This window comes from Miscanthus floridulus, chromosome 18 (genome assembly GCF_019320115.1).
Source record: "Miscanthus floridulus cultivar M001 chromosome 18, ASM1932011v1, whole genome shotgun sequence".
Lineage (NCBI taxonomy): Eukaryota > Viridiplantae > Streptophyta > Magnoliopsida > Poales > Poaceae > Miscanthus > Miscanthus floridulus.
The window spans coordinates 19083706-19154506 of record NC_089597.1 but is presented as its reverse complement, the minus strand read 5'-3'; the positions used below and the strand labels follow the sequence as shown (position 1 = coordinate 19154506).

The 70801-nt window shown below is 48.3% G+C and overlaps 5 protein-coding genes, 2 long non-coding RNA genes and 2 pseudogenes across 9 annotated transcripts; 4 read left to right on the top strand and 5 right to left on the bottom strand.

The window, feature by feature from the left end:
* Nucleotides 1-2553: 2553 nt before the first annotated feature.
* On the bottom strand, nt 2554-3220 carry LOC136519876 (uncharacterized). The gene has a single exon (XM_066513266.1). It carries the CDS (start codon nt 3167-3169, stop codon nt 2708-2710), a length of 462 nt encoding a protein of 153 aa, XP_066369363.1. The 5' UTR covers nt 3170-3220; the 3' UTR covers nt 2554-2707.
* A 2757-nt stretch (nt 3221-5977) lies between these two features.
* Nucleotides 5978-6367, top strand: LOC136523398 (uncharacterized). The gene has a single exon (XM_066517091.1). It carries the CDS (start codon nt 5978-5980, stop codon nt 6365-6367), a length of 390 nt encoding a protein of 129 aa, XP_066373188.1.
* A 4963-nt stretch (nt 6368-11330) lies between these two features.
* On the top strand, nt 11331-11882 carry LOC136523397 (uncharacterized). The gene has a single exon (XM_066517089.1). It carries the CDS (start codon nt 11331-11333, stop codon nt 11880-11882), a length of 552 nt encoding a protein of 183 aa, XP_066373186.1.
* A 2785-nt stretch (nt 11883-14667) lies between these two features.
* On the bottom strand, nt 14668-21053 carry LOC136522819 (hydroquinone glucosyltransferase-like; annotated as a pseudogene).
* Nucleotides 21054-30611: 9558 nt separating this feature from the next.
* LOC136523396 (uncharacterized) lies at nt 30612-31845 on the top strand (annotated as a pseudogene).
* A 6961-nt stretch (nt 31846-38806) lies between these two features.
* LOC136519786 (uncharacterized) lies at nt 38807-40869 on the bottom strand. Its single transcript, XR_010775048.1, has 3 exons — nt 40522-40869; nt 39185-39244; nt 38807-39094 (listed from the first exon to the last, which is right to left on the bottom strand). It is a non-coding gene; the product is annotated as an uncharacterized lncRNA (long non-coding RNA).
* Nucleotides 40870-55047: 14178 nt separating this feature from the next.
* On the top strand, nt 55048-58464 carry LOC136521572 (uncharacterized). 2 transcript variants are annotated; one of them, XR_010775578.1, is made up of 6 exons: nt 55048-55290; nt 55649-55699; nt 56158-56313; nt 57019-57142; nt 57930-57987; nt 58239-58464. It is a non-coding gene; the product is annotated as an uncharacterized lncRNA (long non-coding RNA). The 2 variants fall into 2 exon arrangements; XR_010775579.1 differs by having other exon boundaries at nt 55619-55699.
* Nucleotides 58465-58582: 118 nt separating this feature from the next.
* Nucleotides 58583-59174, bottom strand: LOC136519850 (uncharacterized). Its single transcript, XM_066513230.1, has one exon. It carries the CDS (start codon nt 59165-59167, stop codon nt 58829-58831), a length of 339 nt encoding a protein of 112 aa, XP_066369327.1. The 5' UTR covers nt 59168-59174; the 3' UTR covers nt 58583-58828.
* A 431-nt stretch (nt 59175-59605) lies between these two features.
* On the bottom strand, nt 59606-62656 carry LOC136522252 (uncharacterized). Of its 2 annotated transcripts, XR_010775825.1 has the most exons (3): nt 62462-62656; nt 59787-61134; nt 59606-59693 (listed from the first exon to the last, which is right to left on the bottom strand). XR_010775825.1 is itself a non-coding variant. In XM_066516063.1 (2 exons), exon 2 carries the CDS (start codon nt 60796-60798, stop codon nt 60448-60450), a length of 351 nt encoding a protein of 116 aa, XP_066372160.1. In that variant the 5' UTR covers nt 60799-61134; nt 62462-62656; the 3' UTR covers nt 59730-60447. The 2 variants fall into 2 exon arrangements, 1 of the variants encoding a protein (XP_066372160.1); XM_066516063.1 differs by lacking the exon at nt 59606-59693 and having other exon boundaries at nt 59730-61134.
* Nucleotides 62657-70801: the final 8145 nt, after the last annotated feature.

Genomic DNA, 70801 nt, shown 5'->3' with positions numbered 1-70801 from the left:
CGAGCGCAACAGGGCCTCGAACCCAAATGAGCTTAGCCTGACATGCAAGGACCCTTCGCAACATGGTCCATACTCAAGCTCTAGGTCTACGTGGCAGGTGTGAGAAAGAAAGAGGACGAGGGCCGTGCTCGGCCTCCCGCCATGAGTAAGAGGGCGAGGGGACGACCGGTGAATGTCGATCATGGCAAGGAAGAGGCACGCATGGGGAGAAGAAGAATGGAAAAGTAGAAGTAAGGCAGACACATGGGCCCTATTTGTTATATATGCTCATCTCACCTTCCAATGTCTTAAAAACAAACACAAAGCATAGATGATTCGCTCAGGCTAGCATTAGGATGCCCGCGCCTGCTGCACCTGCCCGCGCCCCCGCGTAGGCATGCTGATGTGCTCGCCCGCACGCCTGCTTCACGTGGGGTCCATGTCGCTCCGTGTACCGCACCCACACCCTGTCCTACGTCGCTCCGTGTCCCACGCCACACCATGGCCCATGTTGCTCCGTGTCCAACACCGCTCCGTGTTCCATGCTGCTCCGTCTCGATCTGCGCCTGCAACGTTTTCGCGCTTGCCGCTCGCACCCCCCTCCACACCCAGACTCATGCAGGCGAGTTCCAGCAGCTGCAGCAGGCGGTTGCGACAGATGGGTCCCACAATAACATGTACAACACCAGATCTACTTTTGCAATATCTAGATGAAACACATGGAACATACGTCCAAAAGAGTTGAAACACTTGCAACATACGTACACCAAGAAAACACGTGTGTAGCCTTTGCAAAAAAATATGTAACATCCGGATAAAACACTCGCAACATATGTGCGAAACATATGCAACATCCGGAGAAAACACTTTCAACATATGTGTGAAACATATGCAACACCTAGATAAACACACATGCAGCATACGTCTGAAACAAATGAAACATTTAGAACAATACACTTGTAACATATGTGTAGCCATGGCAACATATGCAATATCCACATGAAACACTTATAACATGCATATGAAACACTTGAAACATACAATTTTAGTGCAACATCGTCTTGCTGCTTGGGAGAAATGTGGCTAGTCAACGCGGAGCTCGACGCCAGCACGAAGCTGGATGCCACGGAGGTCGCCAGTGTGGAGCTCATCGGCGCGTGGACCTCGGCGGCGCAAAGGTCGCTGGCAACATGCGGCTCGTAGGCGGCAGCGCGTGCAGAGCTCAACGACGATGCATGGATGTCGGCGACGTGGAGCTCACCGGCAACACTGGGCTCTTCGGCGGCAGCGCGTGCAAAGCTCAGTGGCGGCGCGCAGAGGGCGGGTGGGGTATGGTCGTGAGACGCGTGGGGCAGGTGGCTGCGCGAGTTCGAGACGGGGAGGAGATGCACAAGCTTCATGACATCCTTCCTCCCTGTTGCTTTGAATGGAGAGACATAGGAGAGAGACAACATGGAACCAGAAAGGATAAGTCTAAGTGGCCACCTGAGTACGTGGCGGGAGTATCAGATATTTGTGTAGTGGGTATAATACGTGAATACTGTAAGGCCATGTAGCGTCCGGCGTTTGGACGCGGGACGGACGCTCGTGGTGTAGCAGTATGGTAGACGATTCCATCCTCTCCTAGTCAAACAGTAGATGGGGTGATCTTGTCCCTCAAAATTTTAATGGGATTGTCCCATCCCATATCAGTCTCCGAACCAAATAATATCTCCGTAAAACTTAAAATAGTATATAACTTTAGATACCACTAATGGTTGATTTATTTTAGGATGGACGGAGAGAGAGTACAATAATGGTTGTTGAATGCCTAAGTCCCTCAGTTAGTTGGTTTGGGCATGAAGTGCACTATATTTTCAGCTAGTTTACATTTTGTCTTTTCAGCAAACTTCATTTTAGTATACATTTAGATACTTTTTGGCCGGGCTTCAAAAGGCTTGGACTTCACCTATATTTTAGCACACACTCAAGGTACTGTCACATAGTTTTTTTTTTTAAAAAAAGGTACTGTCACATTAGCTATTTTCTCTCATCAAATGGAGTAGAATTCAGGGAATGCAGTTCTTTTTCTTCACCGGCTACGGCTTCATATATATGGTACTATAACAAAAGTATAACAATAAACTAATAAATCTGTTTAAAGCCCTTTCGAAAGAGGGCCTAACAGACTAGAAACAGTAAGTTAGTGAGTGCATACAGCGGCGGATCCAGGAAATATTTTAGGGGGACTGAACAACACTGCTGCTCGATCTTAAGTCTCAGCCCCCCCTATACTATAGAACTTTGCCTAAAAATTCATATGGGCTCTACAGTAATTTGCACTGATTCGGTTTTGGTAGGGGGGGCTTGAGCCCCCCCCCCCCCCCCCGCCCCACCGCTAGATCCGCCCCTGAGTGCACATGTATGTTTATAAATGTCTGCGTAAAAAGGGATAACTTCATTTGTATAGAAACAAGGATTTGTCTTTAAATAAGTACTCGCATATTATGTTGGAAGAAGTTATTTGTAAAAGTAGTAGGAAACAAGAATTGGATAGCAGCCGGATATTATGAAGAAGTTATTTAGCGGCGGACACATGATTCTGCTTATTATATAGGACGTGGAAATCACCTCACTGATGGAGAAACAAGAGTTGGATGGCAGCATGGCACCTGGCTGCCGCATATGCAGGAAGAAGTTATTCAGCGGCGGACACATTATTCTGCATGTATAGGACGAGGAGATCACCTCACTGATGGAGAAACAACGCCCAGAATCCAGCGCCGACGGTTCCGGCCGCCATCAGATACACCAAGAAACTGACGGCCAGCGGCATCAGCGGGGCAACCTTGCAGGCGAACATGGCCGTGAGCAGAGTCGTGAGCAGCCACACCGCCACCTTGGTCCTACCCCTGTCCCCTTCCCCGCGCTCGAATTTGCGCAGGAAGTGGAAGAGCAGCGCGGTGGAGGCGTAGGCGCCGGCCACGAACGCGGCAGAGCGCGGGTCGTCCCTTGATCTGTACGCGGCGAGCACGGAGGTGCCCGTCAGAGTGGCGAGGCCGAGCGTGGCCAGCACGCCGTGAGGGTAGAACTCCATCTGCCGCTTTCTGGCACGCGGCGTGCAACCTGGAGGCTGGAGCGACACTATTACACCCAGCGTTTCGCCGCAATGGTAGCCATGCTTTGCTGTCGACGGAGAGAACACGGTCATGTTTGTTCCTGATTTTTAAGGACACCTAGTATGCGCCGCCGCTGCGACTATGGACGAGAAGCCAATTCCTGTCTGCTGTCTCCATAGACCAGACCAGACCAGCAACAGCAAAGCCGCCGGCTGCATGCCGCTGGTGCCCACTGCGCAGCCGTCTATTGGCTACGTACTCAATTACCGGAAGGAGTGCGCTGACTGAACCCGCAGCATCACACCGAGAGCACGAGAGGAAAAACCCATCTCGCAAAGCTCCTGATGAAACAAGGAACAGAGAATGCCATTGCAGTGAACAAGTTTTCAAAGTTTCACCGCAAGTTTTCCTCCAAAACTGTGACACGCATGTTTGCCAAAAAAGTTTTTCTACAAACTTGTCCCCCAAAAGTCGGAGCACAGAAAATGACCTCATATTAGGTGAACTGAAAAGAAGAAAACGTAACAACGTCATAAACAGCTGAACAAGCATATTCCTGAGTCAGCATCCCTTGACATGGCCGTGACCTTGTTCGTCCTGGCACTGGAAGAAAGAGGGAAAACAGAAAGATGCAAACAAAAAAAGGATACATATGAATGGTCAAACAATACGCCATTGACATGCATGGCAATAACAATTGGTATGGTAGCATCCAACCAGCAGCTTCATCTCCGGAACCAGACTGTCAAGGAAACGTTACACCAGCGTCAGTGGGTCAGGGACATCTCCGGGGCAACGACGGCTCCGGTACTCATTGAGTATGTCCTGCTTTGGAAAAAGCTCGAAGGGATCCAGTTGCAGCCCCTCGCCTCAGACCGCTTCATCTGGAGGTGGACCGACAATGGAACTTATTCGGCGTCGTCGGTGTACCGTGTGTTCTTCGTCGGTATGTCGTCTCTTCTAGGGGCCAAGCACATCTGGAAGGCCGCAGTTCCACCCAAAGTGAAGTTTATCTTCTGGTTAGCTCTGCACGGTCGCCTTTGGACAGCTGATCGGCGTATGCGACACGGTTTGCAGCAGAGTGCTCTCTGCGCCCTCTGTGGTCAGGAAGCAGAGACAACGGATCATCTCTTGCTCAACTGCGTTTACAGTCGCGAGGTATGGTTCCGTCTGCTCAATTCGGTGGGGCTACAACACTGGGCACCGAATGGCGATGAAACACTGTCGGTATGGTGGCAGCAGCAAAGATCCAATGTGCCATCTGCTCTGCGCAAAAGCTTCGATTCAGCCCTTATGCTTGTCGCATGGTCTTTGTGGAAGGAACGCAATCGGCGCGTGTTCGATGGAGAACATCTACTGCCGCACAGACTGCACCAGCTCGTCATCGAGGAGGCGGATACGTGGATTGGTTCAGGTTTCTCGGCGTTGTCGGTATTCTTCGTCGCGGGGGACAGCTAGCTAGTCAGTCTGCCGACTGGTCGCAAAACATCTTCTTGTAAATCACAAGCTCGTGCGCCGTTTCTGTTTTTTGCTCTTCCTTTTATCCCGCTCCGAGTTGGCTACGGTAACTCACCGTATTCCCTTGGGGTTTTGTACTCTACACTCCTTCTTAATGAAATACGAGCAAATACGCGTTCTCGAAAAGAAGACATAGCCGTGACATTGTTCGTCCTGCCACTGGAAGAAGAGGGAAAACAGAAAGATGCAAAAAAAAAAGATACATATGAATGGTCGAATAATACGCCATTGACATGCATGGCAATAACAATTAGTATGGTAGCATCCAACCAGCAGCTCCAGCTCTGCCTGAAACACAGCATCCGGCCGGCCCACCCGCGCACTCATCACTGGCTGGCGGCTTCTCACGGGTCAGGGGGCAATAAAGAAGAGAATTCCCTGTGAGCCATTAAAAAAGATTGTAATTTTCTGTGAGTCACTAAAAAGTTTCGGCGGACTTCAGCGCTACTGCTTCTAATTTTTTTTTTCTCTCCATACCACTGTCGTCAAATTGGGCTCTAACGGTGTCAAACTGCAGGTGTGAAAAGTCAAAATTACCCTTAGGTCTAAATATGCCATTATTTTTTTTGAGTATCTTAACGACTTTAAATGGAAAAACTCAAAATTAGAAAGTTCTAGATTTCGTCGAGATCTATAATTTTCATATAAAATTATCTTCATTTAATACAGCAAAAAAATATATGATTTTCTAAGATATATTAATAATATCAAATCATATCTTTTTTTGCGGAATTAAATGAAGATAATTTTTATATGAAAATTGTAGATTTCGACGAGATCTACAACTTTCTAGTTTTGAGTTTTTTCATTTAAAGTCGTTAAGATGCTCAAAAAAATTAATGACATACTTAGACCTAAGGGTATTTTTGACTTTTCACACATGCAGTTTGACACCGTTAGAGCCCAATGTGACGGCAGTGGCATGGAGGACAAAAAAAAAATAGAGCAGTGGTGTTGAAGTCCACCGAACTTTTTCAGTAACTCACAAGAAATTACGATTTTTTTATAGTGGCTCACGAGAAATTACCTCTAGAATCGCATTCCGTTCCGCGTGGAGTATAAGGACTCGTTTGTTTCGGCTCCGGCTTCCATCGACACCGGTACTGTTTATGAAGCCGTTTTTCTCTCTCCTATACTGTAGCAGCACTGTTCATCTCCTACTTTTTCGTCTCACTGTTTCGCTGGGCACTGTTTACAAAGCCGGCGGAGCTCGTTTTTGCAGCTCCTACGGCTCCGGTTACAGTGCATGAACAGTGCCAGAGCCGGAGCACGCAAGAGCGGTGCCAAACTGGCCCTAAAGCATATATCTACTGAAAGTAGGAGCTCACGCCGGGAACTAGCTGGCTCTGTGGCTCTGCCTCAGCCACGGTGCCACGCTACGAATGGACGGCGGCGGCAATGGCCGCACCTCGCTGCTGACCATGCTAGGCCTCGGCGTCCTCGCCTGCAACTCTGCCGCGGCCGTCTACAGGTCCTGGGGCGACGACGTGGCTTCGGTGGTGTTCGTGGTCTCCGCCAACGCGGCGCTGCTGGTGCTCCTGCATTTTCTGCGCAGGTTCGAACGCGCGCGACCTGCTGGGGACGACGACAGGGGCAAAGCGAAGGCCGCTGTCTGGGCGCTCACCACGCTGCTTACGGCGATGTTCGCTTCGCGCGTGGCGCCGCTGATGCCGCCGCTCGTCGGCGTCGCCGTCTGGCTGGTGGCTGTGGCGACGGTCGGTGGTGGGTTCTGGGCCTCGTTTATCGAGGAATTTTCTCGTGAGCTATTATAAAAGATTCTAATTTCTTTTGAGTCACTGAAAAGTTTGGTGGACTTCAGCGTACATTACTCTAAATTTTTTGTTGTCCTCCATGCCACTACCGTCAGAATAGGGTTCTAACGGTGTCAAATTATAGGTGTGAAAAGTCAAAAATATCCTTAGGTCTAAATATGTCATTAATTTTTTTTTGAACATCTTAACGACTTTAAATGAAAAAACTCAAAACTAGAAAGTTGTAGATCTCGTCGAGATCTACAATTTTTATATAAAAATTATCTTCATTTAATTCCAAAAAAAAAGATATGATTTGATATGATTAATATATCTTAGAAAAATCATATCTTTTTTTGCGGTATTAAATGAAGATAATTTTTATATGAAAATTATAGATCTCGACGAGATCTACTACTTTCTAGTTTTGAGTTTTTCCATTTGAAGTCGTTAAGATACTAAAAAAATAAGGGGCTCTTGCATTTTTATCCCCTATTTTGTATCGAAATTGTGATTTTGCCCCTGTTTTTTTTTACTTTGTGAATTTATCCATGTGATTTCAAAACGAAGCATCAGTTTGCCCTCTACTCCGTTATCCTCCCCTAACGGTGTTAAATTTTGTATAAAAGGACAGAAATGCCCATGTGATTTTACCCTTATTTGTTATGCCTATTTGTGATTGTACCCTCGATTTGCAATTAGACTTTTTTATTGTATGTTGACACAAATGATTAAATTTGGCTAAATATATTTTTGGCACAACTAACAATTATTTCAACTCAGATTTAATATTGAAAAAAACATCAAAATTTGGCAGCAATGGCACCTTAGCTCCAGGGCCTCCCTCTTCACCCCTTGTGTGCGAACCCAGCAATGGCTGACCCCCACGCGATCACGTCCCTCTCAGGCATTTCCTCAAACACCCTCACCGCGAGCTTCACCTTCCCACACTTGAAGTAGACGTCCGTGAGCCCAGTCGCGTGCGTGGCAATGGCCATGGTCATCGATGGCTTGGCGCTCCGGGAGATGGACTTGAGCACGCAGCCGTACGTGTACTCATTGGCGTGGCCCCCGCGGTGCGCATCTCCCCGAACGCGTCGGCGGCGGGGCCCGTTGCCTCGCCGCGTCCCCGGCGGACGTCCCCGTGCAGGAGCGCGTTCCACAAGTAGGCAGTCACCATCGCCTAGTGCTGGTGCATCCCGTCGAGCACCCTGCGTGTGTCAGTCAGTGGCGCCAATCGTGAGGATCGACGAGCCTGGCGAGGAGGAACTCATTGGTGTCCAGCCCGTGGACGTGGAGGTGCAGTGTGGATCTGGCGCACGTGCGGGAGGGAGCGGCAAGCCGAGAGGAGTGCGGCGAAGGCGGAGACGCTGGCCAGGACGCAAGATTGCAACCACGCGGCTATCTGCGCACCTTGACGCCAATCCCATGCCTAGAAGAACAAGAGGAGGACGCCCCTGAGCCGCACTGTCGGTGTTTCGGACCACCGACGAAGTAAATTTGTATCTACGCGTCTGGCCTGGATGGTGTGCGCGAAGGACATAAGGATTTATACTGGTTCGGGTAGAATGTCCCTACGTCCAGTTTGCTGCTGGAAGGAGGTGCCGACGGTGATGACCTCGTGCGGACCCGGCATCTTCAACTTCAAGTAGGTGTAATTGGGGATAGCCATAAACTTCGCGTAGCATGGGCGTCCCAGAATGGCGTGGTAGGTCCCTTGGAACTCGAGCACCTCGAAGGTAAGGGTCTCCATCCTATAGTTGGTCGGATTCCCAAAGGTGATGGGCAAATCGATTTGCCCGAGAGGCACGACCTACTTTCTAGGCATGATGCCGTGGAAAGACGCCCCGGTCGGCCAGATACGCGACCGGTCGATGCCCATGGCGTCGAGTGTCTCGGCGTACATGATGTTGAGGTTGCTGTCTCCATCCATCAGTACCTTGCTGAGGCGCTTCGTATCGATGATCGGGTCGACCACGAGCGGGTACCTTCTCGGCTACGGGATGCTCTCCGGGTGGTCACTCCGGTCAAAGGTGATGGCGGACTCCGACCATCGGAGGAAGGAAGGTGTGGACGGCTCGCCCGCATAGACCTCGTGGCGCGCGAGCTTATGACGGCGCTTGGAGCCATAGGCTGCCGACCCCCCAAAGATCATGAGGCAGCCGTCCAGTGTCGAAAAGCCACGTCCTTCTCCTCGGCGCCATCTGTCGTCGGCTTGGATTCCTTTCGGGACTCCCGCTTGTTGGAGCCACCAGACAGGAACCTGCTGCATGAGGATGTAGTCCTTGTACAGGTGCTTGACGGGGAAGGCATGGTTAGGGCATGGCCCTTCAAGCAGCTTCTCAAAGTGGTCGGGGGGTGCCCTCGGTGGGCTTTCGACCCCCCTTGCGGTCCGCAGCGGCCACGAGTTAGCTCTCGCGCTGCTGCTTATTCTTCTTCTTGGTGGGGCAGTTGGAGGTGCCCTCGCCAGGCGTCCTCATCTCGCTTCGCCTTGCCCTTAGAGCTGATCAAAGATTGCTCCGACCGCTTCCTCGCCCGAGGCAGTGGCTGGTGGCGATGTCGAGGAGCTCCTTAGGTGGTTCATGGGCCCTTGCGTCCTAGCTTGTAACCAGGGACTCGCAGGTGGTCCCAGACAGGAAGGCTCCTATGACGTCAGCGTCAGGCGACAGTCAGGCAGTTCAGTTGCACTATCGGGAGAAGCGCCGAATGTACTCACTGAAGAGTCTCCCGGACTTCTGTCGGCAGTTTTTAAGATCCCACGGGTTCCCAGGACGCGCGTAGGTGCCCTAGAAGTTTTCCACAAAAATCTCTTTTAGGCCCGCCCAACTTTGAATCCGGTTGGGCGGAAGGTGTTCCAACCATGTTCACGCCGAATCGGCTAGGAACAATGGAAGGTTGCGGATAATGAAACTGTCACTATCCGCTCCACCGGCTTGGCAAGCAAGCCGATAATCCTCGAGCCATAGTCCGGGGTTCGTTTCCTCAAAGTATTTCGGGATGTTAGTCGGCGGTCGGTACCGCGGTGGGAAGGCGGCGTTGAGGATGTGTCGGGCAAAGGCCTGAGGCCCCAGTAGGTCGGGGCTCGGGCTACGGTCCTCGTCACTGTCATAGCGTCTGCCACGACGAGGGTGGTAGCCGCGGCCGGCTTCCTCTCTCTCGTCGCTACGGGCAGACCTACGGGCGTCCTTGGGAGCATGTAGCTGAAGGATTCTGGGGGCCGAAAAAGATTTCTCTTGATTCTGACCCTCCCTAGGATCCGAGCCATCGTCCTACGATCGCATATTCGGCCTCCTTGCGAGTCCAACTTCCCTCGAGCCCCGTGTGTTGCAGGGGTCCGATCGAGGGGTCAGCTCGTCTTTGTGATCTTCATCCCTCAAGCGTTTTTTTGATAAAGCGGAGGGGCTAAGTCGTGCCATGATTCTCCTCGATGGACGAATCATGGTGCTCGGTGAGCTGTTAATGGGCTAGTCCGAGTGGGGCCCTGGATTCCTGTTCATGGGGGTCCGGCATGGGTCAGCTGGTGACCAACTCCAGATTCTCAGTGGCCAATTCATATAGTTCTCGGGTCCATTCGACCGGTCCCAAGGGCCCTTTACCTTTCTTCGAGGAAAAACCATGGATTGTAAACCGACCGAGACTCGAACATGGGCCGGGATGCCCGTGGCACTCGTGCACCCGGGTACTGGCCGCTAGCGGGCCCATACCTTTCCACCCTCACTCTAAAGGTGCCCTGGAGCGGTTGTGAACCCGTCGGTGGGCCAACCTTTGAACTCCTGGGCCTGAATGGGCCGTGGGAGCGTTTTGAGCTCCGTATCCCTACTTACCTGCGACCGTTTTTGGCCCGTGTACCGGGCGAACCATCATCTGGCATGTCCTTTGAGGGCACGGCCAGAGATAGCGTGCGCACGATCTTCGGAGGGAGGTGATGTGATGCGGCGCAGCGGGCGCGTAAATCTAGAAGGACGGTTCGCCTTCTCGTCCCGCTCCACTTTATAAATAGCGGCCTCCCCCTTCACGTTTCTGCACACCAAAACCACAACCTTACCTTCTCCATCTTTCCACCGCCGACGTTCGGATCTGCCGCGCCTGCTAATCCACCGCCAACGCCCTAGATCTGCAGCCCTTGCTTCTCCGCCGCTGCCTTTGCTTCTCCGCTGCCACCTCCACCTTCCATGGATTCGTGGTACCGCTCCGATGTCACCCACGTGTGTATGGAGGGCCTCGTCAAGCGCGGTCTTCTCCTCGGGAGGACCGACGCGGCGGAGTGGCTCGTGCCCGGCCGTGAGGATGCGCCGGCACCGCCCGACGGCTATGTCGTCTCCTTTGCGCCCTTCCACGAGCGTGGACTCGGGGTTCCTCCCCACCTGTGTCTTCTGGGGTCTGCTGCACCACTATCAGATCGAGCTATAGCACTTGAACCACAACGAGATCCAGCACATCGCGGCCTTCATCGTGATGTGCGAGGGGTACCTGGGGATCGAGCCCCACTTCGAGCTGTGGAGATATTTCTTCTCCATCTCCTTGATGTAGAAGAAGGAGAGAGGCCGGGAGACCCCGGTGTTGATGGGATGCGCGAGCATCCACCTCCGGGGGCAGCGGGCTCTCCAGATCCAACAAGGGGTGGCACTCGTACTGGTTCTACCTGAAGAACGACCCTGCCGCCCCCTTGCCGATCTTCACCGGGCGCCTGGTCGAAGTGGCGCCGCCATCGTGGCCGTGGGGGCCACCCGTCAAGGAGAAGAAGAGGATGCATGACCTCCTCGAGGCCATCACGTTCCTGAAGACCCACGGCCTCCGCGGGGCCGACGTCATCGGGGGGTATCACGCGAGGAGGGTGGCGCCGCTGTATGGGATGACGCTCGGCGCGTAGCTCGATAGGGCGACGCTCGCCTAGGGACCGCTCCACGACAGCGAGGTCGCGCAATGCATCAAGGAGGCCACGGGGGAGACCGACACCGTGTTCTCGATCCTGGGACATCCCGTGATGCGGCCGGACACGGGCTTCGTCGAGTTGCCAGCGGGGTTAGGCTTCTGGGACTCCGTCACGCCGCTTCCTGAGCACGCGGTCGTGAGGGCGGCAAACTATGCCATGGATGAACAGAGGAAGAAGAAGAAGGACGACAAGCGGAAGAAACGGCGGGCGAAGCAGCAAGCGAAGCTGCAGCGAGAGAAGCGGCGCCAAGGCTCGTCGGAGGAAGAAGAGGAGGAGGAGGAGGGCGACGGCTCTAGGTCGCCCATCCCGTGGGATGATCTGGCTGCCGGGGACGAGGACCCACCTTCGACGCAGGCGGGGCCCTTCGCATGGCATCTTTCGGGGCAAGAGGGGGGACACACCCCTAGAGACGGCGGAAGCAAGCCGTCCCGCTCTGTCCGAGCCTTCCGTGGCACCCCTGGAGTCGACGGGAGGCGGCCGCTCCGCTCCGTCTGGGCCTTCTATGGCGGCCCCGAAGCCATCGGAATCAAGCCGCCCCGCTCCGTCCGGGCCTTCCACGGTGCCCCCGGAATCGGTGGGGATCGACCGCTCCACCTCGTCTGAGCCCTCCGAGTCGAGGGAGGGCTCGAAGCGGCAACGTGACGACGAGGAGCAGCCGGGGTTGGGCAGGCCGGCCCCAAAACGTCCTCGCATGATGGCGTCAGGGTGAGTTAAGAGTTCTCTCATCTTTTTGTCCTAACGAATTTTTGCCGTGAACTGACCGCCATATCCTTTGCAGCGTCGGAGGACATGGGACTCTCCAGCGGCTTGCGCCGAAAAAGGGCCTCCTCCGGCAGACGCGCCAGGAGCAGGCTGGCGCCGCGCCGGAGGTGAGCGGGAGTGGTGCTGGGGCGGCCACGGCGTCGACCGGGGAGGCGCAGCCGATGGCTGCGTCCACGGGAGAGCAGAAGGAGGAGGGCGCGTCCGGGGCGCCCATGGTGGGCGTGGCACGGTCGGTCGTGTCCACAACGTTGCAGGCGAAGGCGACGCGGCCGGAGCCGTCGTCCGTGCAGGTGGCCGTGTCCGCGGCGAGGCAGACGGAAGGGGATAGAGAGGGAGAGGAAGCGGGATCTCATCGCCGGGAGACGTCCTCCCCCGCTGGGGCGTACGTAGAGCTATCGGGGCATGTGGCACTCTGCTGCCAGGGCGTGTGAGGAGGGTGAGGGAGAGAGGAGAGTGGGGCGGCATGGATGAGGGATTCAGAGAGAGGAGTGTGGGTTAGCGTTTGCATTTTTCATCATTAGAAAAAAATCGAGACTATTGTCCTCAAGTATGGTCTATGTTGAGATAACCCCTAAAATTAACGTTTCGTTCAATTTACTCCCTCTAACTATTTGAGTCGGTGTAGCTTACCTCTTATAAAAGGAAATAATTTACGGTTTCCGGTGTTGGTGGCCGATACGACCCCGGAAGATCCTTTCCGGGTACTGTCTGCGGTACGGGAGTCAAAAGGCCAAGTCGAGTTCGTTGTACCTTTCGAGGAGAGACGACCCTAGCTAGCTAGGCTAGCGGTTTCGGGCAATATATAGCAACGCCCTGGCCTTCCCTCGAGGCCACGACCAAATAAACCCGAGCCCCGACAGCGCTGCTCGACTGCGCACGCAAGATGGAAGGCCACGACCAAGCAGCCCAAGCCCCGACGCCGCTGCTCGACCGCGCGCGCAAGATGGCGGAGATCGGCCGCCTCGCGCGCAAGATGGCGGAGAGGGGAAGACGAACAAGCAGCGGCAACAACAACAAGACGACGGCGGCATACGTGCCTATCAAGATCAACACCAAGCCAGCGGGGACGGAGATGAGGAAGACGAAGCTGGTGGAGGTGCCCGAGGACCTCATCCTCCAGATCATGTGGGAGAAGGCGTGCGCCCCTCGCCACCTCTACTCACCAGCGTGGAAACCTAGGCCCAATGACCCAGGGGAGGAGCAGCTGATCAGTGTCTACGAGAAGGCTAGCGCGTCGTCGATGACCTGATACTGCAGTACACCAAGGGCTTGTTTGGATGCCAAAATTTTTGGCAAAGTGCTACTGTAGCATTTTCATTGTTATTTGATAAATAGTATCCAATCATAGTCTAATTAGGCTTAAAAGATTTGTCTCGTGGATTTCGTCTAAACTGTGTAATTAGTTTTATTTTTTATTTTTATTTAATACTTCATGCATGCGTCTAAAGATTCGATGTGACAAGAAATCTTGAAAAATTTTGCAAAATAGGGTAGAACTAAACTGGCCCCAACAACGGGTGCGCCTACGAGGAGGTTCAGATCGGGGACGACGACTGAGGTAGGGCCATTAAGATCGATTTATTAAGGCAGCGCGTGCAGAGAAGTAGCTAGCTAGGGCACTACGTACTACTTGATCGAGTAGGGAAAGCTTTTCGGTGTTTTTTAAATTTTGTTCTTTAGCTACGGTATATATACAGGCGTTTTTAAAATTTTGTTCTTTAGCTACTTTATTTCAGGCACACGAACGTGGAAAATTGTCTCTGTTGGTGTCAAAATTTCTTTTTTGTTCGCATCATTTTTTTTAAATTTCTTTCGTCTAGCCTCTCTAACTAACTCCGTGAATGTGGAAACTCGTCTCTGTTCGCATCTGTCGGCTGCCCTCATGTTTCAATACTGAGTAATCTAAAATAAGAATCCTATTCCAAATAAAAAGGGAGTTAAAAGAGAGAGGATATAAAGAGGCTCTTGTAGTTGTTTGCCTTCATTATTGCTTTCTTGGCTGAAATTCAGCCTGGCACGCGCAGTTTAGTAGTAGATCGATCGATCCGCTGGTGTCCGGACTGCCATACAGGACGATATGCCAATGCATGCGATCGAGGTCATCATTTGTAATAATCATCATGACATCATCATCCCATGAACACAAGCTTTTTGTAAGTAGTTGATCATCATTTGTTACAACAAATGAAACCACAGAAAATAGTTCCACCATTTTTCTTTTCCCACATAGTGGTTTCACCCATTTATACTTATAAACTGAAAGGCCAATTCAAACACGAGAAGTTCCCGAGTTGCCTAAAACTATATCACAACAAAAGAAGTACAACCAATTGCCATCCTATTATTGTATCCATAACATCGATAAATTAGATTTCTGATGAAGAGATGAAATGTCAGAAATCTATGACGGCGGTAAAGTAATCTATGACGACGCATGTTCTATGGGCATATTCCAATGCTTATTGAACATGACCACACAAGTGAAGATGAAATAAACATCACGAATCTCTCAAACCCTTCACATGTACGAACTGGTCCTCTCTTGTAAACTTAATCAATGCATACATATAATTAAGGAATCTGAAAGAACACGAACGCTGATAACTCAGGATTGCATTGCTAAGTGGTGATGGCCTCATATATGGGCACCTTCTAGTTCGCTTCTGCTTCCCACTTCTCCACCACCTCATCAAGTGCCGTCGTGGCGGCACCACCGTCACGGAGTCCCTCTGCCGCAGCATTCTGCAGCTCGGCCACCTTCACCCGCACCATGGCTCCTTTCCCTTCCCCTACCATCAGCTCCCTCACCACCGATGCGATGGTCTCCTTATCCTTCCGCTCGGGCAGCCGTGTATCGCAGCTCCGACCCCCTCCGCCAGCATCACCGCGTTTAGCCGCTGCTCGGCGAACAACGGCCACGCCAGCATCGGCACACCGTGCACCAGGCTCTCTAGCGTGGAGTTCCACCCACAGTGCGTCAGGAAGCCTCCGGTGGCCATGTGGGCAAGCACCTGTGTCTGCGGTGCCCACGACGGCACCAGGAGACCGACGTCCTTTGTCCTCTCCAGGAATCCTTCCGGGAGGTAGGCGAAGGGGTCCTTGTTGCTCTCTGCATTGTAGTAGTTGTCGCTGAGCGTGCCCTCGTCGCTGGGGCTGCGCACCACCCAGAGGAAGCGCTGCCCGCTGAGCTCCAGGCCAAGCGCAAGCTGGTGCATCTGCTCCTTTGGCAACGCGCCGGCGGAGCCGAACGAGACGAAGATGACCGACCTGGCCGGCTGCCGGTCGAGCCACTCCAGGCACGCCGCACGCGGCGGAGATGATGGTGGAATCACTCCGGACTTGTCAGCCGGACTCACTCCGGCGTGCTCTCAATCTCACGGTGAACTCAAGAACAAAGTGAACACAAGAAGAATTTTTTGTGCCAAGCACGAAACTCGTGTGTCAGCGTTTTCTGTATTAAGTTCTCCTACTTATACACAATGAGCTACTAACTGTAAAGGGAAAACGAAAGGCTGAGCTAGCCTCAGCTCCGCCATGCACGCCATGCTCGTCATGGCCCGATCTGTGCGTGCCATCCCACGCACCAAGCCACCACGCGCAAGCTGCGGCAGACAACGCCACGACGTGAACGAACGTGCACGCCGTGGCCCTGAATACAAGGACGCACTCGGGAGGTTCTGAACAACCAGGCCGAGCTCAACTCTAGCTGAAACAAAGAAAAATAAGCGGGAACACAGGTTTACATCGGACTCGATCACATTTCACCCCCTAAACCTGATGTTCTCTGCTGACATTGACGACACCAAGCTGCACACGAAGTTCACAGAACCGATCACGCGCCAGCGGCTTTGTCAAGATGTCAGCAAGCTGCTCCTCAGTGCGGACGTGCTCAATGTCCATTCTCCCGTCAGCAACACACTCTCGAATAAAATGAAATCGAACATCAATGTGCTTGCTTCGATCGTGAAAGACAGGATTCTTACTGAGGGCGATTGCCGATTGGCTGTCCATCTTCAGCAGGAAGGCGGCGCGCTGCTCGCTTGTCAGGTCAGCCAAGAGCTGCGCCAGCCAGGTGCCCTGGCATGCCGCCGTCGTCCCCGCGATGTACTCTGCTTCGCACGAGGAGAGGGCGACAACCTTCTGCTTCTGTGACTGCCAGGACACAAGACAGGGACCAAGAAAGAACAGCACGCCTGTAGTGCTCTTCCTTGTGTCGATATCGCCTCCCATGTCCGCGTCACTGTATCCCAGCAGCTTCAACTTGCCTCCGCCGCGCCTGTAGTGACACCCAAGGTCGATGGTGCCGGCGACGTAGCGCAGCACCCGCTTGACGGCGTTGAGGTGTTCGGTGGTTGGGCGCTCCATGAATCGGCTGATGTAGCCGACGGCGTAGGCGATGTCGGGTCTGGTGTGCACCAGGTACCGGAGGCAGCCGACAATGCCTCGATACTCAGTGGCGTCCACCGGTGCCGCCGTGCTCTCCTTCGACAGCTTCAGGCGAGGCTCCATCGGAGTATGGCACGGGTTGCAGCCACCCATGCCCGCGCGCTCCAGGATCTTGCGCGCGTACGCCGCCTGTGAGAGCTTGATGCCGTCCTCCGCCTGCTGCACCTCAATGCCCAAATAAAAGGACAAGAGGCCAAGATCACTCATCTTGAACATGGAGCGCATCTCGTGCTTGAACGGAGCGATCTCGGTGTTGTCGTTCCCGGTGATGATGAGGTCGTCGACGTACACGCCCACCAGTAGCCGCGACGCGCCTTCCCCACGGGCATAGACTGCATGCTCCGAGGTGCTGTGAGTGAAGCCGAGCACCTTCAGCGTCGCGTCGAGCTTCGCGTTCCAGGCACGCGGCGCCTGGCGGAGACCATAGAGCGCCTTGTCCAGGCGCAGCACCTTGTCTTCCTGCCCCTTGACGACGAATCCGGGAGGCTGCCGAACGTACACCTCCACGCGCAGCTCCCCGTTCAAGAACGCGGACTTCACGTCCATGTGGTGCACCGGCCACCCCTCCTGGGCAGCGAGTGCGAGCAGCAGCCGCACCGATTCGATACGGGCGACGGGAGCGAACACCTCATCAAAGTCGATGCCGGGTTGCTGGACGTAGCCTTTCGCCACGAGACGCGCCTTGTACTTTGCCACAGCACCGGCAGCATCCTTTTTCACCTTGAACACCCACTTTAGGCCGATCGGACGATGACCCGCAGGCAGTGGCACCAGGCGCCACGTCTTGTTGCACTCGATGGAGTCCATCTCCTCCTTCATGGCGTTGCGCCAGGGCTCGTGCTTCTCGGCCTCAGTGAACGTGGCCGGCTCTTCTTCAATCTGCAGATGGAGCTGAGCAGCAACCTGGCGCGTGGCGTAGCCCGGTGGAGTTGCCGCGCCAAGGACATTGTTGACGGTGCGGTAGCGCGGCTCCACGTCGTCCGTGTCCGCGTCCCAGTACTCCTCAGCATTCGGTGGAGGGGACACGAAATCAGGTTGGGAAAGCTCGATCGGTGGCGGCTCAGGTGTGGACTGACCGGGCGCAGATGATGCGGGCGACGTCGCGGGAGTTTGAGCCACGGGCGAGCCTGGAGCAGACACGTGCGTCACCGGGACCTCAGAAGTGCCGCCGGTTTCAGCGTCGTGGTGCCCAGCGTCCAGCTCCACGATGTTGTCCTCCACCACGAACTCAGCCTCCGTGTTCATCTCCTCGTCCTTCTAGCTCCAGGGTGCCTGCTCATTGAAGACAGCATCCCTGGACACCACGGCGCGCCTCGACGCCGGGTCGTAGAAGCACCATGCCTTGGCGCCAGGTTCGTAGCCGATGAAGACGACCGGCGTGCCACGATCGTCGAGCTTCTTCAGGTACGGCTTTGTCGACTTGACGTAGGCGACGCAGCCGAAGGTACGGAAGAAGGAGACATTGGGCCTCCTGCCTTTCCAGGCCTCGAACGGGGTGACGCCGTCGAGCGCCTTCGTGGGCGCCCGGTTGAGCAGGAACACAGCCGTGGCCACCGCTTCTCCCCAGAACAGCGACGGCACGCCGCGGCTCTTCAGCAGGCTGCGCGCCATCGTCACGACCGTCTGGTTCCGCCTTTCCACGACGCCGTTCTGCTGGGGTGTATACGGCGCGGTGCGCTGCCGTTCAACCCCGTGCTCGGCGCAGTACAGCTCGAACTCCACGGAGGTGAATTCTCCTCCGTTGTCGGTACGCAGAACGCGCAGTCGCCGGTCCGTCTCCGTCTCCACTCGAGCCTGGAACTTCTTCACTGCCGCAAGCGTGTCGCTCTTGGCGGCAAGCAGGGCCACCCACATATACCTGCTTCGATCATCCACGAGCAGCACAAAATATTGCTTACCGCCGGGAGTTGGCGGCGTGATTGGGCCGCACAGGTCCGCATGGACCAAATCGATCAGTCCCTCGGCACGGCGCTTTGCCTGCGCTGGGAACGGACTCCGCTTCAGCTTGGTGGTGACGCAGTCGGCGCAGAGTTGGTGGACGTGGTCGACATGCGGCAGTCCATGGACCATCCCGCGCAGCTCCAGCTTGCGCAAGGCGTCGAAGTGCAGGTGCCCGTACCGCTCATGCCAGAGCCACGCGCTGTTGGTGGAACGCGCAGACAGGCAGAGCGGCCGGGCAATCTTGACGCGCAGCAGGTAGAGGCGGTTCGCCGAGCGCTTCACTCGCACGATGAGGCGTCCATTCTCGTCGCGGACGCGCAGGACGCCGTGCTTGGCGTGGACGTCGCAGCCGCCCTCGTCCAGCTGCCCGAGGCTCACAATGTTGGTGGTGAGCCTGGGGATGAAGTACACCCCCGTGAGCGGGAGGTGCTCACCGGTCTTCCCTTCGAACAGGACGGTGCCGGAGCCCTCGATGGCGACCTCCGACCCGTCGCCAAACTTGACGAAGCCGCGAACCGCCGTGTCGATGTCGATGAAGGCGTTGCGGCTGCCGGACATGTGGTTCGTAGCTCCACTGTCGAGGTACCACACCCCGTCGTCGCGCTCGGAGTCGCAGTCCAGCTTGGCGAAGACCTTGCCCTCCATGACGCGAAGGGGGCGGCGCTCCGACGACGGAGTGGTGGCGGCGCCGTGGGGATCTGGCACCGGATTGGGGACGACTGTGGCGCGGGCCATCAGCAGGGCAGGCTCGGCATCTTCTTCAGCCTGCGCGACATGGGCCTCCGCCTTGGGCTTGCTGCGGCAATCCTTGGCCCAGTGGCTGTATTTGCCGCAGCGCTTGCACTGGTCGGCCCTCGTTGCCTTGCCGGAGTTGGGCTCGGCCTGCTTCCCGTCGTGCGAGGTGGAGCCGCCTACTCCTTTCCCGCGTCCGCGGCCTTGCCCACGCTGGCCTCGCTTCTTCCCGCCGGAGCTCGACGCCGCACTGCGCCCGGAGCTGTCCTGGTCTCGGCGAGCCTTGCGGCGCGCCTCCCAGTCTTCCTCGGTGAGAAGGAGACGCCCCATGGCGTCCGTGACGGACTTCTGCTTGCCGCGGTCCTCGAACACCCGAAGGCGCCCGATTACGTCCTCGATCGAGATGGTGCGGAGGTTGCAGAACATCTCGATGGAGACGGCGGCTTGGGACAGCTTCTCCGGCACTACCTGCAGCAGTTTCTTAACTACCTCGGATTCGGAGATGTTGTCGCCGAGGGTGCGCAGGTTCGTGGCGAGAGTGGTGATCCGCACGCCGAAGTCGCTGACGGTTTCCCCATCCTTGAAGGCGAGGTTGCCGAAGTCGCGGCGGAGCTGCTGCGCGGTGGCGTCGCGCGCACGCTCGTCGCCGACCCGGAGGATCTTGATGGCGTCCCATGCCTCCTTCGCCGTGCGCCGGACGGCGAGTGCGTTCCAGAGTTCCTGCGGTACGGACCGCAGGATGCCCGCCATGGCCACCCGATCGTCGTGGTAGTCGTCCTCGTCAGGATCGTCGACGACGACGTCCCATACTCGGAGCGTCTGGAAGTTGACCTCCATGACCAACGCCCACTCGGGGTAGTTGGATCGCGTGAGCATCGGCCACGCGACGCTCGCGGACGGACGCTCCACAATGCGCTCCAGGACGCGCGATCCGCTGCGGGCGCGAGAGCGGCGAGTGTGCGAGCGGCCTCGGCGGCGGCGCGGCGAACGCGATGGAGTAACCTCCTTCTTCTTCGACGGAGTCTCGGACATGGCGCCGGCGGCGTGATCTCGGCTTTGGTACCAAATGTCAGCCGGACTCACTCCGGCGTGCTCTCAATCTCACGGTGAACTCAAGAACAAAGTGAACACAAGAAGAATTTTTTGTGCCAAGCACGAAACTCGTGTGTCAGCGTTTTCTGTATTAAGTTCTCCTACTTATACACAATGAGCTACTAACTGTAAAGGGAAAACGAAAGGCTGAGCTAGCCTCAGCTCCGCCATGCACGCCATGCTCGTCATGGCGCGATCTGTGCGTGCCATCCCACGCACCAAGCCACCACGCGCAAGCTGCGGCAGACAACGCCACGACGTGAACGAACGTGCACGCCGTGGCCCTGAATACAAGGACGCGCTCGGGAGGTTCTGAACAACCAGGCCGAGCTCAACTCTAGCTGAAACAAAGAAAAATAAGCGGGAACACAGGTTTACATCGGACTCGATCACAGGACTGCCGTATCAGCGGGCCGATAGGGTACACAGGCGGCCGGCCGCGCTCTGGCTGGCGGAGCACCTGGGCAACCTCAGGCTCGACGGCGTCGAAGGAGTTGACGAGGATGGCATCAGCCTCACGGTAGCGCTTGGCGAGGTGCACCATCAGCTTGTAGGACGGGCCGGTTGGACCTGTCCTGGAGCGGCGAGGGTATGTCCGACCCCGGGACGGGCACGCAGCCGGGCAGGCGCACCGGCTCGGCGAGGTCCCGGAACTCGCCGGAGACGGACGCCGCGAGGTCCGGGAGGCGGAGAACGAGCGAGAGCGCGTGCAGGTTCATGGGCATGAAGCGAGTCCATCCCGAACTGGTCGGCGACGAACGCGACGAGGCGGGTGGTCTCCCTGAGCTCCGAGAGCATGCGCGTGAGAAGTACGGCTTCACTTTAAGCCCTCAATCATCATTGGTTGAGAAGTACGGCTGGCATTATCGTGTGGAGAGGCTGGAGGGTCCTACGGCGGCTGCAGGCTGATCCTCTGCATATGGCCGTGCGGTGGCTTCAGCCGAAGCTTCGGTCGTGACATCACGCGTGACCGTCGTCACGCCCCACATGCACGCATCTGAATTTAGATTGATGACTCCGAACAACCGTACTAGTCACCATCAATGTTAATAAAGACACTAATGTGCATCCAAAATGTGATTTCACAAATAAGAGGAGAAAATGTAAGAACAAAAACAGCAATTTGGTTTTTCTCGTACCAGTTGCAAAAGATGCGAACCAGGGACATTATACTTTAACTAGCAAATATGCTCGTACGTTGCAACGGGAGATACAACTTATTGCATAGTTTGTTCAGATGATTTGCAGCTTAAAACTTTATCCATCAAACACGTGGAGCTCTAACTTGTATACATGAGCACGAGACGCTGTGACATTTATCAAATGATTGTCTGTGCATTTTAATTTGTCTTGAGATTGGACTCTAATAGTATTTGAGATTGCATCATATGTTTAAATTTATCTTTGAATCGAACTCTATAACGTACCTATTTGGACCGAAAAAATCACACCAGAGGGAGAGGATCTTTTCGTGCATAGAAAATAACGTGGGCGTGCGAGTGTACTGAAGTACATAAAAATAAGCCTGTGGGTTGCAACGGGACCCAATATATTTTAGAATCGGACTCTGTATTGTCGCTAGACGCGAGTTGCTCTACCTCGTATGAGCATGTGTTATAAGTTCATATAGCATACCAGATGCATAAGATGTGATGGCTGTTTGAGAATTAAAAAAACAGATCCTTAATATAAAGATGCAAGGGCAGTTTAATGAGTAAAAGAAGCAGGTCCCTAATTAATACGTCTTGGATCGGCGTATCATTATCAGACGTGAGTTGCTCTAACTTGTATCAGCACGGGTCATGAGTCCGAGTCATACATGAGACTAACATGATGGTAGTTTATCTATACTATTTTTTTTTTTACCAAAGCTATATTTACTTTTTCTTCTTAGAAAACTCACCTAGCACGTGAAAGCTTAGCATCATCAGGCTTGATCACATCACCGCTCTTTCATGCTCCTCTCTCAATTGTTGCTCCGTCGTAGCCTTGTAACACTTTCACGTGAGCAGCAGCACGCAATCTCTCTTCTGGTCTTCATTTATTGTTATCACGTGGAAATTAAGATCGGCCTGATTCATGGTCCGATCTGTCACCTTTCTCCACGTCCAGCTAATCGCAGGGAGACAATAATGCTCCTGACCGTTTCTGCCAACTCGCAAGTCGAACTTGAACTCCCGGTTCCTATCGGCTATCGCACGCACACGGATGCCAACGACGACGACGCCGTCTCCGTGACCCCACCCACCAGCCATCGAGGATGCACGATCCTCGTTTCCTTCACCCGACGCCCGTTTCCCTTTCCGTTCTCCGTCAACCCTTTCTCCTTTCTCGTACCGATGCCAGTGTCCTCGCAGGTCATCTCCAGGGCCGCCGACGTCACCCTCGTGCACCTTGAATCCTTGATCCTGGGGCTACCTTCAAGCCCGCAGCTGCCGTGGCTAGTTACACCTTCTCCGTTCGTGCCAGCGAGCAAGACGCCGGGTACGGTGCCGACGAGCGACCACCATCATGCCCTTGATGAGCTAGCCAAAGATGACGAGCCCCCCCGGGAGCCGCGCGCCCTGGTCGTCCGCCGTCCATCATGCCACGCTGATCGAGGGCGCTAAAACTCCGCTCGTTTCCTTTTACTAGATTCCGTTGTTGGCCAATCCGGCTCAGGACTCTGTTTTGTTTATTCAATCCATGGCCAAATATGTTTTGAGTCCCTGTCTCCGTCCGTTTGTTTCGTTGCCGTTTTGTTTTTCCCGAGTCCTTGTCTCCTCTCGTTTTTAGATATACAATGCATACAGTTTTGTTTTCTATATACGGTTTTTATATGCCTATTTTTTCATCACGTTATTCTATACCTCTATATCTATATTTTCTGCCGTATTTTCTTGTACCTCCCGTGTTTATTTCCTTCGGTTGCTCTTTGGTTGTCGGAAGGTGGAATCAAGCCAAATAGCAAGGCACCGAAACGACTACTTGGATTAGGATTCTAACTATCCTCAAGAACATATATTCAAGTCGTGCATATATATCAGGAGGGCTATAGGTAAACGAACAGACATAGTTTCCGCATTCACAAAGTTAGTTAGGGAGGGTGGACGAAAAAAATGGTCGGAAATTTTTGTCTCTTCATATTATTATTATTAGGGATAGAATAGACGTCGATACAAATTATAATAAGTAATCTTTAAATTCGTAATTAAAAGTTAGAAAATGCTCTTATTTCCATTACTCTGAAAAAACCATGTAAACAAAACGTTAGTGTATCTCTTCTCTCAAGGGCAAAAGCTATCACAATTATCTAGTGCTTAGTATGGAAGAGATATATAGTGCTTAATTCCATCAGTGTTACAAGTAGAAAAAGATGTACTTTTATTTGAAAGCACGGAACTCTGGGTGTGGACATCACCTAGCTCAAACAACACTTAAGACAAATGTTAGTCCACTAGTTGCCACTCAATTACGAAAAGTAAACTAGGACTTTCACGTCTAGAGTGCGCACAAAATATAGAAAAACTGTTAGAGGGTACAAAGATATAGAAAACGAATTTTACTCAAATGACTCTCCAAATTATGATTTAGAGTGGAAATTTTAGATAGACTCTTGGAGATACTCTACGGAGCCAATGGATAAGGTTAATAATTACCACCTAATTAATTATATATGTTATTAATAATAATTCTTAATATTCTTACAGTATGCTGCAGGTCTTCTTTTCTCTCTTCACTCTTCTCCTTTGGTTTAGCCGTTTAGGCATGCAAAGGGAACAAGGTCAACCAGTTCGCCAACACAATCTGCTCCTAGAGACATAGATTTTTTTTTTATTTTTTGTTTTTGAGCAAATCCTAGAGACATAGGTGACTTTGTTGTCAAAAATCTTGCTTTTGTGTGCTCCTCTAAGTTGCATCAACATCTGGGTGACGCAATGCCAAATCCTCTGCATTCACAAGGAAAAAAATGTGAAAACAGGGACATATTTCAAAGTAAGACATCTAGTAGCAAGATCAATAGATTGGTTGACAAGTAAAGAAGCAAGAATTTCTAAACAGTGAATTAAAGTGTTGGCACAACCGAACAAATTTTCTGAACTTACAAGGTAGTTCATGAACCTGTGTGGTCAAGGGGATTTCGAGAAGTCCTACAATCGGGCCAAAAAATCAATTTTTTTTAATCCCACAAAGTCCCCACACAAGTCACATGATTTTTTTAAATTTCACGCAAAAGTACACCGGCAGGATTTGAGCCCAAGATCTGTGCCCTCACATGTAGCTCCTCTAAGCACTCTACGTCAAAGTCACTAGTGTCTAAAGTGCATATATATTTCTCTCGTATTCACTTTTCAAGATTTTGAAATCAATATTTGGGACCCTAAACAAATTCAAATGAAAAAAGAAATCATCCACGACAAAGTTGTAGTTTTCATAGAGATCTGCAACTTTGGTTTTGGTCGTTTTGTCATCCGAGGTGGTTTGACAAATTTGAATTTCGAATTGTGAGAACTTGTACAGAGGGATTAATCGACTATACAGAATGAAGCAATAAACTATACAAAAGTATTAATCGACTAAAAGAAACTTCATTTACGGGAACCAGCAGGGTAGCAAGCAAGCTGTACAATCACAAGCTGTGTAACAAAATAAAGCTGATTCACTGGTCACTACATCATCTACTACTGCCTTACCAGCTTACCTTGTGGGGCGATAACAAATTAAAGCTAACTAGCTAAGAGCAACTCCAACAGACTAAAGGATCCGTGAAGCCATATATAGCTAATATGGGCTCAAAATCATCTCTAACAGACTCTCTAAGCCCGTTTGCAAATTTACTCGCTGTCCATTCCGTAGAGATCGCTGGCTAAAAATGGACAGGTAGTCTCGCTCAGTATCGGAAAATACCGCACTTTCCGCGCCTCCTTCCTGCACGAGACGTCTCCCTTCCCACGCACCTTCTGCTATTCCTGCTTCCACGTACACATGTTTATCTAGTGTAACACCTCTGGTGTTACGAACTCATTTAGCGTCTAGATTAAGGCCTAAGAGAAATTAGCAAGGCGAGTTTCTCAGGTGTTAGAGTTAAAGCTCGCATAAAGGTGCTAATGAAAATCTCGACAAGGAAATAGACGGGTAGTTTTAATCATTTGGCACGAAAAACAATTTTTGTAAATAAAATAAAATATAACTTATATTTAGTACTTAAATAAAAATTTGAAGTGCAAGTTAGTAGATGAGAATGCATCTTTTGTTTTAGCGAGTGGAAGTTGTTTAATAGTAAATCTGATAGCTTGGGAATCAAATCCGAAATTTAGGGCATGTTTGGCATGGCTCCACTCCTAAACTTCAGTAATTCCATCAAAAAATTCAGCCAAACACACCAACTCCAAAACTCTATGGAGCTGCTAATTTCATAGAGCTGTAGTGCAAATATAGGTGGAGTTTTGGAGCACCTCTTTTGCTGCTTCAGAACCCTCTCTTTTGAACCTCCTCGTAGAGTTGGTGGATAATTACCCACCAATGCCACTGGTTACACACAAAAAAACGTTTCGAAGCCTACCATTTTCTATTCTCCGAGTCTCCACCCCAGCGCATCTCTCCTCATTTTCCCAGCTTCCCTCTGTCCTCTTCTCGCTAGACCCCCCGTTAGGTTTTCCGCCGCCGCCAGTTAAACAGGCGGCCGCCATCCTCCCCCACCGCCGGCCGGCCGAGCACCGCTGCCGTTCTCCTAGCCCCGTGAGGCCGCGTAGCTCCGCCTCCCACAACGTTTGTACGAGGACCGCCGCCTGCCGCAGAAGCCCAACGTCGGTCGCAGAAGCCTCGACGCCGGAGATCCCCCGCCCGGCCGCAGAAGCTCCGCCTCCCGCCACGTCTGTGCGAGGACCGCCGCCTGCCACAGAAGCCCCGATGCCGGCCATAGAAGCCCCGACGCCGGAGATCCCCCGCCCGGCTGCCTAGCTCCGCCTCCCTCCACGTCTGCACGAGTCCCGCCGCCTACCGCAGTAGCCCCGACGCCGGCCGCTGCCCCACGCCGTCGGAGATCCCCCGCCGGCCGCAGCCCCCCACTGACGGCCGCAGAGGCCCCCCAAGGTATGTGAAAGGTCCTTGTTTGGTTTTGGTAATTGAGTGACAGCTTAGGTGGACTAATTGTGTTTATGTGAGATACACATGTGATTAGTCCACAGGTACATGTGTGTGAGCAACATATGCCATGAAGGTAAAAATGGCTTGGAGATGTTGCAAAGCTCACACATGTGATGATGAAGGAGCTTAAATGAACATGAGACATGACATTGAGTCATGTGATCAAGGTGGAGAAGATCAAGACAAGACTTGGCTTGATGGACCGGTTGCAAGCGTGAAGGGCAAGTCGAAGGCTTTGGAGCGATGGACCATGTTGCGGTGAAGCTTGAGCAAGACTTGGTGCCAATGGACGAAGGCAACGGTGAAAAGCAAGTGAAGTCAAGATCGATGAACCAATATGATCACGTGATGATATGAAGTGGATCATATCATTGTTGATCGTGTTGGTGCATGTGTTGCATCGACATTGGAGGAGATGGAATGGCATGCGCAAGGCAAAGGTATAACCTAGGGCATTTCATTTCACCGGTCATAGGTGTGTAGAGAAGTTTATGACCGGGGTTAGGATAGATGGCCATACTATCAAGAGGAGCAAACTTGTTTGCATATCGGTCATCTAGTGTCACTCGAGTGTTCTAACTTTGCATCATCGCTAGGATCGAGTGGCATCGCAAGTTGAGTGGCTAACATCCTTTGGGAAATGATTGTGAAAAGCTAACACACATACACATGGTGGTGTACACTTGGTAGTGTTGGCATATTTACAAAGGAGATGGGGATGGAGTTGATGTGGATCCACTTGGTGAAGAAACTCCACTGGTGGAGTGTCTGCCCGTAGAGTGTGGACAGTCCGACGGTGCCACCGGCGCCCTACACAGAAAAGACAGTGTCTCACTGGGTGCACTGGATGCTGGCACTGGAAGTGACCAGACGCTGGCAGGGCGCGTCCGGTCAGGCTGACGCATGGTGACGTAGGAGCTGGAGTGTGACCGGACGCTGGGCTGCGTCCGATCATGTGCGACCGGACGCGTCCGGTCAAGGTCGGTACCTTACTGTAAACGACCGGACGCTGAGGGTCCAGCGTCCGGTCAGTTGAAGCTGTTGCGTCCGGTCAGAAGATGACCGTTGAGATCGGAAGAATGCCGTTGAACGCAGGTGACACGTGGCTGTCATCGGGCGACCAGACGCTGAGGTCCAGCGTCCGGTCAACACGACCGGAGCGTCCGGTCGACCCGACAGTTGCCCAGTGAAGGGGTAACGGCTAGTTTAGCCCTTGGGGCTATAAATAGAAGTGGCCTTCGGCCAAGGCTGGAGCTGAGCACCTTGGGGGACTTTGTGTCCATGCTTGAGAGTGCTTAGGAGCCTCTATCTCACACATACTTGATAGTGATCATCCGATTGTGTGAGTGAGCGATTCTAGTGCGATTGCATCGTGAGGTTGCATTGAGTGGCACTAGGTGATCGAGTTGCAAGCCGGTGGTGCTTGTTACTCTTGGAGGTTGCCACCTCCTAGACGGCTTGGTGGTGGTCTCCGTCGAAGCCCGTAAGAAGCTTGTGCGGCGCTCTGGAGAAGTGCTTTGTGAGGGGCATTGTGCTCGCCTCGCGGGAGCCACGAAGAGCAACTTTAGTAAAGCGTGTCATTGAGCTACCCTCACTTCCGGGGTAGGTTCTTGCGGCGCCCGATGTGCGGGCTTGGCGGGTGATGCCAATTAGCCGCCGAACCACCAAGTGAGCGGTCGACACAACGGAGACTAGCGTGTTGGCAAACACGTGAACCTCAGGAGAAAAATCATCATGTCAACCTTGTTCTTCCTGTTGGTTTGCATCCCCGTTACACAAGCTTGCATTTACTTTCATATACATTAAGCTTGTGTTGTTGCTTTTGTAATTAGTTAGCTTGTATAGCTTGCTAGTTACCTTCATGCTTGTGTAGCATAGAAGTAGCTCCCTTGCGTGCCTAATTTGGTTTGTGTAACCTTGTTAGTCACATTACTTAGTTTGTGTAGCTAAGTAATTGCGCTCTCTAATTTGACATTGGTTGCCTTGTTATTGAGCATTGCTAATGAGCTTAGTTGGCTTTGTGCTTTTGCTTACTAGCATGTGTAGGAGCTCTCTTATAGCTTAAAGTACTAGTGGCATAGGTTTATGTGACCTTGCTTCTAGAACTAGTTAGGAGAGCTCTAGCTAGCCCGGCGCCTTTGTTGCTTGATTAGTATCTTTGCAAGGTGCTAGTGAACATAGATAGAGGGGTGTAGTCTTGGCTAGACCGATAGTTTTAATTCCGTACTTGTTTCGGTTAGCCAACATGATTAAGTTTTAAAAAAGGACTATTCACCCCCCATCTAGTCGCCATCTCGACCCTTCAGTATGGTGCCTGCTTTGTTTTTGGGATGCATGCTCTGTTGTAGATCGATTCTCTGCTTTGTAGATAGATGCTCTGCTATAGATTTGAAGGCCGTTTGTATGCCAGAAACTCTATCATCTAATTTTTTAAAAAAAACACTCTGCTATCCTCTTCTGCCTACGGGTTTGTTCAGACGCCCAAAACTTCAGTTCATGAAGTTTACCGAAGATGCTTGTTCAGACACTCTGCTAGCCACGGATCTTATCAATGCTTGATTCCATGTTTGGTTTCTAGTAATAACATGAGAAGATAATTATGGTTCCTTGGAAAGGAAATAGCTTAGTTGACATGGAACTGATTTAACATGGAACTGCTTTGAGCTAACATGCTCTGTTGTATTTCTAGAAACTGTTGTAGTTCTAGATTGCTGAAAATAGCCTATTCAGAACCTGCTTGTTCAGTATATAGCCTGTTCAGAACTTGCTTGTTCAGTAATAACATGAGAAGATGCTTGTTCAGAACCTGTTGTAGTTCTAGATTGATGAAAATAGCCTTTTCAAAACCTGCTTGTTCAGTATATAGCCTGTTCAGAACCTGCTTGTTCAGTAATAACATGAGAAGATAGCCTGTTCAGAACATGTTGTAGTTCTAGATATCCTGTCCAGTTGAACTTGCTCAGCATAATGAGAACCTCATATATGAAATTTGTGAGTTCGATAGATGCCTAAAATTGATTGGAACTCGGAGAACACTCGAGTGCTGTGTATGTTGTTTGCCGAACAAGTTGGAAAAGGAAATCGGCCAAACACACACTTGAATGCACTTGGTTATACTGAGGTTGAGAAAGGGTTTAAAGAAAGGACTGGAATTGTGGCTACCAAGGTTCAGATCAAGAACAAATGGGACCAGTTGAAGGAAGATTTCAAGGCATGGAAGAAACTAATGTTGAGGCAAACAGGGACTGGTTGGGATCCTATAAAGAAGACTATTGCTATGGATGATCAATGGTGGAAAAAAGCTAGAGCTATAAGTTGGTTCAAAATTTTTCCTATATTTGTTTTACATATGACCAAATCTGGGTTGTGGAATTCTTATAATAATACCCGTTGTTCTGCTTATTTCAGGACATTTTGGGTTGTGGAAAGTTCAAAAAGAAGGGCCTTGAGAATGAAGATGACTTAGCCAAGTGTTTTGCTGACATCACTACTATTGGTATTGATCATTGGTCTCCTCATGTTGATCATTGGTCTCTTCAGGTTGTGATTGCTTGTGGGGCCGGCTATGATAGCAATGAACATTACATTGCAACTGAACTGTTTGTGAAGAAGGAGCAAAGAGAGATGTTCATGACCTTGCCTACTAATGAGATTAGGTTCACTTGGCTTAGGAGGAAGTACAATGATAAATATGACAAGTAGAAATGGTAGTGAGATTAGGTTCAATGGCAGTGTATGCTATATTCTATTTTATTCCAGTTCACTTATGTATGGCAGTTGTATGCTATATTCTATTTTCTTGCCATTCATTTATGTATGGCAGTTGTATGCTATATTCTATTTTCTTGCAGTTGTATGGCAGTTGTATGCTATATTCTTTTCTTTGATTCATTCTTGTCGATTGGCTTTCTGTACTTTTCTGTATGGCAGTTGTAGCTTTCTGTATCTTTCTGTAGCTTTTCTGTAGGAGGACTCTTTCTATAGCTTTTCTGTAGCTTTGTGTAGTTCATTTTCTTGCAGTTGTATGGCAGTTGTAGCTTTCTGTATCTTTCTGTACTTGTAGTTGTATGGTAATTGGCTTAGGAGGACGCTTTCTGTAGCTTTTCTGTAGCTTTGTGTAGTTCATTTTCTTGTAGTTGTATGGCAGTTGTATCTTACATTTTATTTATGTCAATGTTCACAGATGTCTTCAAGTGAGTCTGATGATTCTAGTGATGGGGAATTTTTTTTAAAATGGTTGAGAGCAGTGCAAAACTAGCACAAAGTTATCATGAATTGTATATGGACAAGGCACCGCCGAGGTTCATGTTTTCACAACAAAGTGGAATGGGATGGCTGATGGAGACGGTAAACACTCCAGGGGAGTGTCATCGAATGCTTCGGATGAATGAGGTTATTTTTCATGATCTTCATGATGTGTTGGTTGAAAGGTACGGATTAAAACCATCGAAACACATTAATACATATGAGATGATGGCCATTTTCCTATTCACATGTGGTGGGTGTGAGTCAAATAGAAGAGGACAAAATAAGTTCAAACACTCAGGTGAAACCATTAGTAGAAAATTTCATGAAGTTCTAGATTGTGTGGTTGCCATGGCACAAGATTTCTTGAGACCAACAGATCCTAATTTCCATAATGTGCACAAGAGGATTAGGAATGGCAAGAGAGCATATCCACATTTTAAGGATTGCATTGGTGCACTTGATGGAACCTATATTCATGTGTTTTTATCACCTGAAGAACAAGTGAGATATATTGGTAAGACTGGAATTGCAACTCAAAATGTTCTTGCCGTTTCTGATTTTGATATGCGCTTCACGTATGTGGCTATGGGTCAACCGGGTTCTTTGCATGACACTAGTGTATTGTACCTTGCATTGGAAGCAGATGTAGATGTCTTCCCACATCCACCTCAAGGTAAATATTTTTGCTTACGTTCTTTTTCATATTTGTATGCACAAACTTATCTTGTTTTACATATGTGTAGGCAAGTACTATGTTATAGATGCTGGCTATCCTAATCATCCGGGGTACCTAGCTCCATACAAGGGTGAAAGATACCACTTACCCGAGTGGCATTGAGGTATGGAACCAAATACTCCAAAAGAGAAGTTCAACCGTATACACTCATCTGTTCGTAATGTTATTGAGCGCTCATTTGGAGTATTAAAAATGAAATGGCAAATCCTTTACAAGATGCCCGGTTATTCAATGGTCACACAAAAGAAGATTGTTGCTGCTACCATGGTCCTACACAATTTCATACGTGAACATGCTAGTGTTGATGTGGACTTTGCTAATTTTGATAGAGATCCTACCTACATGCCTACTATTCCGGAAAGGTACAACAAGTATGCCGTGTCTCAACATGCCTCCGATGGATCAACTTTGGAATCAAGCTTTGTGACTATGGACACCTTTCGTGATAATATGGCTACATCCATCGCCCTAGCATGGAATTAGTGCAATGATTATTGTAATAACCTTATTTTGGAACTATGAACTTATTTTTTAATTTCGGTTCTAGGCAAATGACATGTAATTTATTATTATTTTGGACTACACTGCATGTACTTTCATTTCATATTTGTGAGAAGTAGTTCAAGTCGAACCAGGGGCAAAAATGGCAATCTACCCTCAAACTCATCTTTTCTAGAGCTAGAGACACCCTCCTAGCCAAACACCCTCATCAGACAGCTCCAACTCCACCCAGAGCTGGCTCCACCTGGAGTTCTGGAGTGGAGCGGCTCCACCTGGAGTTTTGGAGTGGAGCAGCTCCACCCAGAGTTGGAGTCATGCCAAACAGGGCCTTATAATGAGAGCTCGTCGGGAATCAGTAGGAACTTGAGTTTATGTTAAAAGTATCGATCTTTGGCGAATTGTATTGAACAAACGGGTTAAATAATTCCTAGATGTTTATTTCTATGAGTTAGCACGAAGTATGAGCTAGGTCATGACATGTTGTTTAGTTGAGATTGACGAGGCTTAGACCGTTTAAAAATTCAACCAAAAGTGCTAGGGAGTGTTAGTTCTAACTGGAACCTTGAATTCCTTTTAAGTCTAAAAAGATGATAGACAATGCTACTTCGACATTTAAATATCCACAAAAATTTCCTAAACACCAATTTCATGTTTTTGCACCGTCAGTTGGGTCGAAATGAGCACTTGAGAACGGTGTAGGCCGAGGTGGCGATAGGTGTCACGGCACTCTCGTAGAAATTGCCTAACTTCGTTAGAACGCGCTGCGGACCACGAATTGCTGCTCGATTCGTGAACCAGCGCCCAGCTTGACGAACCCACCTTGGCATCCTCCTATCTCCCTCTCGGGTGGCTCTCGGGTCCTTGCGATGGTTTTGCTGGGTAGCTGGTATAATTGACTTTAGGTTAGGAGATTGAGTCGAACCCAAACCGTGGCCGTTAGCAGTTCTTGTTTAGCTTTAAAAAGTGTGCACAACATTGGTTTCGGCCGTTCAGCTCTGTGGCCGCGGTCACCGCATCCACAACGTTTCGCCGTCGCGCTCGGGCGCGCCACACGCGTGTGCCGCGCACACCTTTGCCCGTTGCCCTACAGTCGCCACACGGACGCGCCGCTGCCGTTGGCTGCTCTGGCTGTGGTCTCTGTCCATTGGCCGACCCATTGCGGTTGGCCGCACGCAGGGCCGAGCCGAGGCCACGGCGGCCACCGTCGGTTCTTCGTGGCGTTTTCTCCGCCCCTCGTTGTACCTACCCCGCGCGGGCACCAGTTCGGTTTCATCCTAGCACTAGTCCACACGCTCCTGCCTTCACCGTGCAGTCGTGTCCCCGTGTCGTAGCGTCTCGTCGAGTCACGGTCAGTTCCTTGCCGCGACTGTCGCTCTAGGCCATCGCCCACCGCGCCGCTTCCCCTAGGATTTAACACGCAGACATGGCCTTCTAACCAATTCAGCGCCTTGGTAGCTTGGCTTAGGAGCCAGTTAGCTGACTGAACCGCATCAAGGCGCTGGGGAGCCGGGGGTGGCCAAATTGGAGTTTTGGTCGCCGCCGGTCGCTTACGCCGCCGCGGTCAGGAGTTAGGGGTAAACCGCAACCCAAGGGTAAGAACTCCAATTGGTGGTGTTCCTAGACTCGCCTTGGGTCCCCTCACCCGGTGCTCACACTGTCTTGGCCAGGTGGTTCATCATCGACGCGGTCACACGACGGTGCCGCGCACGGAGCACCGCCGCATGGAGCGGTCACACGTGGCCAGGACTTCCCCAACCTTATCCGTCTCAATTGGTAGCGCGGATGGCTTCGTGGTAACTTCCTGTCGCTCCATTGCGATCTCTATCATGACGTTAGCACGTAGCCTCGCCTGAACGGGCTCACCGTCGTCGTGGATCGCCGCCTGCCACGGTAGACCACGACGGTGTGTCTCTGAGCACCCGACCGCCAGCTATCTCTACGGGTTTAGCCATAGACGGAGATCGGCCCATCGGTTGGGCCCGAGCAAACCCTAGATGGCTAGCGTGGCCGCTTGGTGCCCGTGTTCGCCGCGCCGCCGTGCACCCTGCTTCGGGGGTGTGCGTGAAGAAATTAAGAGAACGCTAGGGGGTCAAGCGCGAAGGTCAGAGAGAGGGAGGAATAAGGTTTGGATTTCATTGTAGTTCAGAGAAAGCGTGAGGACTCTTTTGTAAAAAGTGTAGTCGCTGCGGGCCTTCCCCGCATGTGGGCCGCGTCTTCACGTGGGCCACCCCTTTGCGGGCCGCGCCGGGCCGCGGAGCCCTTTTCTTTTTCAGAAGGTTGATTAATGTTTTTGAATTTAGTTGCTGAAGCAAACTTGTAAATTCAATACAAATTTGTGTAGTTAACCAAAAATTGTGAAACCAATCTTGTTAAGTTCCTAAAATCATGGTCTACCTGTTAGTGTATTTTGTTCATATAGTTTCGTATTATTTTAGGGCTGCCATAATTATTTTAAAATGCTTAGTTTTAATAATACATAAACTTGTAGGAATTTTTTGTGGCAAAACGGTGATAGTGTTAGCTTTGAAAATTTTACAGTAAATTCCTAATATTATTAGTTGTTCATTGTAATTTTTGTAACTCCAGAATAATTAGTTTGCTAGATATAGAATGATGCCCTATTTTGAATAAATATTAAATCATTAGAATGGAATAAAGAAACAACTTGGGTTTGTATAACTCAAACACTCAGTGGGAAATAACGTCTTGTTCAACAATGTGGATACATAGCCTAAGTACGGTTGTAGTTAGAACTAGCTCGGTAGCTTGAGAGGTGTAAATCGTATTTTACGAGTCACGATTGCAGTTGGTTATTTACGTCTCTGTATTGCGTCCACGTATACCATAATAGGAACAACGATGGATCACGGAGTCATCTGGAGTATCGGAAAGGGATGGTGTCCGGAGGATCATGCCACCATGATGAAATGCTAACTGTTGGTTATATCTTACCTAGGCAAGCCCCGGTGCATAACCCCTATTATTCTGCACTTTATTTTATGCTTTTGCATTAAGTTTAAGGAGTTGAATGAAACCCACTTGCATATATATCCTTGTCCTATGAGTCTTACTAGTACGACAGGATCGCGTAGATTGCTATGCTATAGGATTCTGGTAGAAGTCGAGTGATTACCTGTCACTCGCGAGGGATAGGAAAAGATCTTATTGTTACTATTATCATGTTACTATCACATGAAATATATATGGATAATAATTGGAGACCGGGCAGGACTGTACTTTGGATAGACATGGACTGGTTAGGCAACTGAGCGAGGTTCTGGTTGCATTTGTCTCGCCTGTGTCGATTGAGGACCGTCTGTTGCTATGGATGGTAGTCAGGTCACAGACTTATTATCCTGAGCACATACTTATGGGAGTGGAAAAACTTGTTACTCTCTTGTCATGGGTTCCAGCTCTTTCTTGACCAACTTTTAGGGTGGTTTTTGGGTGGAGGTCCAAGCACCGCACTGAGTCCGAGACTTAGGTACGGGGGCTTAGAGTTCAAGTTTGGACGGGGACCTGGACCCTGTGGTAGGAGAGTGGTGAGTTGGTCTTGCTTGTGCCTGAGGTACAAGCGGGACGTGTGTTTTGGGGTACCCAGCTGAGATACATTGATTCACGAATCGCCATGTGATACGGTACGACGTGGCTGTGGTCTAGCACCGTAGTAAAAATTGGACCATGAAAGAAGGTAAAATGGTTCTGATTGCTTACCACTTACTTGAAAGTAGTATATGTGCTTACATAGAATGGCTAGTTAATGGACCAATATTGACTGCTAATAAAAGTTGAATATAAGGACGCACGTTTAGTAATGCTTTCTGCAGATGTAATAAACCTACAAGCCAGATAGCCTTGCATATCCTTGGAGTCTTTTCTTTCCTCCTGACGGATAAGTCTTGCGGAGTACAATTGAGTACTCAGGGTTTGTTCTACCCGTTGCAGGTGACAGGTGGATGCTAGAGCTGACACTTGTATGAGGGAACCTCCTGGTGGGCTTAGCGAGGATTTCCTTTACGTTGCGGACATAGAGTTTATTTAAAACTTTCACCCAAAATGTTTTACAATGAAAAACTTTTAACCTGTTATGATGTATATATAACGGATCATCATGTTAATGTTAACTTGTCATTAAATGATTTTATTTCCGCTGAAACTCTGATAACATGGTTACATTCCGTTGTTGTAAACAATAAATATCATACTCTGATGTTGCATGAAAAGTGAGGTAAGAAATGGATAAAATGTTGTAAGCTTTATTCTCCCATTTATGATCCTGTTAAAAAATGTGGATTTTCGGGTTCTCCCATAGGGTGTGCTCGACAGAATTGCCAGTTTGGTGTTTTCGCTTGGGTACTTATTGTCTAAAGGAAGACGAGTACTCTTGTGAGGGCATTAAGTTAGGTGGTTCTACCATATCTACGCTGTTGGAGCACACATATTTTTTTAGAAGATTTTATTTTAGAAGATGGATAAATTATGGATTTGGGAATCTATTTTTAACTAACCTCTTAGAGTTGCTCTAAGACAACAAGGCTGGCATCCTATTATCCTAACCTTGTTCTCAATGTATTGGTGCTGGTAGGCTCAGCTGGTGTCGATCGTGGTCGCCGCATCCACTTGCAATGGCTCTCGGTGCGCGCGCGGTGGTCGAAGCAGTTCCAGCCCACTGCTGCTGCAAGAAACGGGATATACTAGCGCTATAGGAGCGGTTGCCCCGTTGCGTTGTGTTGCGGTGCTGGACTGCTAGCTGGATGGACCGCATCCGTATCGACCACCGGCCAGAGTCCTGTCCAAAGTCGGATCAGCCGCATCCCTGTATCAGGCGGCTTGCGGTTGCGGGGCAATACATAGCCACGCCCTGGCTTTCCCACGAGCCCACGACCAAAGCCTGAGCCCCGAGCCCCCGACGCCGCTGGAGGATCGCGCAAGATGCCGGAGACCGGAGCAGGAACAAGCGGCAACGCGGCGGCGGCGGCAGACGTGCCGACGATGAACACTAAGCCAGCGGGGCCGACGAGGAAGACGAAGATAGTGCAGGTGCCCGAGGCCTGCATCCTCAACCTCATGTGGCAAAAGGCGTGCGCCCCTCGCGGCGACTTCCCAGCGTGGAAACCTAGGCCCAATGACACAAGCGTGGAGCTGATCTGATCCTATGAGAAGGCTACCGCGATCATCATGAAGAACCACCAGCACGACGATGACCTGATATCGCAGTACATCAACAACGGGTGCGCCTACGTGGAGGTTGAGATCGGAGACGACGAATGAGCATCGTCGATTTATCAAGTCAGCGCGTGTAGACAACTACTACTTCGTTGATGGATGATGGAGTAGAGAAAGCTTTTCTACTGTACAAGCGTCTTTATTATTGTGGTGGTGATGCTAGCGAGACCTATTATTGTAACTGATAAGCCTGCTTTATTATTGCAGCGATTTATTATAATACTAAATTCCTTGATCTGTTTTAAAACGCTTTCATAGACACGCCTGAGACGCGTCTACACAGTCAAACTCTTATATAGAGACGAGTTTTGCGGATTTGGGAAACACGTGACCCATCTTCAACCTTCGAGCGACGCCCGCTGCCCCGCTCCCATCGTCTTCTTCCTCGCCCCAACCCCCGCCCCGGCTTCCAGTGCAGGCGGCTCCCACCGTCGCCGTGCCCTCCTCCTCGTCCCCGCCGCCGCCCACCGCCCCATCGCAAATCGATAGGGTCTCGCTGGAGCTCCGCCGCCGCCGCCACGAAGCTCCACCGCGACCCTACTGCGCCCGCGGCCCTCTTTCTCCGCCCCCTCCCCCCTCCCCCCCCCCGCCCGCGTTTGTGCTACTACCATGGTCAGGTGAGCTCGCCCCTGCCGCCAGCCCCGCCCATCCGGTTGTCCCCCACCACCCGCTCGGCGGTGCCCCCACCGCCTCGCTCACCGCCCCTCAACCCACCACCATCACCGCGTCACGGTCGCCGCCCCCAAAACTCCTTCTAAGGCCGCCGGTGTTTGCATCCCCAACCACCAAACCCTAACGGCGGTGAGCCCCCCTCTTCTTCCTCTCCGTGGGTCGCAGGCGTCGGCGAGCCCCCTCTTTCTCCTCTCCGACAGGGCGCGGGCGCATCAGCGCATGAGCTGGCCCGCGTTGCGCGCTCAGCGTGCCACGCGATCCGTCGTGTAATAGACTTTGCGAATTCTAAGATGATTTCATAGACACGCAACATACGTGTGTACCCATGTGTAGAGATACTCTTGTGGATATACATTTTAGTACGCGTCCAATAAGGTAGATATACACGATATATCACTACTATAGAATTTAACTGTAGGGACGGTTCTAGAGCCTCTGTAGGGGCGGCTGCGCCAGCCGCCCTTCCTAGGGTGTTCCTACAGAGGGTGCCTCTATAGGGGCGGTTTCCTGACCGCCCCTGCAGTGCCCTCTGTAGGGGCGGCTGGTGTTTTCAGCCGCCCCTACAGTGACCTCTGTAGGGGCGGCTGGTGTTTTCAGCCGCCCCTACAATGCCCTCTGTAGGGGTGGCTGGTAATATCAGCCGCCCCTGTAGTGGACTTCTGTAAGGGCGGCTGTATCACCAGCCGCCCCTGCTGTGTGTATTTGTAAGGACAGTTCAATCAAGAACCGCCCCTACAGTGGATTTTCCAGCAAAAAAAATAATTCAAATTCAAATCTGACCCCACACACACACACACACACACACACACACACACATATATATATATATATATATATATATATATATATATATATATATATATATATATATATATATATAATTCAAATTTGAATCTAACCGTCACAAATATACATATATACATCCACAAACACAAGACCATTATTTAGAACATCATCACAAGTCATAATTCACAAAAGTCCATCATTACAATATAGTCCATTATAAAGTCCATCATTATAACATAGTCCATTAAGAAATCCACAAGTCCACATGCAAAACAAAGTCCACATGCAAAAAAATGGAAGAAACTACCAACTATGGCTCTTATAAATGGTACTCTGTCAGCAACATTTAACAAAAAGAGTTGAAACAACAATAATGTCAAGAGGCAAAACTGATTTCATACTCCAGTGAATAAAATTTAACGCTGAACTCAAATAATATACATATCAGAAGAAACTGCTTGGGTGGGCTTACATCAGTGTCACCAGCAGATGCAGCAACAGAATGTGCATCCTCCATCTCATCATCTTCCTCGAGAAAGGTAGCACGCTGATGGCAGCAAATATTTCATACATGAGAACAAAACAAATTTGACCATGAAGAGTACGGAAAAATGAAGTAACATATTTGAATATTAACCTGGACTGGATCCATATCAGCTGTTTGCTTATAGAACTTCTCAAAATAGGACCCCCTCAACTGCAAATATGAAAGGTACCCATGAGGCCATGAAGTCATGCTACAAGCAAGTCAAATGTAATTAAAATTCAAACTACTCCATTTAAGGTGCATGTTTAATAAAAACAAATTAAAGTTCACAGCATACAGAGAGAGAAAAGTGTGCATAGCTACTAGGACAAGTCACGATTCGTCAATACTTACCTTCATGAAAATATGAACTATACATCAATAATATTATGCCGAAAAAAAAACTGATCAGGATATGAAAATTTTCCAATTTATGATAATAGATCATGGAAACATAAGGCGAAACAGACAAGAAGCTGAATAGAATGTCATTGTAGTTTTCTCCATAATATGCTGATTGGCCAGTAACCATGCCCTCAGGTCTCAAGCTAAACCCACTTGATTAAGTGATTAAGTCAAACTATTTTTAGTTTGACTAGTGACAGAGACAAGAGGACACAATGAAGTTTCATAAATCCAAGCAAAGTATTTACTCTGAAGACTGATATCATAAATAGTATTAACTATTGGTAAATAGACCTGAATGCCTATTGCCTACTAGTTACTAATTACATTCGAGCAAACTAGCTGAATTGGAGTAGGCGCGGTGGGATTGATTGTAAATTTGGCCTGTAATATTTCTAGTTTTCCATGTAATAAAATTCTGTCCAAATTCTTCATACCAACACATTCCAATATGTTATTCAGTTTGAATACTAAACCGGTGCTACTGTCTATTTTACAACAGCATGCCATAATTAACAGGAACTTAACAAAGTGAATCACAATGTAATTTCAATTCTAGTAAACTATGAACTCGCCCTCCTCTGTTTCTTCTAAAAATCGATTAGGAACATATATGCATACAACGTGCGAGAAAACAAAAAGAGGACAGGAAGGAAATAACAACAATATGCATAGCAGAGTAGTAGCTTCTTAGATTAAACAAGCAAAAAGGAGATTAGAAAACTGGACAGGTGAAAAGGTCTCACAAATGTGGACTGAAAATTTTAAAAAGAGCAAGATGCATAACTGGGCTGATAAGAAAAAAAAAGCAGGCAAAAAGGAAGCTATATCTAAATAAGCTAAACAACGTGCAGGCTCATTTGGCGCAAGGAAACTATCAACTGTACTCATCAGGTACTTTATACGAAAAAAACGAATTGATAATCTTATTTATGCAATGACTATCATATGGGAACACTGGTAAAAAAGGAAGCTAAGTAGGATAACGGATCTGGATGACGAGCCATGAGGCGGAGGACGAGGAGAAGAAGAGGGTGAGGTACCTCAAGATCCAGCTGCCGAGCCGAGCCGCCGCGGCGCAGACGGAGGCATCGAACAAAGGCACCTAGGGTTTCGTTGTTTCGTTGAGGCCACGAGCGCACGCGGACCGGCAGGGAGAAGCCGCGGCGGCGGCCACCTGCAGGAGCCGCTGGCGCCCGTGCGCCGCCGTCCCGCCCACGCCGTTCGCCGGCCGATGCGCCGCGGCATCGCGCGAGAGAGAGGGAGAGAGGGGAAGGGGAAAGCAGAGACGGAGGAGGGGGCCAGCATGCCACCACGTTGGGAGAGAGGGAGAGGGAGAGAGGGGGAGATGAAGGGACGAAGGGGGTGGAGGCGCAGGTCGCGGGAGGAGCAGCGTGACCTCGGAAGAGACGGAGAGAGGAGACGATGGGAGTGTTTTTTTTTGCGATTTAGGATGGGGAGGGGGAGAAGCTGCAAGATATTTGTGTGGATGGGAATTTCGGGCGACGTGGCTGAACCCTATCCAGGCAAACAATTTCAGGTGACGTGGCCCATCTCCCCTGCGAGGGTGAGTGGTGCGTGTATGTAGATGTATGCGTCTCTGTTGGGTTTCATAAATAAATATACGATAGATACTCCTTTCATTTCAAATTATAAGTCATTATGACTTTTCTAGATACATATAAGTTTTTGCTATACATATCAGTATACACTATATGTCTAAATATATACATAGAAAACAATATGCATCTAAAAAATCAGAATGACTTATGTTCGATCATCTGATGTCATAAATATTAGTGTTTTTTTTAAATCTGGCTAAACTTATAAAAGTTTAACTTAAGATAATTTAAAAGTTAATTTATTTGAGAACGTGACGAGTTGTGTAAGGCTGTGATTTGGAGTTATCTTGCTCGCTCGAGGACCAACGGAGGAAAATCCTACGTCAAGCATCAACCATGTCAACCCAAAATGATTTCAACATAAAAAGTGATGAATACCAAAGTTGTTTAACTCATTAATATCTACAACTTTTATTTTAGTCATCTTGTCATTTGATAAAATTTGAACCTTTCAAATTTGAAATTTTGAAAAACGACAAGCTCGAACCAAAATTTGAGACCCAAATTGATTTCAACATAAAAAGTGATGAATACCAAAGTTGTTCAACTCATGAATATATACAACTTTTATTTTGATCATTTCTTCATTTGACAAATTCTTAGCACGCATTGTTCACTAATCTTACGCATGTCTCATATAGTTTATAAAACCTTATGAGAGATGTGTCACATTTGTGAACAATGTCATTACTACTTTGTCATATGAAGAAATGACCAATACAAAAGTTGTAGATCTTGATGAGAATTTCAACTTTGGTATTTATCACTTTTTCAGCTGAAATCATTTGGGTACCAAAATCTGTCTGAAGTTGCATTTTTTTGAAATTCAAAATTTAAATTGCTCAAACTTTTCATATATATATATATTGACAAAACCAACAAAATAAATTGATAGAGAATGATTTTAGAAAATTTTAGGAAAAAAAAACATCAGATTTGGAGTTAGTATGAGGAAGAAAAAACTAGTTACAAAGTTGATCCATAGATTAAAAAGAGAAATCACACTGTTCACTATGATCCTGTAAGGATCATCTAGAACAGTGTGATTTCTCTTTTTAATCTGTGGGTAAACTTTGTAACTAGTTGTTCTCTCTCATACTAACTCCAAATGTGATGGTTATTTTTCCTAAAAATTTCTAAAATCATGCTTCAGCATTTAAGTTTGATCAACTTGGATGTGACAATGTTTTACACATTTTAAAATTTGAAATTTAAAATTTGACAAGTTCAAACCAAATTTTAAAACCCTAAATGATTTCAGATGTAAAAGTGATGAATACAAAAGTTGTTCAACTCATCAAGATATACAACTTTTATTTTGGTCATCTTGTCATTTGACTAAATTTGAACCTTTCAAATTTTGAAATTTTAAAAAATAACAAGTTCAAACCAAAATTTGAGACCCAAAATGATTTCAACATAAAAAGTGATGAATATGTCAAAGTGATGAATACAAAAGTTGTTCAACTCATCAAGATCTACAACTTTTATTTTGGTCATCTTGTCAATTGACAAAATTTGAACCTTTCAAATTTGAAATTTTAAAAAATGACAAGTTCGAACCGAAATTTGAGACCCAAAATGATTTCAACATAAAAAGTGATTAATACCAAAGTTGTTCAACTCATTAATATCTATAACTTTTATTTTAGTCATCTTGTCATTTGACAAAATTTGAACCTTTTAAATTTGAAATTTTGAAAAACGACAAGTTCGAACCAAAATTTGAGACCCAAATTGATCTCAACATAAAAAGTGATGAATACCAAAGTTGTTCAACTCATGAATATATACAACTTTTATTTTGGTCATTTCTTCATTTGACAAATTTTTATCACACATTGTTCACTAATCTTACACGTGTCTCATATAATTTATAAAACCTTATGAGAGATGTGTCACATTTGTGAACAATGTCATTACCACTTTGTCATATGAAGAAATGACCAATACAAAAGTTGTAGATCTTGATGAGTTATTCAACTTTGGTATTTATCACTTTTTCAGCTGAAATCATTTGGGGTACCAAAATATTGTCTGAAGTTGTATTTTTTTGAAATTCAAAATTTAAATTGCTCAAACTTTTCATATGTATATATTGACAAAACCAACAAAATAAATTGATAGAGAATGATTTTAGAAAATTTTAGGAAAAAAATCATCAGATTTGGAGTTAGTATGAGGAAGAAAAACTAGTTACAAAGTTGACCCACAGATTAAAAAGAGAAATCATACTGTTCACTATGATCATGTAAGGATCATCTAGAACAGTGTGATTTCTCTTTTTAATCTGTGGGTAAACTTTGTAACTAGTTGTTCTCCCTCATACTAACTCCAAATGTGATGGTTTTTTTCCTAAAAATTTCTAAAATCATGCTTCAACATTTAAGTTTGAACAAACTTGGATGTGACAATGTTTTACATATTTTAAAATTTGAAATTTGAAATTTGACAAGTTCAAACCAAATTTTAAAACCCTAAATGATTTTAGATGTAAAAGTGACGAATACAAAAGTTGTTCAACTCATCAAGATCTACAACTTTTATTTTTGTCATCTTGTCATTTGACTAAATTTGAACCTTTCAAATTTTGAAATTTGAAAAAAGACAAATGGGCACGGCAGGGGCGGCTGGTGATTGAGCCGCCCCTACAGATCAACCCCAACTGTAGGGGCCCCTACAATGCCATCTGTAGGGACGGCTGGGCTGCTGGGCCCGAGGACGCCCACTGTAGGGGCGCCCCAACCCCAGCCGCTCCTACAGTAAAAATATCTCCGTTCCTACAGTAAGAATCTGGCGTAGTGTATGTGACATTTTACTATATGCTAATAAATTATGCGGACCATTTTATCTTGATCATGACGTTACACGTAACACGTTGTTACAAAAGAACAAAATTCACTGTCGGTCCCTGAACTTGGCCGACGGTGTCATATAGGTCTCTGAACTTGTAAGTGATATCTGGGGGTCCCTAAACTTGGCAGACGGTGTCGTCCAGGTCCTTAAACTTTCAAGGTGATCACCGCAGGTCCCTAAACTTGGCTGACGGTGTCATCCCGGTCCCTAAACTTTCGAGGTGATCACCGCAGGTCCCTATGGCAACCGGTGTCATCCGTGTCCAAATGTAATAATATTAAAAGTTACCTATAGTATTAAAAGTTTTCTCTATTAAAAATTACTTCTAATTTTAGTATTATTTTAAAAGTTTTAATATATAGTATTATTATAGAAGTAACTTTTCTCTGTTATTAATACTATAACATTATTATTAAAACTTTTAATAATATAATACTATCATTAAAAGTTCTAATACTATAATACTACTATTAAAAGTAGTATAGTATTATAGTTTTAATAATAGAGAAAATTTACTTCTATAATACTAATATTAGAACTTTTAAAATAATACTAAAATTAGAAGTAACTTTTAATAGAGAAAACTTTTATTACTATAGGAATTTTAATATTATTTTAATACTAATAATGATACGTAAATATTAAATTAATTTTAGTATTTTCTATTTTAGTTTAAACCTAATATATTTGTTGTTGTAAATTATTTTAATACTTTAATTTATTTGCAGACGTAAATTATTTTATATAATTTATATTTTTATGATAAATATTATATAAATAATGATTGATTAATTGACACATGTTGGATCCACGTCTAACATATAGTCAGCATGCCACACCAGCTTATAGAGTAAATTAGATCACATTTGGACAGGGATGATACCGCTTGCCAAGTTTAGGGACCTGCGGTGATCACTTTGAAAGTTCATGGATGACACCGCCGGCCAAGTTTAGGGATTTGCGGTGATCACCTTAAAAGTTCAGGAACCTAGATGACACCGTCTGCTAAGTTTAGGAACTCACAGATATCATTTTAGAAGTTCAAGAACCTGGATGTTCTGGGACCGGCGGTGAATTTTGCTCTTAACAAAAATGGAGATATGCTCTTTGGACGACCATCACATTGCCTACGAGGGAGTACCATACACGAAGTCCCTAGGTATCCAAACTAGCAAAAATAGCTAATCCAAATTCATCGGAACCATTTTCATCTGCTGCAAAACAAGAGATAAACATACCGTATCGATCCATCTCGGCTTTGACTCGGCCGGCACGGAACCGCAACAAGTCCAAAACTCCGTTGTATTTGCGCTTTGCCGGCAATATATAGCAACGCCTGGCCTAGCTACACTCAAGGCCACGACCAAATTCAACCCTGCGCTACGAGCCCCCGACGCTGCTCGATCGATCGCGTTCGCGCAAGATGGCGGAGACCGGAGCCGCCGGAACAAGCGGCAACGAGGCGGCGGCGGCGGCAGACGTGCCGGCCAACACCAAGCCAGCGGGGCCGCCGACGAGGAAGACGAAGCTGGTGGAGGTGCGCGAAGCCTACATACTGGAGCTCATGTGGCGAAAGGCGTGCCGCCCTCGTCACAACTTCCCGGCGTGGAAACCCCGGCCCGATCACCCAAGGTATGAGCAGCTGATCCGAGCCACCGAGAGGGCTGCCGCTATCATCTACAAGAGCCACCGGCACGAGGATGACCTGATACTGCAGTACATCACCAACGGGCACGCCTACGAGGAGCCTGAGATCATCGGGGATGACGAATGAGCTAGATAGGGTCATTATAAGATTTATAATATCAGCGCGTATAGAGAACTAGCTAGGGCATTACTTGTTAATGGAGTAGCTAGGGGAAAGCTTCTCTTAAATCAAGAAGTTCCTTCAAATTTTGTGTTTTTTTATTAGCTATATTGTGTAATCCTCTTTAGCTACCTGGTGTATTAAATATAGCTAGTTATTGTGTGTTTTTTATTATTGTGGTGCGTCGTGCGTGGTGATGCTAGCAAGGCCTATTGTAATTGATAGATATATAAGCCTGTTTTATGCAGCGATTATAATTTTAGATTTCTTGATCTGTAGAGGGCAAATCACATGCTCCTGGAGAAAAGTCCTTCTTGCCCTCTATCAAAGAAAGCCCACATGTCAATTATCGCGTAAGATGGGCTTGGACGCATTGCAGGGGCTCCCTGCGACACGGGCTAGCTCTGCGGCGTTCGTGCTCTTCGTTCTTCGTGCTACTCTAGAGCTCTGCAGGTTGGAACGGGCCCGTGGCTGGCATAGCGGCTGGCGGGGGCAGCAGGATCAACATGGGCGCGGGCAATACTTTCCGCGGTCCGCGTCGGCCAAACTGGGCCTCGCCGTGCTGCCGTGCAACACGACGCTCGACCCCCGGGACCAGGGAACGGATGGAAGTTGTCCCATGAACACAAATACTCAGCACATGTACATGTTTTTTAGAAAAATACATCTCCATGTCCATTCAACATTCACTAAATAAACTGCTCTCTTCATTCTAAATTATACTCCCTCCGTTCCAACTATATGATATTTTAGTTGTTTAGATACTTTTTTCTAGATACTTTGTTTCCTTATTAAAAAAAAATCTAGATATAGTGTATATCTAAGTGTATAGTAAAATCAGCGTATCTAGAAAAAATAAAGCATCCTATAATTTGGAACGAAGGGAGTAAGATGTTTTGGCTTTTCTAAGACTATGCTCTAGACGTAAGTAACTTGCAAAAGTTTTAAAAAAAAACTCTATTGTTGACGTAGGTATGCATGTGTGCTAATTTGTTAGCTTGGCACGTACTTAACTGGTGAGTATGGTTGTTAATGGACATGCTTTTTTTTCATTTGCAGAGAACTAGGTCACAAGGATAAGAGGGGTCATAAAATTGACAAATAGTTGGTTCCCCTTACATTGTCTTTAATCAATGTGGAGAGCAAAGGCGGAACCACTTATGTTATTACAAAGCTTCTGGTTACTTCTTCATTGGGTATATTTGGGTGTACATGTCGGTTTTCTCTTCTCGGCAATAAAAGATGGAGACCAATGTACTGTATTTTCGTAGACTTGTACGTAGCTGATCATCTCCGGCGTGCTCCAGCTCCATTTCAACATAGCGCTATAATAACGATCGGACAACACAAGCGGCAAGCCCATGCATCATATATTATATACCATCATGCGTATCATATCATCACCAGCAACGTGCAAACGCAGCTATTGACGCGTGGTTGAAATTGAAACAAGGCAACAAAGCCTCCGATGGCGGTGGCAGCAGCAAGAGCCCAGACGAGCAGCGCCGCAGACCAGCAGGGCATCATCACTCCGGCAACCCGCGACGCAAACACTACGGTGAGCAGGGTGGTGAGGCACCACACCGCGCGCCTGATTCTGATACGACGACGGTCCCTTCGGCCGCCGGCGTCGTCTTCGCCCGGCGGCGCGCGTTCGTAGGCGCGGAGACAAGCCAGGAGCAGCAGGAGCGTTAGGTGGCGACCACGAAGGCCACCGTGGCGGTGTCCCCTGCGGCCCGGCCCCGGAACGCGGCCACGGCGGATGAGACGGTGATAGCGAGGAAGCCCGCGCCGACAAGCCAAGTAGTGCGCGCGGCGTGCCTCTGGTCTCAATCATCCATAGGGTGCATGCTAGCTTAGCTAGGGTGTTTGGCCTTGGAAGAGTGCGTCGTCTCTTCTGTCTTCAAGTACAGAAATGGTTTTATGCACAGCCGAGGAGGAGGAGCCTTGCTTGACACGGAAACCGGTCAGTGGTCACTATCCTTATCGAACCGACCTACTTTACTTGAAAAGAAATGTGAGCGCATCCCCTTCTTCCGTAGAACGGTAGAAGTGACATGGCACTGGCCACTGGCATCCGAGTATCCGAATTCTTCTTCCAGTAAAAGGAACTGGACGGAGTAACACACCGCGAAGATGAGCAAGAAATTACGGAGGCCTTTTCTCTGAAATTAACGGCCTCGATCGGATCGGAAGCGACGGAACCTCACCTTACATGAAGCGAATAACTGACGCCCCTCCAGGCTCCAGCCGCAAGCAACCCTGCATCCTCACTACCTCAGTTGAAACAGAAAACCAACGCCTACGAACGACACATCGGCGACAGGGTGAGTGACTTTCTGCTTAATGAAATGAGACTTACTAGCGCTCTGCTTAATGAAATGAGACTTACTAGCGCCCGGGCGTCCGGAGCATATGAGCGCGTCGGGACGCCCCGCGCATCTGCTGTCCTAACCTGTTCGCCCCCCCTCCTGCCGCTACGCCGCTGCTGTATGCGTACGTACATCCGTCCCCCGTCTATCTCGCCCCGCTCCCGTCCGCCTCGCCCTGCCCCGCACGTGCACCCAGTCTGCGCCGTCACTCCTTCCCCCTGACCCACTCCCCTCTCCGTGCGGGTGCGACCCGAGAGCTGGATAAGGACGACCACGCCCCGTCCGCAAGACCCCGACTTGTTGTGCGCCCCATCAGCGCCTGGGCCATGCCCCATGAATCTCTGAACGTACCTGTAAAACACGAAACACATGTAGCATGAAACACTTGAATGCAACATAAATCTAAAGCAAAGAAACATCTGGAACATACACTTGCAACATATGTGTGAAATATATGCAACATCCAGATAAAACACTTACAACATGAAAATACTTACTACAACATAAGAATGAAACAGCCGAAACATTTAGAACATACTCTTGCAACATTTGTGTGAGACACGCAACATCTGGATAAAAACGCTTGCAACATACGTCTGAGACAGATGAAACACTTTGAACAAACGCTTGCAACATGCCTATGAAACTGTCGACAAAAGATGCTCAGCAGTCCACCAAGGGGGCTACCCACGATGGTAGATTGATCGGACAGGTGAGCGAGATCAGGAGCGAGATGGTGACAAGACACAAGATTTATACAGGTTCAGGCCGTCAGCTTGACGTAATATCCAAATCCTGTGTCTCGCCGGTTTGTATTGGCTATCGTATATGCTTGCGTGTGTTTTGAGGGGGTCCTCTACCCGGCTTATATAGCCCGGGGGTAGGGTTACATGCCGATCAGGTCAGAGTCCGATCGGGTAAGAGATAATCTATACATGGAATCACACATTCGGTATATCCTAACAGATTCTACGCGATCTCCAGGATGTCGCAGAGGTGCCTTACAGCGTGCGCCGAGTAGTGTCGTGCGCCACAAGGCTTTGTCTTGTGGGCTGGACTATCCCTAATGGTGTGGCCCATGTCCATCGCCGTGGGTACCTGGGGTCAGACCCCCCCACAGCTAGTCCCCGAGCACCTTGTATCCACTTGGTGACGCCGTCTTGATCAAGTCCGAGCAGTTTGTTGTGAAGCCGATCAGCTTGACTGATGATCCGAACGGCGAAGATGAAAACCGACTAGCTTGACTGGTGGCCTGGGCAGTGAAGATGAAGGCCGACTAGCTTGACTGGTGCCCTGGGCGGTGAAATCACTTGCCGATCAGTTAAATTGACGTGCCGACTTGTGAGGACAGCTGTCGAGCAGTTTAGCTGACCAGCAAACCTCGGACTTAGCCAAGTGAGGCCGATCAGCTTGACTGGCGGCCTGGGCGGTGTACACACTTGATGTAAGGAGGTTAACAGAAAAATTTGAGAATTCTTGGTCGGTAAAGTGTACATACTTAAGTGTCTGTTGCGATGGCGCCGACGACGTAGTCATCAAAGCGGAGCAAAGGCATTAAGTGACAGATTTGACGTAGTCAAAACATCATGAAGAAGCACCAGTACATGGACCGCAAGGTGCAGTGTACACACTGTAGTCCTCGAGCCTGAGATTAGGTGTAGAATGCACCTAGTGTCAGGGTCTTTAAGAAAATTAAGCAGTCCCCAGCGTAGCTGAGAATGCAACCAGTCCCCAGCGTAACCGTGAAAGCGTAGCAGTACATTCACCGCAAGGTGAAGTGTACACACTTAGTCCCCGAGCCTGCTAGAAGATAAAGAATGAATCTTGTAGCAGGGTTAAAGAAAAGCCTTGAAAGCTTGCCAATATCATCTGCCATATACTTATCAAGACCTCGGACGTGCTGCCCAAGATCAGCACTCTGACCCGAACAGCATGGAGCAACTTGATAGCACACGATGAGACGTGTAGTAAAATCCGACTGCCAAGGAAGTCTCCAGCTTAGCTGGCGACGCTTGCACGAAGAATCCGAACGCCGAGGAGTCCCCATCTAAGCTCGCGAGCCCCCAGCGTAGCTGACGATGAAGCCCAAATGACGAACAATCCGACCAGCTGGTCGGCGAAGAAGCGAGCACCGAGTAGCCCAACCAACTGGTCGGCGGCGAAGTGAGCACCGAGTAGAAGTGAGCGCCGAACAGTCCGACCAACTGGTCGGCGACAAAGTCCATAAACCTAGCGGTCCGACCTGTTGATCGGCGGAGAAGTCGGACTGCCAGGTGGTGCGACCACCCGGACGATGATCCTCTTGTCCTTCCCGGGTGATCTAGTCCCCGAGCGTAAAAAATAAGCTCGTTGACTAAACTGGGCCCCTGCAATACAAATATGTAGGATGGATAGTATATGATGTAAAAATATATAAACTCCGGAGAAAAATCAGCAGTGAAGAAATAGCATATGCAGCTCGGCGACCCGTTGTAGATAAACATTATGTTTGTTTGGAGTTTGTTCATATTTTAAATATGAGTAATTCCCTTCCAGTTGGTTCTATATCGCGCCACCAGCCCTGACTAGCCTAAACTCTATAGCACGGAGTTGCCGGCACCCGTGTACACGTAAGAGAGAGCGTTGCCAAGGAGCCGCTACTGACAGTCCATAACGCAGAGCGTGGCTCGTGCATGTGTAGGAGCAAAGTCGAGGTCATGGTCGTTTCTGGACGCCACGAGTAAGAATGTGGCTAGTCGGCGAATCGAGTGGAGAATATCTTTAAGATATTACGCATGGAGAATTGGCGGAGTATCTTAAGCATAGAGAAATAAGTAGAGTATCATGGAGAAATTAATTGTGGAGAACGATTGGAGAAATAATAATTGGAGAAATATGGCGAGGAGAAAGCTGTATTAAATGCACATATAGGAAGGATGACTTAGCTTTAGTCTGGTCAGCGGCGTATGACGTTATCTGGTTGGCGTCGACAAAATTGCCCGGCCCTCGAGCTTTTCGGCCTGTCGTCATGGTGGCGGTCGCGGTCGTCGTAGTGCCGTTCTTCGCGGCGATCATCATTACGACGCGGCAGGCGGTCGGAGAGAGTAATCCGGGCGACGTCGTCCTTATATTACTGGTCGGCCTTAGGCAGATCAAAATCAGGGAGATCATTGACGTAGCCGCATTCGATCTGGTCGGAGAAGCGATGTGGCATGGCGCTTTGATAGGCGGCCAAACCGAGTAGTTGGCGTGTCACGATGTTGATGCGTGCGTCGTCTTCGTAGTCGCCACTGGAGTAGATAAATCCATGGCCTTGACGCTGAGTACATGCAACGTATATGCATGAATACATGCAACTCCTGATTGCTTGCATGCCTGGCGATCAGATTGGATCATGTCGTGGAGACGTCGGACTCTTGTCGTAACAGAGGCAAGTATCGCGGAAGCTGAAGCCCCCGACGTGTCCGAGTTGGAGTCGAAATCAATCGTCGAGGGAGAGTTAGCAGGTCCGGTAGTCGGACGTGGTTTGCACATGCATATACCCATATACGCCTTGGCCTTGCTTGCTTGCATCATCATCTTCACGTCATGGTGATGTAGACCACGCATAATTTGCTTATTTGTTAGTAGATCGAACGTGGCCTTGCTTGCCGACTCAGAGTCACGGCCGTACGCCGCCGGCAACGGCTTCAATCGTGCCAGGGCGTTGTTGTGAAGGATGACGGCGGTCGCGGCGTTGCTGGTGACTGAATGGGCGTAACGCTGAGCCGTACTAGGAAATCGGCTGGCACTTGTCGATTCGGTCTTGACACCCGCCGCTAACCGCCGCTTGCAACTCGATCGATCAGTGTAGCGATTGCGAATCGGCCACCCACGAGACGCGCGGAGACACGTGAGGTCGCAAGCCGCCACAGACTATCGCCGTGAGATCTTGTCATGGAGTCGCAGCGAGGTGCGCCGATGCTCAGGTTGTCGAAGCTCGTCATAGCGATCTGCCGACTTCCCATGGGTGTTGTTGATCTTGAGATCCCATCTGGTTCGCGATACGAACAGCGCGCACTCCTTACCTGGCGCGCCGACTGTCAACAAAAGATGCTCAGCAGTCCAATGAGGGGGCTACCCATGATGGTAGATTGATCGGAGAGGTGAGCGAGATCAGGAGCAAGATGGTGACAAGACACAAGATTTATACAGATTTAGGCCGCTAGCTTGACGTAATATCCTAATTTTGTGTCTCGTCGGTTTGTATTGGCTATCGTATATGATTGCGTGTGTTTTGAGGGGGTCCCCTACCCGCCTTATATAGCCGGAGGTAGGGTTACATGCCGATCAGGTCAGAGTCCGATTGGGTAAGAGATAATCTATACATAGAATCACACATTCAACATATCCTAACAGATTCTACGCGATCTCCAGGATGTCGCTGAGCTACCTTGCAGCGTACGCCGAGCAGTGCCGTGCGCCATAAGGCTTCGTCTTGTAGGCTGGACCGTCCTTGATGGTGCGGCCCATGTCCATCGCTGTGGGTACCTAGGGTTAGACCCCCCACAGAAACATTTGCAGCATATGCAACATCCCAATTTACTTTTGCAACATCCATACGAAACATTTGCAACATACCTCTGAAACACCCGAAACATACGTTTGCAACATGCGCTTTCAGCACAACATCTCCTTGCTGCTTGGGAGTGGAGGCTCGTCGACACGTGGAGTTCACCGGTGTAAGCTCACTGCTCCGGTGGACAAGGCCACGACAGGTCCCGTGGAGAAGGCTACGACGGGTCCGTGCGTTGGAGAAGCCCGTGGCGGGCGAGAGGTGCAGTGGAGAGGGAGGAAGATGACTGTCGTGCTTTGGCGTGGAGTGGAGGCGCGATGGAGAGGGAGGCGTGGTGGAGAGGGAAGCGCGGTGGAGAGCGCCGTCATCGAGGCGGCATGGCGGAGCACCGTCGTGGAGAGCTATCGCGGCGCTGTGATGAGGTGAGTTTTTTCTTTTTTTAGAACGGTTGGATGAGCGGGGATAAGTTGCGGTTGTTAGGCTGCGTCGCGGCTCACCATTGACACCGTCCAGACGAACGGACGCCCTATATGCAGCATTACCGTAATGAAATACATGCACAATGCCTGATCGAGAAAAAAAATAAGGAGAGGGAGGTGACCCAAAAAGAGGAAGTGGCGATGGCGAAGTGGAGTCAGTAACCCTACTGTCCGCGGTACGCACAGGTTGGGGTGAGCGTTCCTCGCCGAGGAAGACAGTCACAGAGACCGAGCCCTTGGGTCTTCGGTTGTTTTAGTTTGGTTTCAGTTATTAACCGAAGTTACCGATTTCAAATCTATCGACAACAATACAACGAAAATCATAGCAAAAATTAATGGGTGGGGTCCTCCTTGCCGATTTGACACCACCTCCACCTCCATGTTGGCTACTTGGCTTATCGCCCATCTGCAACACATAAATCTACAAAACTTGGTGGAGGTCCGGTGGGCGGTGGCAGCATCCTCGTTGGTAAAATGGCCGATGGGTTGGAACATCGTTGTTGTTTATCATATGTTTTTATCAGACACATCATACAAAGTTGGAACAAAATGGCTCATGCATGTACCGTAGTTAGAACTAAACCGTTGGCTTAAAATCGTTGCTTTGCTGTCATGTGTTTTTTAAAATTGCATATGCTTCGCTTTCAAAACAGTGGGGCATATGTTGACAACAAAAAAGGATTAGGGAAGGTTGAATTTGGACTTGGGAATTTGTTGAGCTACGTTGCATTTAATTATTGATGGGGTCATATAGGTATCGGAAGTTCTGACCGGTGAGGCTCCCTAGTCTTGGGAGTTGGACATCGGAACTTCTGACATGGGAGTTGTGTATTGGAACTTCAGATGACGTACCTTGTCCGAATCTAGTTGTCCTAGATCCGATCCAATCTTCTTGGATTTCATGGCAAACTTGCAAATTAATGTCTCAGAATGTTTTTTTCACTGGGTTAAGACCATCCTCTCTCTATATATTGGAGGATCACGTCCGATTGAGATATCCAACTACACAATCGATCAAAAACCAATCTTCTACATTTAACTCTTCCAATCCCTTGCTGTTCGACGTTTCTCTCGAAGAGGTTTATTGGCGTTCTAGGTGGCTTTGCCGATCCTATAACATCATCACCGTGCATCTCTCTAATGGGTCTTCTAGGAAGGCGTCCATGGGTTTCTCGAGCAAAGAACAAATGTCTAATCGGCCTCGACCAGCTCCCTCTACTGCGTATCTAGGCCGCGTACGACCTCGAGCCATGTAGCTCCCATTGCCGCACAGAAAAAACAATACTACGGTGACAGAGCTGACTTGACAACCGACCACAAAAAATGTTCAAATATTAGGAAATAGCATCGTCGTGAATCATGATATACGATGTGCAAAGGTATAATTATCAACATATACTTGTTCTCCTTAGTACACACAACAAGCACTTAGACAAATAGTCCACGTGCACTTTACTGGTTCAAGTTCATTTTCCGAAGGAACACATAAAATTTCTTGTCTAACGAACATCTGAAAAAAAAACCTAACACTTCTAAGGAGAATTTTTCGCTATTCCTGTCCAGTGTCGTGTATGAATGTGCGGACACTATACCACAACCAATAATTAGCGTCGGACAACGGTCGCTAAAACAGAATATTAACGATAAACAATTGGTCGCTATAAATTGCTAATAGATCATCGGTTGCTATTTTTTCTTGTACCGACCCTACATCGGTCGGTATATACATTTAGCTGTTTGCTCGGATAATCGGTCGCTAAAAACACGTATTAGGGTCGAACGATCCGTCAGTATAGTTTGTTTTTATTTTAGCGCGCTCGGCCCAGCCCATAATGGCGCCCAAAGTAATTTGGTGGCCCACTTGTCATTCTTCCTTTGCGAAACCCTATACCTCATCCCTTTCCAGCCGCCGCCGCCCAACAGCGGACAGTCGTGCGAGCCCGCCCATCCATTCTCTCGCCGCCTCTGCCCCATACCTCCGCTCAAGCTCCGCCGCTCGGTGCGGCGCGCCGCTGGCCTATCCCGCGTGCCCTCTCAGATGGGGCCGCGCAAGCGCCCGCAGCACCCCTCCGACGATGCCGCGCGAGCTTGGACGCACAAACCCACCGGAGTCCGTGATACCTGCGTTACTATAGGCAAGAGGTCTGATTCTTCGATCCTTTCATCTTCCTTCGGAAGCCCGATATTTATTCCCCCATCCCACCTGTCTAGCTCTAGATCAAGGAGATTAAAATCGATTCCTCAGGATAGGATGAGGTCGATCGGGATGGGGATTTATGGGATCTGTCTTGCTCTAGATCGGGGAGATTGAAATCGATTCCTCGGGATAGGATGAGGTCGAGCAGGATGGGGATTTATGAGATTAAGACCTACAAGTCGCAGGCCCCATTTCCTCCCTTCTGTCGGCAACACTGTTTTGTTGCCGCTAGTAACTTGGTGCTCAGGATTTTTCTAATTCTGACTTCTGCAGTTTTGTGATTTGCTCATACCTTGTACACAGGATGTTGGTGTCAAATTTTACAGCGATTTTGGTGAAGATGTCAGATCCCTTGTGAGCCTCCTTCTCCCTTTTGACTTATTTAACTTCTCCCGATCTGCTTAGCAATATGTGGATTTGAGTTGGATGAGCCTCCAATGCTATGTTCTAGAGAAACAACCTGTCATCCCTGATCCTTTTCTTAACTTTCTGAAGTCCCATGTTGATTTTTGAATTGTTAGTCTATCTTGACTTGTGACTGCAGAGCTGCCGTCCTCGCTGCAGAGATACATACTAGTACTTACTGCTGCTGAACTAACATAGATGAAAAATCAGTTGGTTATAAGAATAGATGAAAAAACGTACCTTGGTCTCCATGTGTATGACGAATGCCCATGAGGTAGACAGTGCGTCCTTTGGTCTCCATGTGTATGCCAAGAATGCAAGTTTGGTGTGCGTAATATTAATCGTAAATTTCAGATCTTCAGAAGCAGGAAATTCACTCATTTGCCAAAATGTTTGCTGCTTTGCAGGCTTTGCTTCTCTTCATGTGGTATTTCCATGGTCGAACTCTTGATGTCATTGCCATGAGCTGTGACAAGGATACAACTCGTGGTTTTGGTCCTTTGGTTCCTGGGCATCTTAAAGTTGATTTTCAAGCTATTAATGGGTTAAAAAAACCTTTGAAGGTAATTTATCTGTTTGACAGTGCCAAACGTATGTTGTTTTTTGTTTGAACCTATCCAAGCTGAAGTTGGGGTTTGTGTTTATCATGTTGTATCTGGCATTGGCTGTTCTGAACACATATTATTTACAGCTAGAAACTAACCACTTCCTAGCAATCATGGTGATGTATTCTATATTAGTCTGTTAGATATCCACTTATAGGTAACACAGCAATTAGCAAAAAAAATTCATTACCTCAGAAATTTTACTACACAGTAACAGTAGTACTATTGCTTTGCATTAACCATTGAATGATTGTGTGCAATAGATATTTTCTGTAGAGCAATAAAGTAATTGTGCTTCTCAGGAACCATAGTATTAGAATTTCACGTACACTTAAATACAATCAAGGAATACATAGAGCGTTCCTTAGCTGCTTGTGATAATATTTGCTCCCAGCTGTGTGAAAAAGAATTGTTTAGCACTAGTACAACAGAGGCTTGGGCATATTATCGAATTCAGCTCAATATATTTCTTTCTTTTTAACTCTCAAGATCCGTTCGATGTGTTAGTGCTGTGCATAATGTGTTTTCAGAGAGTTCGTGCATATTCTCACTTTGGAACTGCCAGATCATTAAATTTCTACTGCTACTTTCAGGAAAGACTGCCAGTGTTGTCATGATAATAGTTCAGATCTAATTTTCTGTACCTCATGCTTCGTTGTGCAGCTCAATAGCAATGGATTTAACACTGAAAAACAGCCCCATGAAATTGTTTAAAGAGGAGCAAGAGCTGGCTTTGAGATCAGTTCTTATGATGCTTCTATCTCCTAGCCAATTCATTTTCTCTGAGGCAAGTTCTAAGTTTCTAGAAGCTGTTCTACCATTAGTCAATGAATGTATGGACATGCTCATGTCGTCTCTAGAATCAAATATTCCCAGAAATCTTACAACATCTTTTTATTGTGTCAAAATCATGACCAACCTCATGATGCCATTGTTAAGCCAGTAAAAACACTTACAAAGTATTGCCATTGTAGATGATGCCATTGTTAAGCCAGTAAAAACACTTGTAAAGTATTGCCACTTGAGATCACTGCACATGATGCTTCAGAAAGAACAACCCAGATGGTACTCATGTCCCATATATGATCTTACTACAGCACTCGAACCAGTTAGACATTCATTCACGTGAATACACTTTCATTTCATCTATTATAAACTGTGAGCAAAAAGTCCAGGACATGTTGACTACTCTTTATTTTGCCTCACTTTTATCTGAATGCATGATATTGGGCACTGTTGCTAAAACTTCTAGGTATTCACATCACAGTTATAATATTGGTTATTTGCATTCTAAATTTCTGATGGTACTTTGAAGGGTTCTAGTTCCACTTGCCAGCACTACATATTCTTTTTTCTAATTGAATCAAGCCTGCAAATCATGTTGTCTGCATATATAGACTTTATTTGTCTGCTATAAAATTATGTGGAAAGGTTGTCATCTTACGTTTACATTTCTTGTCAGATTTAGACGTACAGCCATAGGACTGATCTATTTTACTGCACCTGCACCTGTCTACTTATTGGATCCTAGTTGAATACCAGAATACTTATATTGGATTGCATGTGGATTTCAGGCATGTAGTTCTCAGAGGTGCGAGTTAGCAGCATGCTTGATGGTTAAGGATGAAAATGGTACGGAAATATTCCGAACCGACCGCTTTCGTTTTTTATATTATGATACTGTTTTCTATATTATGATACCGTTTCCGAATTTTGCCAAACATAAAAATTTGTCATTTTCAATTGGTTTCACAACCATTTTCAACCATTTTTTGTACTCTTTAATTGCTAAAATGTAGAAATATCCCGAACCGACCGCTTCCTTTTACTATATTGTAATACCGTTTCCGACCGTTTTCATCCTTATTGATGGTGTCGACAAGCTATTTAGAGTTCTCATGGAAGATGGGCTAAAAGGTGTGGAGCGCTCAGATGTGTTTATAGCCATAGTTTTTGGACTGCTAGGGTAGGCTTGGTCTTCTGTATAGTGAACTCTTTAGAAGTTCATGGGTTATGTGCCTGTGTGGTAGGTGCCTTGTTGTAGAATTTATTCAAACTACAATTGTACAAGTTGATTTCAATGAATATATGAGATACAATTTTGTGGTTGATGTGTACTGTGAACTTGTATGGATGTTAAACAAGCCTAAAATTATATGGTATAATGTGAAATTAATTATATAATGGTGCCAGTTCATAGTGACTGATTATTGGTTGCTAAAAAGTTTGGTATCCTCAAACCATTGGTCGCTAAAACATGTAACACATCATCGGTCGCTATAAATATTAGTGTCCAACTATCAGTTGCTATAAACCCTGTCGGTTGCTATAGACTTATAGCGACGCCACTTGCTGCGACGATTTGGAGTCGCTACAGATTGGCTGTGGTACAGTGGCAGTAGATGCCCAGTACGCCACAATCCGGCATCATCTGTAATTCTGTATGTCTCGAACTCGAGGAAGTGCGCACGTGTCAATGGCTATGGAGAAACAAGGCCCAGAATCCAGCGCCGGCGGTCCCGGCCGCCGTCAGGTACACCAAGGCACCGACGGCCGGCGGAATCATCGGGGCGACCCTGGCGGCGAAAATGGCCGTGAGCAGCCAGACCGCCGCCCTGGTCCTGCTCCCGTCCCCTTCCCCGCGCTCGAACTTGCGCAGGAAGTGGAAGAGCAGCGCGATGCCCACGTAGGCGCCGGCCACGAACGCGACGGCGCGCGGGTCGTCCCGCAACCGGTAGTTGGCGAGCGCGGAGTTGCCCGTCAGCGCGGCGAAGCCCAGCGTGGTCAGTATGCCGTGGCGGTGGAAGTCCATGTATCGCTTTCTGACGTTGTGTCACGCGGCGTGCAACACATCGTGGAGCTGTGCCCAAATGTTTTCCCTGTATTCCTATTTATGGTCGACGCCGAGAACGTACAAAAACTCTTGAGATTTCTCCTGTCTTCTAGCGCCCCTCGAAGGTTCTGGAACATAAGTATAATAATCCAAAACGGGAGTTGGTGAATTAGAGGGAGTTCGAGGGATCTTTCTAGAAGAAACATGCAGACAAAAGGTCAGCGACGTTGTCAAGCGAGGTAAATTATCCTGTGCCTGACGTCACCACTTACCTGTCGTGTGTCACCCGTGACGGTGAGGCCATGGCTCGGTCACCGGAGTTGGAGACATGCATGGAGAGTGCACGCGAGCGCTGCTGGCGGCTGCGGTCTGAGGTCGATAATGTCGAAGCGAATTCCTCTGCCGAAATAAACCATCAACAACAGCTAATTTCCACCAAGAGACAAGGTCGGTTTTGGAATTCGCCGGTGGCCTGGGCTGAATTCGCATCATCACATCACATACCCTGTAAAAAGGTGTCGAAATGCGCATCAACCTATGCTGGAGATATGCTTCTTGCTAATGAGGGAGATTTGATTCGATTCGATTAGGAGAGAACCCATAGAAAGAGGCAGCAACTAGACTGCCCCCCTTGCGGTTGATGCGAGCTTGAGTGGCAGTCGCCCCTGCTGGTCGGCTCATGACGAGTGAGACGGCGAGCTCCTCCAGCATTGGATCAACACACGTGGGAGGCCCGGTGCTCACGCACAGCTCCAACACAAGCGGGTCTGGCACGTGGAGGTGTGTAGCAGCAGAAGTAGCAGCGTTGTCGGAGTAGTCGGCAATACTTGTTCTCCCTCTTATTACATAAGACAAGCACTTAATTTAACAAATAGTCCAAGTGCATTTTACAGGTCCAAGTTCATGTTCGGAAGAAATACATAAGATTCTTGTCTGACAAACATCTGAAAAGAAAAACTAAGGTAACACATGTAAAGAGAATTCTGTGCACAGTAGATGCCCCAGTACGCCACTCGCCACACTCCAGCATCATCTGGATGTCTCGGGGAAGTGCGCGCACAGTAATAAATTAATATATCTACAATTCCACAAGCAATGTTATCTGCTTCTTGATTCCACGCAAAAATTCATTTTTGTACGGGAACAACGAATTAGTACTCTGGAAATGTGCAGATCGATGGAGAAACAAGACCGTCGTTCGTTCAAAAAAAGAAACAAGACCGCCCATTGTTCTGCTCAAAGAGAACGAAATCTGCATGTCAATGACGATGGAGAAACAAGGCCCAGAATCCGGTGCCGGCGGTCCCAGCCGCCATCAGGTAGACGAACAAGCCGACGGTCGGCGGCATCAGCGGGGCGACGCGTGATGCGAACATGGCCGTGAGCAGCGTGGTGAGCACCCAGACCGCCGCCCTGGTCCTGCCGCCGTCCCCTTCCCCTCGCTCGAACCTGCGCAGGAAGTGGAAGAGCAGCGCGATGCCTCCGTAGGCGCCGGCCACGAACGCGACGGCGCGCGGGTCGTCGCGCGACCGGTAGATGGCGAGCGCCGAGTTGCCCGTCAGCGCGGCGAACCCGAGCTTGGTCAGTAAGCCGTGGCGGTGGAAGTCCATGTATCAGTTTTCTGGCACTCGCGCGGCTCGCGTTTACATCCTCGAATTGTTCCCAACGCATGCATCGGTACATATAGAGACGCCTCGGCGAAGAATGGAGAGAGAGCAAGAAGTGAACAAGAACAACCGAAACAGTTCCTTCGTTCAACCGTTCTTGTGTTTTCAGGAAACACGCCGAAGATTCTGGAATCAGCTATATAGTAATCCGGAAAAGGATTGTCGGAGTCGATCTGTAGGATGTTCCTAGAAGAAACATACAGACAAAAACTACTACCTGTCGTGTAGGAGCGCCACATCACTCGTGACGCCGTGACGGTGAATTCCACGCACGGTTACCTGCGAGTTAATGAAATCGCAGCATCAGATGCCACTGTAAAAAGGGTCGAAGTATGCTGGAGAAGCTTCCTAGGGTGTTTTTTTTTTAGGAAATCTATCTTATCTTGTTAAAAATGGAGATTTGGTTCGATTGGGAGAGGATGGTCCATGATCATGAAAAGAGGCAGCATAGGAAGCAGCTTCCAGGAATCCAAAAGAGTACCAATGGACAATGGTGGATGCCCTTTAAGCTTTGAATAATCGAATCGAGGCCACAAGGAGAAAGGGGAACAAGCAGAGATGAAACGAAGGCCATAAGGCCAGTCTCAATGGAGGTTTCATTCTCATTAATTATTACGACACATCAGCATTTTGGATGACTTGTCATGATAATTATGAAGAGAGGGTTCGTGGGGATAAAACTCAACTGGCTCAGTTACCTATGCCGATGAAACCGAATGAAACGCGCATTGAGGGGCCGAGAGTTTCATCGGGAGATCCCGTGCTGCACCCGACGGTCACCTGCGCATAGTCAACCCACGTTCCCGCAATCACCAGCAAGCAGCCTGTCGCACCGGAGAGGTCGCCGCGCCTCCTGCCTGCCGTGCGGAGGAGCTCGCCGCGCCTCCCTCCTGGAGCCGCTCCGGGGAAGAAGCCGACCCAGGTGAATCGACGAGGACCTTGCGGCGGTGGTGGTGAGGTCGGTCCGTCGTCCATCTTGGCACCTCCATGTGCCCCGCGGCTACGGCGACGTATTCTGCCGTGCCTCCAACCATGCCGTATGAGATGACGGACAAGAGCGGCGGCGGTTGTGCCGGTGTTCACGAGTGGACAAGAAGCATCCAACGAAAGGGAGGATAAGGCCTCCATTCTTTTTTTATTTGATTTGATTGACAAGTCCAGAGCTGAGGGACGTTTTTGCTAGGTACGCATGATTTATTTGCCAACATGGTCATGTTCCAGCATGTTAATATACTTAGTTTAGATACGATGTCAAATGGCTACACAAATCGCAAGGCACATTTTATCACAATACCATACAAGAATTAAATGTCACAGATAGCATATGAAATCGTGAAATGAAACTGCACATTGAGAGAGGTAATTTTATTCTTCAATTTCAATCTGTAAAGCTGACGTGGCTGTGTTGGAAACTGTGATATGAAACCTGCATTGAGACTGGCCTAAGCGGGAAACTAGGGGAGCAGAGATGAAGATCTCGCGATCAGAGCCCAGGACCAGGAACAGAACAAGAGAGAAGAGGCTATGCGGGGCGGGAAAAAGTTCAAGCTACTGACGAAAAGAGTAGAGACAAGGAAAAACATGGCAGGAGACGTAGAGTACTTACCTCGCCTTGCCGCTGGTCGCCGACGGCGATGGGATGGTCGCCGGCTGCGCCGCCGGAGAAAGACGGCCAAAGTCCGCCTCTCCTAGCGCCGGCGTACGTAACTAGACAGCGATCTGCTGTCTCCGTCCTCCGTCTCCCAGTTAGGGAGGTTCCTGCTGTGACCGACCGGCCACTCTGCTTTCGTTTTCTTCAACCTCCTCACCAGGTCTCTGTCTCTTCTCTGCTTCTTCTATCCTTGTGCTGTAATCCACTCATCCTCCTCAGTTTTACCCATTTTAGCTTTGTTGACAGACTTTAGTGAACGACACACTTTAGTTAACGCACACGTACGGATGCAGGGCCTGATTGGTTGGCTTCCAATTCTTGCCCAGCCAAAATCATGGCATGTCAAATTTTGTAGTCATCAATTGGTTCATTGCCAAAAAATTTACACACCAATATTTATGACCAAAGTTTTGTCAAGTCTCTAGAAAGTTCTTAAACTACATAAAAAAGAAATTTGGCAAGCCTTGATTTTGGCTATCAACCAAATGCACACCTATGTTTTTTGCCCTAATTTTGATAGCCTTGATTTTGATAAGCCTAAGTTTTAGCTTGCCATAGTTTTGATTGGGCAAAAATTGGTAACCAACCAATCAGGCCCACAATTCATCTTGCGTCATCAGTCCTCTGACATTTGCACGAATTTTGGCCGGTGCTACTCGACTCCAGGTCTCCAGCCAGACCATTTTGTACACCCGCTAGCTACTTCCGCTACACTGCAGAATGTGGCATTCCAATAAAGCAAACAATTTACTCATCTTTTGATTTCCTCACACGTGCTCTTTGTATTTCGCTATATTTGTCTATTCTATCTGGGACACCAAAAGTGTAGAAGTCACCGCTCCATGCTTTGAAACATGCAGTGAGTTCACAAGAACTGTTTTGCAATTATTTTTATATTTTATAAATATTTGACTCTGATGATTTTGTACTTTTAAATAAAGTTTGAAAAGTATTATTACCGGACAAAAGTTTTAAAAGTTTAGTTTGGTTTTTGTTAAAGCACTAGTAATTATTTTCTAAAAAGAGTGAGTATATATATTTAGGCGCATAACATGTGTCGATGTTTAATGGAATTCTTTTTTTTTAACAGGGAGTTCCTGCATTTTGCTATAGAAGAAACCAGATTTATGAGGGAAACTTGCTTGAAAATCATACAACTCTAGGTTAATTAAATAAAGGAAAACTAATTAAAAAACCAATCATGGATGGCTAACCCACCAACATATAGTGACAAAGGTTTATGAGGGAAACTTGCTTCAAAACCGTACAATTGATGGTTAATTAAAGAAAAACCAATTAAAAAACTAAATGTGCACGCCTAACCCACCAACATATATATAGTAACAATCTGTACGAGGGAGCACATAATGCATCGTCATCGTTGAGCTACGTCCCTATAGGGACCAAGCAACTCTGAGTTCCTATGGTAAACCCTGGCCAAGCCATTATGTCATTGGGTCCAACATAGAAGTAGCACCAACACACCTAAACAAAGTCCATGACACGCACAACCCACATACACCAGACAGACAACATGAAGCATGAGAAGGCAACACAAAGGTAGAGGCCTCACTGAAACTGTTGAGTAAACCCCTAGTTTCCACCCTGAGATATTTCAACACTAGGACACAAGTGGCATGTCAATAAAGCAAATAATTTATTTACTTTTGATTTTCTTTCACATGTACACTATAGGGTATCTCAAGAGAATCATGTTAGTGTTTTTTTGTCCTATTGAACCTTCCTTGGTAGTAATTTAGGGTTTAGATATAGAGGTTCCAAGATTATAGGAGCATGGATAATCAGTGTGTCTAATGGTGAGGGTGAGTAGCCAAAGGCGGTACTGATAGTCGGCAATGGTGATCGGGCCATTGTCTTGGCTAAGATGGTGTTGAGGTATCATTGCAGTAGTGGTTAGGAGTGGTAGAGAAAACAGGGGAATAACTCTTCCATACGGTGCCATGGAAGGTTTTTTGGTGGAGGGGGTTCTAGGAGCATGAATGTAGCATGAGGAACCAAGTGGAAAAGCACTTTGTTCTATCTTGTGTGAAGTGGTTTGAACTTTTGGTTTCGCATAGCACATTTATTTTTATAGCTAACAAGAGGTAGTGATGAAGTTGAGTTGAGGATGCAGAGAATCTTGTTTGTTGTCTAAAGATCTATAGGTCATGGATGGGACATTGCGATCAATGACAAGGTGGCGAAGGACAAGCAAAGGCTTGTGCCAATGGATAAATAGTGGTGAAGGTGAGTATAAACTTATGCCTCATGAACCACGCAAGTCCTAGCGAAGCCATGTGCCATCTCCATCGCTCACATGAACGGTGCAAGATGGTGCTGACCAACTCATGGTGGTCGTCGCGTTAAAAGTCATTAGGAGGCAACCTAGTAGTTGAAGGGCAAAGATCTTGACGGCTGCTTGGACTAAGGATGAGGCAGGTCACATGTCAACATCAAGAAGCTCACTTAGAGGCTAAGCGAGTTGCAACAATGTTTCAAGAAGTGCGCAAAGTTGGCACCATCACAAAACTTGTTTGAGGCAAGCAAATGTGACAAAGGTGTTAGATCTGTTCAATGCAAGAGTAAGATTGTAGATAGTTTATCCTGCAAGGATGTACTACATAGCAGGGACATTTTTGGAAATGTCCAACCACCCTAAATAATGGAGATGTCTGGTAGTAGTTGACCAACAACTTGGAACCTAACCTAATTTCCTTGAATCTAGGCTGGAGTGTTTCATGTGAGAGAACGGCATAGGAAAAAAGAGAGGTGTGAGCTCTCACTTCATCTCCACAAGAGAGTGAGCATAAGAGCGGGTATTCTAACCAAGACTCTTCTGTATTTGTGATTCAATATTAAATCCAATTCCTCGAGAGTTTGGCAAATTCATGTTGATTTGATTCCCCTCCTAATTATTTTTTTTCTTCATGAGTACTAGATTTTTTATGGAAATTCCGCTAGTCATGGTTAGTTGTGTTTGAATTCTTGGATGGATTTGGTGCTAACACATGTGAGAACATCCCTTTAATTAGCTTACCAAACACACCCTCACTCACAATATGAGAATATCCTTCTAGAGATTCTCAATAAAATAAGGCTCATCGGGTATGATTTTACGAAAAACCGAACAGGCGACCACAGGGGATGGATGAGACACGGGAGCCAAAAAACTCTTCGACAAACAAGGAAATTTAGCTATCCCGAATTTTTAGAGAAATTATGATTAACACAACAATAGCCGTGTTCAGGGCCACTAGCAAGTGCACGGCGCCAGCAACCACCTCCAACAGCTTTTAAGCTCACATTAGTTAAAGGGCTTCACAGACATTAGTACAGAAATGATTTTTTCAGATGCCTCCCTTTTCTAACAGAAGTCCTCGATGAATTTACAGAAGTCCTCGAGGAATTTACAACATGCAAATATGCAATATCATCACATAGTTCTGTACCAAACGATAGGGGGTTACCCTAATAACCGTGGTAACGTATGTGCATTGCGCTAGTAATACACAAATACAAACATAGGAACAAGCAAATACTGCACTGATGACACGACCATGTAATACAAATACAAACACGGGAACAAGCAAATACTGCACTGACGACGACCATGTGCAGTATTGAATGATCTTATTTCAACAACACTTAAGTGCAACTGTGGATAACTTGAAGCGACGACGTGCATGAGGCTTGATTCATTCTTCAGGGGCGGATATAGACGCCAATAGCATCCAGAAGTGAGCTTGACCGCCCAAAGAAACCAACAATTTGACCACTATTTTGCACCGGGATACTGAAAGTACCGCCCCTTGGTATTCCAAATGAGTAGGTAGTAATAATGGTAGTCACAATATTAAGTGATATTATCAATATAACGGAAGGATCGAAAGGGTTGCCGTAGGAACCAGAAACTTCCTTCACGAACTCCTGAGGACCAAGGAGAATAGCAGAGAAGGGCATGCCACAGTTCATCAATTTTTTGCATGAGAATATGGTAGGAAGTATGGACGTATTCAAAAAAATAATCAGGAACGAATTAATAGAAGATGTTTTTGATGGTTTATGAAATAACAATTACATTTCCTCCATCTCAAAATATAAATTTTGTTAGTTTCTGTTCTAATGGGCTGTTTGGATTTTGGCCACATGCTGCCAGCCTGCCACGCCATGGTTGTGGCGGCGCTACAGAGTGTGGCATGCAAAAACACTGCCACAGTTGTGGTGAGAAAAACTGCTGCAATAAACTGAAAAGCCAGTGGCGCGTGCCTAACATTAACTACCAACCAAACAGCTTCCTCCTTTTTCTTTGCCCGCCGAAGCTGAGGCGTGGCGAGTTAAGGCCAGCAACCAAATAGTCCCTAAGTCAAACTAAGGCGCGTTTAGTTGACCGAAATTTAGATGTGCAAAGTTTGCATAGTGCCAGATTCCCTACTGTATCATTTCGTTTGTATTTGGTAATAATTGTCCAACCATTGACTAATTAGGCTCAAAATATTCGTCTCGCAAAGTACAACCAAATTGTGTAATTAGTTTTTAATTTCATCTACTTTTAGTATTTCATGCATGTACCGCAAGTTTGATGTGACGGGAAATCTTTTTTTTGCATAATGCCAAAGTTGGGAACTAAACAAGGGCCTATTCACAACAGGAAACGGCTGATTTGCCGGGAGCAAAAAAATTTGCCGAGTGCTTTTTATCGGGCACCCGACAAAGAAAGGCCTTCGGCAAAGCAGCCTTTGCCGGGTGCCGGGCACTCGGCAAATTCCAGCCGTCGGCAAAAATTGGTCTTTACCGGGTGCCGGCCACTCGACAAAATATGGCCGCCGGCAAAGGTGGCCGGCTTGACGGCGGCCAACTGCCGTCAGCCTTTGCCGGGTGCCACGCCGTTAGGCACCCGGCAAAGAATTTTTTTTATTTTTTATTTTAAATTTCTTTGCCGGGTGCCCCATGACCTGGCACCCGGCAAAGGCTTCTTTGCCGGGTGCCCGGGGTGGCACCCGGCAAATTATTATTATTTTTTTGTTTTTTTGACCCCATTTTTTTGTGGGGACTTGCTACAGTAAATATATCCATATTTCAAAATTTGGGACAATTATGAGTTTTTTAACTATATTTCCTTAATTTTTTCCGTTTCATTGAATTTTTCCGACTATTCCAAATTTGAACTGCAGGTACATGAAATAATGAAATTTGGTCATTCAAAAAATAGTATTCATGATATTTAGGCTATGTCGAGGCCGTATGCAGGAAGTGGCATGAAATGTCGCGCATCATGTTGTCGTAACATGACGATGTACTCGCGGGGGAAGTTTATTTAAATTATATAAAATCCAAACGATGTCCGAAAATCACGAAACTTGTCGATGTGTCTTGTTATCACATGTGGAGGCCCTGGTAAAAAATTGATGTCTGGGTTTTAGGCAGCCGACGTCGCAACTTGCTTGAAACTTTCTCAATTTTTTACCAGGGCCTCCACATGTGATAACAAGACACATCTACAAGTTTCGTGATTTTCGGACATCATTTGGATTTTATATAATTTAAATAAACTTCCCCCGCGAGTACATCGTCATGTTACAACAACATGATGCGCGACATTTCATGCCACTTCCTGCATACGGCCTCGACATAGCCTAAATATCATGAATACTATTTTTTGAATGACCAAATTCCATTATTTCATGTACCTGCAGTTCAAATTTGGAATAGTCGGAAAAATTCAATGAAACAGAAAAAATTAAGGAAATATAGTTAAAAACTCATAATTGTCCCAAATTTTGAAATAGGGATATATTTACTGTAGCAAGTCCCCACAAAAAAAAATGGGGTAAAAAAAAAATTTGCCGGGTGCCACCCCGGGCACCCGGCAAAGAAGGGTGCCAGGTCATGGGGCACTCGACAAAGAAAATTAAAAAAAATTCTTTGCCGGGTGCCGTCGTCACCTGGCACCCGGCAAAGGCCCATGACTAAAAAGGCCGGCCCATGTCCCAACCCTAACCTATTCCAGCAGACGGTTCGACCCCGCGCCTACGCTCCGCCGCCGCCGCCGCCGCGCTCCGCCGCGCCCGTGCCTCGTCGGTCCGCCACGCCCGCGCCTCTCCCACGCCTCGCCCGCGCCTCTCCCGCGCCTTGCTCTGCCGCCTAGTCCCGGCGACCCCGCGGCGCCGGCACCGGTGGCCCAGTGCCCGCACGAGCCACGCCCACGCCCGACGGCGCTCGCCCCGGTGGCCGGCCGGCGCTCCCGCCCGGATCCGGCGGCCCCGCGGCCGCGGCCCCCGCCCCGACGACCCCGGCGGCGCTCCTGCCTGGCCCCGATGCCCCAGCCTCGCCGGCCGCGGCGGCCACGTGGCCCCACCTCACCGGCTGTCCCCGACGAGGCCGGCTGCCCGTGGTCCGGCCGCCGGGCTCCTCCCGCCGCCGGCCAGCAGTAGAGGAGGTAGGTGGAAGAAGGGAGGAGGAAGGAAGAAGAAGAAAAAGAAGGGGGAGGAGGAAGAGGAAAAAAGAAAAGGGGAGGAGGAAGAAGAGGAAGAAAGAGAAGGGGGAGGAGGAAGAAGAGGAAGGTGCCGACCCGACCGCCCGTCGATCCCCGCGCCGTTCTGACCGGCCGTTGATCCTCGCGCTGCTGCGGTCATCCCTGCCATCGTCGCCGGCCCTCGCTCTTGCCGTTCTTGCCGCCAAGGTAAGCCCTACCCTTGTAGTGTTAGTAGTAGTAGTAGTTAGTAGTGTTAGTAGTAGTTAGTTGTAGTGTTAGTAGTAGTAGTTAGTAGTTTTAGTTGTAGTAGTTAGTAGTGTTAGTTGTAGGGTTAGTAAATAGTAGTAGTTAGTAAGTAGTAGTGGTTAGTAGTAGTAGTTGTTAATAGTTAAGTAGTTCTTACTATTAGCATTGTTAGTAGTTAAGTAGTTGTTAGTAGTAGTGTTAGTAGTAGTTGTAGGGTTAGTAGTAATTATTGTTGTACTACTTCAATACTTTCATGTGCATGGAAAGAGAACTAAAGTATATGGCTCCTCTTGATATATTGGTGGTTGTTGGCCTTCGTGTCCATGTTTGGTATATATGTGGTTGTTGGCCTTCGTGCCATGTTTGGTATATATGTGGTTGTTGGCCTTCGTGCCATGTTTTTTGCAGGTTTTGGGAACCTCCCCGTGCAGGGGAGGTGTTGCCGAAATTTTGAGTCGACACTAACCATTTTTGCCCTTTTTTGCAGGAGGAGGACCTGTGGGAGGGACTCGGCGACCCCGATCGTCTTCGTCGGCGTTGCGGGTCTTCCTGCACCGCGTCGACTCGCCACTACACCGACTCTCCACCGCCCCGCTACCCAGACCTCACCGCCACCCTAGGTATAACCCCTCTATTCGTATGTGGTCTTTAGTCACGTAACCTAGTTAGGTGTCTCCCGTTCGAAAGAGATACGGTCGGAGATATGCGGACCTTTGCATATCTACGACCGTATCTATTTTGGATTGTCCACGCTTTTTGGACAACCCACGGATGCGTAGTTGAGGTTAGTTTTCATGCTCTGCTCCGGTTCGAGACGGTGTTTCGGCATCACCTCTCCGTTGTTCTCCGGATACACACTCTCCCTTGCAGGACGTGTATCGGGAGAACGGCGGGGAGGTGCTGCTGAAATTCCGTCTCGTATAGGAGCGGAGCATGGAAACTAACCTCATCTACGCATCCGTGGGTGGGATTAGGACCTATCCTCACCTATTAGAGAGTAGGGACACCGCATAGATGCAATTGATGGTCACCTGTGGTGATGTTATATATGCTAGAGGATGGAGGACCGTCAGTGGATGTACACGGGCCGGACAAGTCAGGGTGATGCCAGCTATGAATGGATGCAGAAGACCGATCGTTTCTTGAATCGTGCATTTGGCAAGGCCGCAAAATTCCCGAAAATGGCTTTGTGTCCCTGTAGCAAGTGTGGTAACAGGAGAATGCTAGACAAGGAACTCATGGGTACACATCTACACAAGAATGGGTTTACGCCGAACTACACTCGGTGGGTCCACCATGGTGAAGCCGATCGTATGAGAGAGGAGGTGGTGAGATAACACGTCGAGGCTTTCGATGCTGATGCCGGGGTAGCAGACATGGTAGATGACGTTCACCAAGCACATTTTGCTGAAGGACGTGAGGAGGCGGAGATGTAGGCAGCCGTAGATGCATTCAAGTACATGATGGACTCGGCACAGAAACCCCTTCACGCTCATTCTGAGGTCTCCCAGCTGGATGCCATAAGTCACTTGATGGGGTTGAAGTCCGATTTAAACTGGAGTCGAGAAGGCTTCGAT

Bases quoted from the DNA above. Each gene is read 5' to 3' on its own strand.
- LOC136523398 (XM_066517091.1), top strand. From the start codon at position 5,978: ATGGACGGCGGCGGCAATGGCCGCACCTCGCTGCTGACCATGCTAGGC.
- LOC136519876 (XM_066513266.1), bottom strand. From the start codon at position 3,169: ATGACCGTGTTCTCTCCGTCGACAGCAAAGCATGGCTACCATTGCGGC.
- LOC136523397 (XM_066517089.1), top strand. From the start codon at position 11,331: ATGCGGCCGGACACGGGCTTCGTCGAGTTGCCAGCGGGGTTAGGCTTC.
- LOC136522252 (XM_066516063.1), bottom strand. From the start codon at position 60,798: ATGGACTTCCACCGCCACGGCTTACTGACCAAGCTCGGGTTCGCCGCG.
- LOC136519850 (XM_066513230.1), bottom strand. From the start codon at position 59,167: ATGGACTTCCACCGCCACGGCATACTGACCACGCTGGGCTTCGCCGCG.